This window comes from Diuraphis noxia, unplaced genomic scaffold (assembly GCF_037042655.1).
Source record: "Diuraphis noxia isolate RWA-SAM2 unplaced genomic scaffold, SU_Dnox_SAM2 contig0001, whole genome shotgun sequence".
NCBI classification, from domain to species: Eukaryota; Metazoa; Arthropoda; class Insecta; order Hemiptera; family Aphididae; genus Diuraphis; species Diuraphis noxia.
In genome coordinates this window covers 43208849-43280937 of record NW_028301711.1, presented here as the reverse complement: position 1 = coordinate 43280937, position 72089 = coordinate 43208849, and the positions used below count along the sequence as shown (strand labels likewise).

General features: G+C 27.1%; 6 protein-coding genes across 11 annotated transcripts; 2 read left to right on the top strand and 4 right to left on the bottom strand.

Moving 5' to 3' along the window:
- Positions 1–1538: 1538 nt before the first annotated feature.
- LOC149060724 (uncharacterized) lies at positions 1539–3025 on the bottom strand. The gene is made up of 4 exons (XM_089216004.1): positions 2754–3025; positions 2528–2679; positions 2311–2439; positions 1539–2168 (listed from the first exon to the last, which is right to left on the bottom strand). The coding sequence occupies exons 1-4, from the start codon at positions 2846–2848 to the stop codon at positions 1741–1743; spliced, it is 804 nt and encodes a 267-aa protein (XP_089072130.1). The 5' UTR covers positions 2849–3025; the 3' UTR covers positions 1539–1740.
- A 248-nt stretch (positions 3026–3273) lies between these two features.
- On the top strand, positions 3274–9767 carry LOC107163123 (MAD2L1-binding protein). The gene is made up of 4 exons (XM_015510373.2): positions 3274–3945; positions 4061–4165; positions 4340–4515; positions 8892–9767. The coding sequence occupies exons 1-4, from the start codon at positions 3775–3777 to the stop codon at positions 9325–9327; spliced, it is 888 nt and encodes a 295-aa protein (XP_015365859.1). The 5' UTR covers positions 3274–3774; the 3' UTR covers positions 9328–9767.
- A 6730-nt stretch (positions 9768–16497) lies between these two features.
- On the bottom strand, positions 16498–37845 carry PolA2 (DNA polymerase alpha subunit B). Its single transcript, XM_015510388.2, has 10 exons — positions 37325–37845; positions 34464–34629; positions 34217–34292; positions 21649–21728; positions 19394–19643; positions 17879–18116; positions 17546–17777; positions 17239–17472; positions 16892–17069; positions 16498–16771 (listed from the first exon to the last, which is right to left on the bottom strand). The coding sequence occupies exons 1-10, from the start codon at positions 37395–37397 to the stop codon at positions 16610–16612; spliced, it is 1689 nt and encodes a 562-aa protein (XP_015365874.2). The 5' UTR covers positions 37398–37845; the 3' UTR covers positions 16498–16609.
- Positions 36523–51082, top strand: LOC107163118 (delta(24)-sterol reductase-like). 4 transcript variants are annotated; one of them, XM_089217908.1, is made up of 11 exons: positions 36523–36657; positions 43408–43607; positions 43762–43917; positions 46344–46449; positions 46772–46890; positions 47070–47164; positions 48135–48303; positions 49855–50004; positions 50092–50289; positions 50370–50545; positions 50614–51082. In XM_089217908.1, exons 2-11 carry the CDS (start codon positions 43425–43427, stop codon positions 50765–50767), a joined length of 1506 nt encoding a protein of 501 aa, XP_089074034.1. In that variant the 5' UTR covers positions 36523–36657; positions 43408–43424; the 3' UTR covers positions 50768–51082. The 4 variants fall into 4 exon arrangements, with proteins under 4 accessions (XP_089074034.1, XP_015365855.1, XP_015365854.1 ...); XM_015510369.2 differs by lacking the exon at positions 36523–36657 and adding an exon at positions 39069–39299; XM_015510368.2 differs by lacking the exon at positions 36523–36657 and adding an exon at positions 39070–39287.
- On the bottom strand, positions 39946–41274 carry LOC107163120 (protein SEC13 homolog). Its single transcript, XM_015510370.2, has one exon. The coding sequence runs from the start codon at positions 41071–41073 to the stop codon at positions 40144–40146; it is 930 nt and encodes a 309-aa protein (XP_015365856.1). The 5' UTR covers positions 41074–41274; the 3' UTR covers positions 39946–40143.
- A 182-nt stretch (positions 51083–51264) lies between the features above and the next one.
- Positions 51265–65066, bottom strand: d4 (double PHD fingers d4). Of its 3 annotated transcripts, none has more exons than XM_015510375.2 (11): positions 64599–65066; positions 61973–62082; positions 61652–61840; positions 61381–61562; positions 61101–61277; positions 59014–59098; positions 58042–58278; positions 52207–52409; positions 52003–52144; positions 51832–51944; positions 51265–51765 (listed from the first exon to the last, which is right to left on the bottom strand). In XM_015510375.2, exons 1-11 carry the CDS (start codon positions 64643–64645, stop codon positions 51637–51639), a joined length of 1614 nt encoding a protein of 537 aa, XP_015365861.1. In that variant the 5' UTR covers positions 64646–65066; the 3' UTR covers positions 51265–51636. The 3 variants fall into 3 exon arrangements, with proteins under 3 accessions (XP_015365861.1, XP_015365862.1, XP_015365863.1); XM_015510376.2 differs by having other exon boundaries at positions 58090–58278; positions 64599–65065; XM_015510377.2 differs by lacking the exon at positions 58042–58278 and having other exon boundaries at positions 64599–65064.
- Positions 65067–72089: the final 7023 nt, after the last annotated feature.

The window sequence follows — 72089 nt, the reverse complement described above, 5'->3', positions numbered from 1 at the left end:
ATGGAATGAAAAATTCTTAGACGAATATACAGCTTTTTAGAAACTCTATGTCAAAATTTTTACAAGGATGATCAAATGGAATATTATCAAATAAGTTTTTTAGTTTAGAGCCAACATTTTGTTCTACTGCCAAAAGAGGAAAGTTAACAATAAAAACATCATCTAATTGATTAATATAATTGAAAAATTCATTAGGTGGCACATTTAATTTTCCAAAGTTTGAATGGTCAGCAGTTACATATGCCTTATAATAAATAAATAAAAATGATTGGTCTAACTTCTGCTGTTGCTTAGCATAATATAAACATAAATCACAACTATGCTTTTCAAAACATTTTTTTGTTAAATAGTCACAAACATAGGTAAGGGCGTTTTGAGCAGGAAAGCTCAGTTCATGATAGTCTGTGGTACCAACTTGCAGATTAGAAAAATCAAATGGAGTTTTTTCTGGGAATAGCACAGATGAATTGTTAAGTGGAGGAGAAATGTATCCAATGGTAGTTAAAACTTCAGCCATGTCAACTAAGCAATTGGATCCTTCTGAATGTTTAAAATAGTTGAGGAAGAAAATTTTTTTAAAACTCCAAAGAAATTGTATAGGTGTAGGATTTCCATTATTTCCATTTTGGTTACGAAATTGCCCAAAAAGATTTTCAAGGCAATCTTGGTTGAATCTGTACGTACATAATACAAAGTCTGGGGTTTTTGGCATGTCATCCCACAACTTTAACAATGAACTAATTGTTATAGTCCATCCATCCAAGAAATTCATGCGTTTTGTTACATCATTGATTATAATCTGACCATCGACTATTTTTGGATCTAGTACTTTCATGTTTTTAAAAACATCAAGCATGAACAGTAAATGCTCCCTCTGGTTTGGTGTGTTTTTAAAAGGTCGATTAAAATCTTTGCTTCCAAATTTCTTTTTTGAATTTAACAAGTCAAATAATTTGTCCATATGTTCAATAAATGATATTGTAGTATTCGCAGATAAAGGCAATGTACCCCCTTGAACACAACATTTCATACCGGCTGCTACAGTGTTGCTAAAATGTGACATGCATATTTGACCTTCATTTTTTGAAATGGTCCTGGGTTGATATGAATTTCTGTTAGCTTCGGTGCAAGGCGATTTAAGCCTTGGTCTGATTTATAAAAATCAAGTAGATACTTTTTATTGGTAGTACTATTTAAAAATGTTAATTGGTACTTGAAGAAGTTATTTCTAGTAGATTTGAGCAAATGTGGCACATCAAATATATAAAATATTTTTTGGCCATTTACATTGAAAAATGGACGTTCACATGACACATTCATTGTCTTGGCAAAACTGGTAAAATTAGATCCTTGGTCACTTGTTAATATTCTAATCTTGAGTGATGTCTTTTGAATACGACTAATAACTGTAAATATAGTATTTTGTAGATGAAGCCCAGAACAACTATTGTTGATGAAAAAATATGCGACAGGCTGCTTCCAATTATAATTTATGCTTCTTAACATAAAACAGAGTACATGCTTTGCTGGCTCATATGTTTTTCTATCGTATGAATTATTAAAGCCTACAATATAATCATGTGACAAATTATAAAATAAATGTGTTTTAATTGACATCTCAGCAATACATAAAACACAATCTTTTGCATCGTCTTTTAAATTGTTCATCTTCAACTCTATGGTTTCAAATATGACATCATTTAATCCAGGCACTATATTAATTTTCTGTGTTATTCTACGTTAAGTTTTTGGACTGGGTAATAATAATAATGATTTTAAAAAAGTGTATACTTGAGGACCAAAAAAAAAAATAGTTTGAGCCAACTGCTTGATTTGATTAGAATACTGCATGCCTTGAGGTTTTCTCTTACCCATTTGTACATACTGTTTAATAACCATGCTCAAGTTAGGAGGTAAATGTGCTTCAACAACTCGATTAAATAAATCTACTGAGGTAACATCTATTTTATTTGCACAATTTTTCTTGTATACTTCTTGACTCAATGCTTCAAATTTCTGTTCTAATTGTTCGTATTTATTTTTAATAGTTTGAAGTTGAGCTCTATACTTTTGTTTTCTAGGTGTATGTAATGTGAGATACTGAGTTGTTTGTGTAGATGAGGAAATTGATTGATCAGCCGAATGAGATGAACTTTGAGATGTCGAACCTAGAAAAAATGCAAATTAAAATCATTTTTAGTTTTCATACAGTAAATTATTTATATTTTATTTTGACTTAGTAAAATTGGCAAATTCAATAGTATGTAATATTAATAAAGCAATAATATAAACATAATTACAAAAACTTACAAGCAATAGAAAAAGACTCCTTTTGTTTTAATGGTGTACTTGTAGAAACTGAAGCATTAAATACTGGATTTGAAATACTTGTATCTAGACATGTCGTGGAATTGCAAGAATCTTCTTTAGGAATCATAGCTATATACATAAATATATATATATAAAAATTGTCAGTAGGTATAAGATAAAATATTCAATATCAGCCATTAGGTAAAATTGTAATTACAGAAATCAGTAGGAACAGCATGGTGCAGTAGAACTTTTTTTTCTGTGTTTTTGTACATGCACTCCAGGAAATGATCTGAACAGATCTTAAAGTATATCAATGATTTTCCAATTAAATCTTCTCGACTACAATTTATCAACCATTGCTTCGACCTAAAATGGTAGTAATAATTAGATACAAATATTGATACGCATTAATTATTAGTAATAGCTAACGTTCTACTTACATAGATTCATCTTTAGGGATCTTAAACAGTTTACACTTCTTCGCGGTGTACTTATACGAATTTATACAACCTTTCACAAGGCATACATACACCATGATGATAATATAATTAATATAAATCGCACAAAAAAAAATGATCAGTATAAGCACAGAATATTACAATATAATCACAATTTTCAGCACTCAGTTGTAGGCGTTGTAGCACAGAATATAACAAGTAATAGCGTAGACGCGTAGTAGTCAGATCGTAAGACTCAAAAGACAAACAAAAAAAATACGTTAACTTAATTGAGATAACAATAAAACGTGGTATCATAGCAAATTCAGTGCTACCAAAAATGAAAACATTAAAATTTCAAATTTTCCCAGATACATGCCCATACTGCGGACCTGCAGTGGTTGATTCTCTATTATCAGCCCGCCGCCGAGAAGACGTGTCCTACCCCTGATTTTATTCCCAAGGTTTATAGATATATCTGGATTTTAACAACATACCATGTTATTTAGCCATGGACATACCAATAATGACGACCACCGCGTTTCATGGAAGAAAAATGACTGCCTTGTACGCGAACGTGACTCGTTTAACTGCCAACGCTGATAATAAGTGTGATTATTATCACCACGACTACAAAATTGAACAAAACGTAACGTTTTTCTGATAAGTGATTATTTTAAATGTATTTTACATTTTTACCAGATTCCCATTAATTATTGAAGCAATATTTTATATTTTCATCGTTTAACCTCTTTACTAAGGTACCTGTCAATCGTTCTAAGTAACTAGGTCATTAGTATTTAATCATATCGTCATCGCGAACTTTCTAAATGTGTTGTGGTTTCAGACGAAATTGTTTTTCGTTATATCACCGTGCGAACAGTTACGATACAGTTTCAATACGATTTCGAAATTTGTGATTTCAGTCAAAAAGATTGTGATCAGTTTCATCGCGTTTTGATTAGGCATTGTATACATTTTACAGACATTGTGTCTCATAATACTCCTCTGGATTAGTACTACCATGGCAACCTGTGATGTATGCGTTCACTTATCCGACATCATGACTCCTCAATCGTTTTCCAGCTTAATTACAACCCTTATAAAATATTTGGTCTATGAAAAGCAACTTATTCCTTATCCTTATGACCGTTTGAAGTTATATGTGCAAAAATACAAAGAACTGAACTTTGAGGTGAGTTTTGTGCAACAATTGTGTTTTAAGTTAAATGTTACTATTAATAATTACTATGCTTTATCCAATTTAAGATGTTAATAAATATTAAGATATTAATTTAATTTTGTTAAAGCTGGAAAGCAATCGCTGTAATTTGAAAAATAAATACAGACTGGAGTCTGAGAAATATTATAAGAAAGTTTCAGATGCGATATTAAGTCTTGAGACAGTTTTTAAGGTAATCATTACTATTAAAATATAATATAAGACCTTGCTGGATTAAATGAAATATATACAGTATATACATACTGATTTACTATATACTTTTGGTTGATTTGATTCTAATTGCCTTAATTACTTAATATTCATGAAGTTATTTAATATACTAATATATATACATATATATTTTCAGTGCATTGAAAATGAATTTATTAGTCGTGTGGAAAACCATATAGAATCAGTCGTAATATTAATTGGTTCAAGTGTACTTAATCCTTTGACTGTGTTTAATATAAATGTACCAGAATTAAGTTATTCACATTCTGAAAAACAACATTCTTCTAGGCAGCACATAGATAATGTATTTAGGTGAGTATTTATTATTATACCTTTAGTTAATTACGTGTTAGAAGTCATTAGTGAAATTGTTATAATAAAACTGAACAAAAGATGCTTATATTAAAATTCTCATCAAATTGAAGTGTTAAATTAGATTTCAATATAATTAATATCACTTTAACCAGACATTGCAAGAACGGGCATAGATCATTTTTTAAGTTAGGTTTTAATTTGTAAATTATTTTATATTATTCAAGTATGGATTAGTGGGACTATAAAAATTAGGTCCATGTTGTATTGTCTCATAGAGTTATGCTTAAAATTATGTTAAGTGTTAATTAGGGCTCGGAAGTTGATGACTTTAAAAACAATAAAAAATGCCCTAAAAAAATATGTAAATATGACATAAAAATGGCAAAAATGTCCTAAAAAAATGACCTAAAAATTACAAATATTAGTTTTATATTAATAAAATACATTTTTTTTTAAATATTTTACTCTATTTTATTATAAAATTCAAAAAATGACAAAAATGTCCTTAAAATGTCTTTAAAATAGGAAGATAAAAAAATAAAAAATATTTGTTTTATAAACTTATCAAAACTTACAAATTATTTAAAAATTAAAATCATTGCATTGTACTATAAGAGCGTATTTTATGTTATCGAAAGTAAATGAACGACGATTATCTGTTAATAAATATTTATGATTGGAAAAAAACTTCTCTCTATGTCCACCGTCCACTTAAGTGATTGGGGAAAATCTGAAATCTACCAAATCATCCGGAAAACACTCACTTGAAGCTTCTTCGCCGTTTAAAATTTTTGAAATTGTTGACAACGACAAATGTAATCGTTGAGATGAAAATGAATAGGTACTAATCTTAGCCTGTGGTAATTTCCAAGTTTTAAGTTATCGGCATAATGGTCAACAAGAAACGATAAGAAATGAACTAGTTTGAAATCAGTAAAAATGACTAAAAATTTCAAAAAATGACTTAAAAAGTAATAAACACCAAAAAATGCAAAATAAAAATTAGTTATTCAGATTCACATGCTTATGAAACAGATTTGTAGCCAGGAGAGCATCGTCCAAAAAAAAATGCAAAATGCATCAACTTCCGAGCCCTACTAATAATATATAAATTTAAGATTATCTAAAGAATTATTAATCATTGTATAATATATATATATACAAACTATATTATTTATTTTGTAATCTGTATGAAAATAATATGTACCAGTACTACCCATTCAGTAACATTACTTTATAATTGATCAATGTCAATTAGAATATTTATATTATTTTTCCTCAAAGATTACGAGTATCAACTAGTTGTTTTGTATTGAACATTTTTTATATATTTTTTGTAGGTAGATACATTATTTATTAGGATATACTTTTATATTACTAGATGTATTACCAGACTCTGCCAGTTAGCTTAGGTTAAAAATTAAAATTTATCTTTCTAACGTTTTCCGTTTTGTTTCTGTTAAAATATATAATAAGAGTATAAACCGTTATAAATTATATTTGGTACTTTTCTGTAACCCCAACTACTGTCAGACAAAATTCGGTTATCATCAACCTGTTGTTGACCGTAGTCATTTCTGTTGTCTACAGTGTTAAAACCTAGTTTAGACATATCTTAACTGAATTTCAAATTGTAATCTAAGTATCTAACTGTAATAAAACAAAATATAAAGGTTGGTACAATAAATTCAGACAGTTGGCGTAGATATGATACACACAAACTAACCAGAGCTGGACACACGCATGGTACTGTCAATCATATTCATAATTTTTTTGACCCAGTTCTGGAGTCCATAATATTGAAAATCATCGACACTCTGTAAAATGGAGAAATAAAAAGCATAGAAGAATCAAACGCCTGCATTTAAAGTCCTATCTGGCGGAGTTTATCTGGAGAAAAAACATAAAAAGCGGTCAATTCAATATAAAATATTTCCAAAAAATAGTGTTGACAATTTATTTTAACTAATCATTTTTAAATTTTTGATTTTATGTTTTATAATTTAACTCTCCAGTCTCCACTGCTTTGATGTTTTATCGATTTGTGTTTTAAAAGACAGAACTATGGTTAGGTGGCTGGTGGTTGTGGCATCGAGGATAGTAGTTGAGATAACAGGACTGAGATTTTTGGTAGTCATGGTATTAGGCAGTAATCAGGATAAAGGAGAAGTACCAATTAAATTTATGATTTACTACTAAATTCTGTGCATATTTTTTATCTTAACACAAAAATCTGGATACTGATTCAATAAATGCTTAAAAGTTGACGTTAAGAGTACGTCTAACCTGCCGCATGTGTTGTCTCCGTCTTACACACGTACGACCTAGCAAATTATCGTTTGCTAGTTTCAATAGGGTATTGTCAGTTTTGATATTAGAGTGAATCCACCTATTATCAATCATTTAGGTAGCAACATTATCTGTGTTCTCTCGTTGGTTTTTTACGATATTTTAATTTTTAAGTGAGTTATATGTATGTAAATTTTGAATATTTTAAAATGTTCATAACTCACTTGAAAATTAAAATATCGTAAAAAACCAACGAGAGAACACAGATAATGTTGCTACCTTAAAGTTTGATAATAGGTGGATTCACTCTAATATCAAAATTGACAATACCTTATTGAAACTAGTGAATGAACATTTCCTATGTCGTGCATGTGTAAGACGGAGACAACACATGTGGGTGCAACATCCTCTTAATCTAATATTGATCAGATGGGTTTTGACTTAATACGCTTACATCAAAAATATGTCCTGAATTAAGAAGTTTTTAACCATTAAAGAAATCTATATTATTGTGTTCTTAGGTATTTGATTTTAAAACAAGATTATTAGTAGTTGTTGAATCAATATTAATTTTTAAATTGTGGCATGAGAATATATTTATAAATTATAAATTATGTGTTTATTGAAACATGTATTTGTAATTTGTTAATAATGATACACAATTCATATGAATGTGAGTTATTATATTAATGCTTACAATTATTTATTTATTAATTAATTTAATTTTTTTATTTACTTTAATTAAGAGCCCCCCCCCCACTCCCCAGTGGCAACCATACAATGTATATAGTATAGGTATATGATATATAATTACTAATTACATAATACATTATTATATATTATAAAATATTTTATTTATATTTACCAAAACAAAATCCCCATGTGCATCCATATCTATAATGCAAATCTTTAAGAACCTTTTCTTAGTACATCCTTACATTGTGATATGAAAGTACCATAAAAATTTCAAGTCTCTAGCTATCATAGTTTAGGCTGTATTTTGATTAGTCAGTCAGGTTATCTTCTTATTATATACAGATATAATATAATATATGTTTATATATATTATAACTTTCATTTTATTAGGTAAAACCTGTTAACATTTTTTTACACAATAAGCACATGTGAGGATATAGTGATTTTTTGTACTTTCTCACTCACTAACATAAGGTACTAAATTATTTATAGAAAAAATCTTTGTTGATGTTTATTTATCTGATTACATGGGATTGAAGAGACTGGTAAATAATTAAAAGCATAAGTCCTCAGCACCTTATTTAACATTGTTAAACAAATGTAGTTATTTTTTTTTTAACTTTTATCTAAAATTTTTGATCTTTTTTTTTTAAAACATAATATGGGGTACTTGTTTGTTAACCGGGGTCGTCATTTATAAAATATATTTCATAAAAATATAGTTTACAAAATGTTACTGAAAAAATTTCTTGGGCCCAGTAGTATATGAAATAGACAATTATGTGTGTTGGTACTTGGTAATCTAGAACCAGTTAGCCAATTATTAACTCTTGAAACTTTTCTCCTTCTGGCTACTTATTTTCTGATACCACTATCACGATCCCTTAACAAACATTATATGGCAGATTTTCACCCTTCTCACTAGCTTTAATTACATTATTACTTTGTAAAAATATAATTCCAGTATCATTGTTGAAAACAAATGTAAGTAATTCACTAAAATTTGATGAGTTAGGTTAAAAAATTGTATGAACAATAACAACACACTAATACAACTATATGGCAGAATGATAACAAACAATAGAAGCGGAAGATACATTTTATACGGTGTACTGAAAATAACAAACAAGTACCTAATATGGTCACCTTACTCAAAACATCTTTGGGCTTATATTGAATAATCTTCTTCTTCTTATCGTGTCCAGCGATATTGAATAATGTCTGAATAATAATATTGGATGATGAACATAAATTCTGGGATTAATACTACCATAATTTTTTTCTGTTTCTTAGATATTTTATCCTAATTTAAAAATTTTACATTTACTATGTATGGTCATATTATATACTTTCTAAATGTTTGATACATATTTATGTTTTTGTTTAAGGAATATATTGAATAATGACAAGTTCAATGATATATTAACATCAAATATAATGGTTGAAACAAACTTGTATGTGATGTTCAAAGTAAAGAAGGGTGGAAAAATGGCTTCTAATTGGTGTGTTCCCAAGGAGCAGTTTCGTTGTTTCCGAGGTAAACAAGTGGTTTTGAGATTTGATCAACCGTACGATCAGATCAACGCAAAGAAATATGAAACATGTTGCACCAAAGATTATTTAAATTTTGAAGTATTTGTTGATTTTGACAATGAGAAAAGTGTAAAAACACTACAAACATTGAATAGTACATTCACAAACAGTGTCGTCGATTGGTATTTAGGAAAACATCATATAACTGGTTTTAAAAATTACAAATACAATGGAATTCCTATATCAGATACTTGGTTGAATCCAACAATCATTGATCATATGGTATCATAACCTAACCCATGTATAATGATAGGAATTTTTTTAGACAATTTTATTTTTTACATAATTATAAATTGAATTTTTGGCCAATTATGAATCTGACTATTATTTAATTGTTTATTGATAGGTTTTTTTTTTTAATGTATTGATTGTTTTTGTAAATTCCATTTATAAACAACTTATGTATTAACGTATGTAATTATTGAAAACCAATATGAATATTTTTCTCACCAATACAAAAATTATTGACAGTTATAACAAAATTTCAAGATAAATATTATTTTTAACGAAATATGTAAACATAAATTAACAATATATTAGTTTTTCTTTTTAATATTGTATTGCACTATTTATTATATATATATTTTTTTTTTAAATACATTTTTTGATAAAATACTTGTCGACTTGTTAATAATATGAATTTTTAAAATATATGCTTGAGTTTTGACAAATTTTGTGAAAATATGTTCTATAAACAACTGAAATGCCTTTAAAAAATGCATACTAATGTATCACTAAACTTTTTAAATAATATGTAGTAGTAGTTATTATAAAAACAAATTATGGGAGTTTTTATATAACATTTTGAAACTTTTTGGTTGAGTTTTGGTTACATTGATAAAAATTGTTTGTAATATAAAATATTATAATGATTATATTTTTTAGTTTTGACTTCCCAAAGTACCAGCTTAATTATTTTCCATCCAGAAAATTTTTAAAGTTAAAAATCACTGTATTTTTTCTATAATAAAATTAATTAATTTATCACTCCGGTCAGAATCTAAAATGCTTATTTATTTATTTATAATAATTACAGACAAGAGCATTATATAAACAGAAACATATCAAAAATTTAAATGAAATATAGTCGTCGCGATAACTCGGAAGTTGAAGGGGAATCAAAATTGACTTTGAGGTGTCCAACTAATTATTAGGGGAATAAAAAAAAATCAAGTTGTCAAGTTTTTTGAGTTATTGTGACTCTACTGTATATTACATTTAAAAAAAAATAATTTAAAAGATTAATGATAGATCTTCTTTGGCTATTATTATGGTAGTATATTTATGAGGTTTGCAAAGGTATATTTTACAAAGATTAGAAGTAAATTCTGGACACGTTCTAGTTTGCAGTCCGTGTATCTGAAACAAAAATTATACAGTCATATTCAACAATAGGTCTGACAAGTGAACAAAAAATTTCTTTAAGAGAGAGAAAGTTTGAGTTCCCCAGCTATTATTTTAATAAAACCTGAAACCTTCTATGCTTTGCATGTGATATTGTCAATATGAGCCAGAAGACTAAGAGACGAAATTAAAGCAAGGCCGTATTTATGAACTTAAGAGTCTCTAAGCACAACATTTATTGCAACTTTTTTAAACTTTTTTTAGTGTCATAGTATAACAGAGGGTATTTAATATAAATTAATTTTTTGTGTTTTCATTTCTCATTGACAATTGGTTAATTGTTAGCAATTTTATCTAAGGATGCATCCATTGCATCATCAATGTATTTTAAATAGTAGGTATATCACAAAAACGGTTAAAACACAAGTATCTAACTTCAGACCTCTGTTACTATCTGCTATATACATATAAATTATGTTGGTACAGGGTACATAATAGGCATTTGCTTATAGAGTTTAATTGCTAGTTGTACAATATTGTACAAAATATTACGATATGATATGACACAAATCTATTTTAATTTTTAATAAATACTAGATAGTTAAGTATAATACTACAACATGCAATTGCAATAATTTCTGAATCTTATATATGTTGTAGGCATATAGTCATATCAGGCATTTTTATGAAATACCTAGGCATATAGTCAAAGAATTTTATTTTTATACAATATCACTATCCGCCTAGACATTTAGTTAAATGCCTATTTCATGAAGTCAGTCAAACAATAAAAATGAAACATTTTGTTTTATTTTAAAAATTTAAACATATTTTCTATCAGTTATTTATTGCTATTTTATATGTTATAAAAAAAAACTATGTATTATTTATTAATATGTAAAAAACATATAAAATAAAATAAAATAATAATAATATATTAACTGTGTGAAATAATATGTTTAATTTCGTGTCTACTATTACTATCGTTTTAAAAATGAAATTATAAAAATAAATAAAAAAGTTTATTTATTGCATCTTCTGTATCTTTTTCCATAACGTCATATTTTTGTCATCATAATCTATAAGATTATAATTTGTCCCAAGGTAAAAACCATAGAACTTTTATATTTATTTAATAAGAATATATAATACTCACAACTCATACCAGTGGCGTATCCATGGGGGGGGGGGGGGGGGGTCAGACCCCCCCCCCATGAACCTGAGATGATAAATTAACTTTTACATGAAACACTGTTATTTCTTTAACATTTTTATATTTTAGAATTTCGACTTGAAAATTATATTAATAGTTTGTATAAACACTATAAACGTATTATATACACGCTGCACACACACACACACACACAACACACAAGTCATAATATTATGATCATATTTACTACTTTCATCATTTTTGCTTGGGAACACATTAATCGGTTCGCTGAAACGGTTTTTACGATATATGTTATATTTTTACAATAAAATAAATATCCGATACCACGAAGTAAAGTATGGTAAGTTTAAATTTGCTTAACCCCCCCAATAAAAAGTTCCTGGCTACGCCACTGACTCAAACTACAGACTATACCGAGTACTGACTATAGGGTATACAATACAATTGTATTATCATCTACGTCTATCCAGTGCCGCAACTAGGCTTTGGGCCCTAGTGCAAATTTTACTGTGGGGGCCCCCTCTTAAAGGGATTTTGTCATAACTTAATTTTATTACCGTAATAATTTATATTTATAATTTTTCTAAATATTCTTGTTTTTTAAACATTAAATCTTCATTATTGTAGAGTATGCATTAATAAATTACTTACTTTTGTGATTTCAACTTAATTTTTAAGCATTAATACTCTAATTACTAATGAATGTCATAAATTGTTATCATAAAAATATTAAATATTTTAACAAGTAAATAAAATATTATAAAACTTCTTATAAGATGTGTCTTTTTACACACATTCACAATATAAGCTAAATATTAAATACTAAATATGAACAACCTTGCTGACAGAAAAAACATATTTAAAATTATTATTTATAAGAATTATTATTATTATAAATTCTTATTAGTTATTTATAGATTGGTAAATGACTACATAAATTGTGTAAAAACCGCTTAATTCTATACATTTTTATGTCCCTCAATAACAAACCAGGAATACTTATACAGTTATACCTTTCACAATCACTTGCACAGAACTAACTATATAAAAAATGCACCTTTAAATAGATCCACTAAATTAGCTAATGATATCCAGATTAATTTTTTAAGACTTTCACACTATTGAATCTTTTTATGACTATATTACTAAATATTATCAATAGTCATTTTTTCTATTTCTCAAATTATTGTAAATAATATTGATATTAGTAAACATAAAAGTATAAAATAATTTAATACACAAAAAACAAAATTTACTTGAAAATATTATTCATTTTAAATTACAAATTAATAAATAATTGTTATTTTAAAAAGTTCTTTTTTTCGAGCTTTTTTGTTGGCGAAATTGTCAATTACTTGATTTATATTCAAATCTTGAGTTCTGTTACGTTCAACATTTAGTATACTAATATTTGTAAGTCTTTCTTGTGCCATAGAGTTCCTCAAATAATTTTTAATAATTTTGAGCTTGGAAAAAGATCGTTCTGCTGATGCTACTGTTACGGGTAATGATGTAAAAATTACACAAGCAGTTAAAACATCTTTGTACAGAGATCCTAAATCATTTTCTAAAATGCATTTTGCTAGTTCTTTAATACTTTTGATTTTTGAGAGTGAATCAGTTAATATTTCTCTTATTGATAATACTTGTCTTGTAAAATCTGAACTTATATCTTTATACGAATATATAATATTCAGTGACCTCCAGTAAACTCGGTGTCCCCAATAATATAATTGATACTCATATAATATTATTTTATTCTTGTAATTGTATTACTTTATGGGTTGATATAATTCCCACACATAAATATAATTATCAAACAAACATTTTTTTGTTTTTGGGGCCCCACTTAAATGGAAAGGAGGCCTATTTGAGGGTGCTACGCACCCCTGGTCACCCCGCTAGTTGCGGCACTGCGTCTATCACATCTAATTAATTATAACATGTTACATGTGACCTGTATATATTTATGATTTCATTTTAAAAACAATAGTAATAATGAACACGAAATGAAACGTATTATTTCATATACCAACGTGTTTTTCATGTTAATAAATAATAGGTACATAGCCTTTTTTATACATGAAATAGCAATAAATAACTGATAGAAAAAATATATAAAGTTTTAAAAATACAAAATGTTTTTTTTATTATTTTCCTGACATGAAATAGGCATTTAACTAAATGTCTAGACCTCTAGACGGATAGTGAAATTGCATATTAAACATTAAATTCTTCGACTATATGCCTAGGCATTTAATAAAATGCCTGATTTGACTATATGCCTACAACATATATACCTATTACCTACATATATTATACATCATTAAATCAACTTATTTAATGATAGATCATAATCAAAGTGCCAAGTGGAATATACCAAATACATATACAGATATACGATAAAAACAGAGCTATACACTTCATAAAGCGACAATAAAATAGCCAATAATTTTCCTAGTCGATATAAGTTTAAATGTTTAAGTTAAATGTTTAGTAAAAATATTGCAGCGGTCACATTCGTATGACACATACTATTAGGTATACGTATTTACATCATAAATGGTAATATTATGACAATTTAAAGGGGCTCGGTGCAGAAATTAAAAATTCTTTGAATTCTAAAACATTTGAAAATTATATTTTACACTTAAATGAGGTTCATAATTTTTTTTTTAATTATCAATTAATAAAATTTTAAATATGACCACCCAAAACATAAGGTTAGTTTTTAAATTATTTTGTTGAAAAATCTTATTTGTATGAATTACAGCTTCAGAATAAGTACTATTTAATATTTTTTTCAGTGGAATTGTCATGAATCAAATATATAATTTTAGATTCTGATTGGAACGATGAATGTATTGATTTTAAAATTATATATGAGTGTTTTTTTTTTATTTGTGTCTGTCTAGTGTCTACACTCTACACGATAAGTCATCAAAAATAGTTCTTCGATTTTCAACTTCAGTAGCTTTTCCGGTTGGAAAGTGAATCTAGTTGGTTTACTGGGGAGGTAAAATCTCCCAGTAAATTCTAAATAGTCTTCAAAAGCATTGGAAAAAAAAAATTAGGGAAAAATAGGAATTTTTAAATAAAATAAATTTTTGAGAAAATCGATTTTAGATATTGGTGTAACTAAAACAAATTTCCGTAGACACATGAAATTTTCACTGAATGTTTATACTGGCATTTTATAGACAAGATGCAATTTTCAAAATATTTTAAATCTTTTTAGTTTATTTTTTTATAAATTAAAATTTTTATTATTTTGGAATAAAAGCTTGTGAATTTAATACAAGGCTTCTAATATATTGTCAAAGAGGCAGTTAAAAAATATTGAAAATACATAATCACAATATTTTTTAATAAGCATTGAAAATTCAAGTTATAAGAAAATAAACAAAAATCACCAAAATTTGCAATTTATTTTGAGTTAAAAATTTTTCTTTTTTTCTAAGATTTTAAAATTCAATTCTTCATAAGTTTGCCTACTTTTATCAAATAAAAAATGTCTACTGAAAAGTCAAATTAAATTTTTATGAGTAATTTGAATAACAACATTGGATATTCACTCAATTTCTTATTTTGTTGTTATTCAAAACTGAATAACTATAGAAACTTGAAATTTATATCAAATGTTTATTTTACTAATTCCTATAATTGATAACATTATAAACATTTTTGAAGTTATTTATAGACATTTGAAATTTTCTTTTTTGAGCTTTTTATTCTATAAATGTCAATTAAATTTTATCCATTGGATAAAATAACTTGAACATTTAATACAAGGTTCCCCATAAATTTATTATATAATAGCAGTTGCAAAATATTAAAAATACATATGCATTTTTTTTTTTATAACCATTTCAAGTTTAAAGTTTGGCAAAATTTATAAAACGCTTACATTTTATAGCTAATGTTGTTAAGAGGACGCTACACCCGCATGTGTTGTCTCCGTCTTACAAGTGCGTAACATTGCAAAAACTGTTTCGCGCGGGAAAGAACCGAGAAGGCTACAGTTATAACTAAGAAACAAAATTTTCACCACATAATAAGGAGAACATTTACTGTGCAACGTTGTTTTCAATTTTTCGATATCACAAATAGAAAAAAAGTTCTTATTGTTTCAAAATTCATTATTTTTGCGTTTTTCAAAATCGAATAACTTTTTTTTCAGTTCCAATATCAAAAAAATAAAAACAACGTTGCACAGTTGAAATTCCCTTTTATCTGTTGTGAGAATTTCGTTTCTTAGTTATGACTGTAGCCTTCTCGGTTCTTTCCCGCGCGAAACAGTTTTTGCAATGTTACGCACTTGTAAGACGGAGACAACACATGCAGGTGTAGCGTCCTCTTAATGACTTATATTAATACTTTATAATAAATTATATATACGTACTATGAATGATTTAGCGAGTCGGGTACATAATGAATCTGATTCGACTAATTTGGAATTTATATTATAGGTATCTAAATTTTTTTTAAATAATAAATTAATAACAGTTTAACTAATATAGTATACCATAACCTAGACTGACAAACTGTCTCCACTAAGAATCGTTTTTTTGTATATAATGATATTATATCAATTAATTCAAATTTAATACCATTACAGTAAACCACTTGTCACCTACTATACAGCAGAACGACATCCACTTACTTACTCGCTTTTTTAATATTAGTTATTTAATAGTAATGATATTTAATAATTATTAAACAAAAATTGTTTCTCTTGTATTTCATTGTTTAAGTTTTTACATATTTATTTCTAATACTATTTTGAGCATTTTATTTGGCTTGTATAAAATAACTTCAGTAAATAAAAATTTTAATCCAGGCAGAAATTTATCAATTATGCGGTTTTCAAATGTCTTCAACTATTTTTAGCATATTATATATGATTTATTCATTTATATTATGATTGTTTATAAAAATAAAAATTTATTTACAAAGAAATAAAAGTAAAAAAAATAAATAATATATTGCTTATTATTAAATATGAACGATTTCGGCTGAAACATTAGTCTGAGTTGACCAACTATCATTTTTCGGAGGTGCAATTTGAATTTGACCATACGTTCCTGCTACTACTTGTTTTTGGGAGTTATGTTTGACTAACTGTCCAACGTTGATAACCAAACAACCCTCAACCACCTGAAATAAAATAATTACTTAATCAAAAATTTATGTAAATTAGTTTTATGAATTACGTTTACAATTTCAAGTAAAAAAAAAAATAATATTTATTATATATTTAACATTAATAATTATTACTCGTATAAATGTTCGGAGTTGAGAAGATGTCAATATAATGTGCGGAGTGTTTTGCTGCAATGTACAATGTTCTAACCACAGTAGGTGGTCCACAGGAACATTAGGGTTAGCAATGTATGAAGGATGCAAACATCGTTGCCATATAATTTGTTTGACTAGTTTAGTAAACATTTCTTCTCTATAGAAAAAAAAATAAAAATTAGAACACACAATGATGAACTTATCTACTAACATTTTTCTAGTTTAAAATGTGAATTATACAAAAATTAAATTTTATAATTCCAGTTATGATTTAGGGACATATTCTGTATGTAAAATACTGACCACATAAATGCTAGTGAACTCACTTAGTTTGGTTAATTGCTGAAACGTGTAGACCCATAAGAGAATCACTCGCGTTACCGGCAATTATTATGTCATTGACAGAAAACACACTTGGATCAGACACCATATAAACGTTGTTGGGATATAAATTTGGCAAGCTCGAATCAAAATTTGGAGGAGTTGGATAGAAAGCATAATTTTCAGAATCTTTCCACGAACTAAATACTAATAATTTTATGTTTTGAGTTGCTGGATTGCTAGGATTAGATAAAAATACAGTAAAATTAATTGTCTGTGTATATAAATGTATACATGTAACTAGTTACAAACCTAAATAACGGTTTCAATATAGCTTCTAACACTTCGTCATAGCATTTTTGAATATCTTCCGATGTTGTTTTGTTCAGCTGCGTCCCGAAATCTGCATCAAATATTGGGCCTAACAATATCAGCAACTGTGCTTCAAACTCAATTGTTTTTTGTACCAGAGATTTCAACAACTTTCCATGAGGAGACAACTCGCTAAAAAACGGTCCGGCGGCAACCATTAAGTTTAGATTACCTATAAGAAGTAATTTACATCACAAAATATTTTCATAAGTTTTAAATCATTAATGCAAATGGCTGTATAATTGCATGGAAATATATATTAATAACAACAACCTTTTGAAAAGCTCGGTAATTTATTTGACAACGGCAGTGAAGCATCAGCATAAAATTGTTTGACTTTGAAAACTTTAGTATCCGGATTGGTCCCGGTAATAACAATAATCTGGTTCACAAACAATGACTTTAATGGCTGTTCAGCTTCAGATAAATCGAGTTTTATAAAACCATGCAGGGAATCGAGAAACAATTCTTTTTTAATTAATCGCAAACTACCAGATATCGTTATTTGTGTCTGAAATATAAAATAATGTAAATCAACAATCATTAATTATTATAATTCAAACAACACATCGTTATTATTGTTATAGATAATAATATTATATAGCTCCATTTAAGTACACAATATAAAAAATAACACACATAAACATATAAACTACTTTTTCTCGTACTAGGAGAGTACAATTTTTTTTTATTATTTTTCCCATTTGAGCACTGCAGTATGTCAGTTATTTTTAAACAATACTTACATATACACAGGTTGGTTCTATCTCCAAAAATACTAACCATTTCTTAAGAGAACGCCACACCCGCATGTGTTGTCTTCGTCTTTCAAGTGCGTAACATGGAAAATTTTATGCTCAGCAGTTCCAATTTAGCTCCGTTAGTTTACAGCTTAGAGTAAATTGACCTCTTATAAGAATTAAAGGTAACATTATTATCTAGGTTTTCACTGAGGCTTTTTATTATATTTCAATTTTGAAGCGAGTTATGAGTATTTTAAGATATACAAGCAATTCACAGTTTTAAAAATACTCATAAGTTGCTTCAAAATTGAAATATAATAAAAAGCCTCTGTGAAAACCTAGATAATAATGTTACCTTTAATTTATATAAGAGGTCAATTTACTCTAAGTTGTAAACTAACGGAGCTAAATTGGAACTGCTGAGCATAAAATTTGCCATGTTACGTACTTGAAAGACGAAGACAACACATGCGGGTGTGGCGTCCTCTTAAATAAGCCTTTTAAAAGTATCTTTTGTTTGCATATAATTTGAAGTATACATAAAACAGTATTTTTTTACTACTTTATCATTACAATTTTTATATTTTTAATTATTTTAATGACAATATCTTTTTATTTCATATATTGGAGAATAATTTATTTCATAGTATTTCAATACATAAATACCGAATTTCAAACGAGTAGTTATATAATTAGGTCATATCATTTTCCAAGTTATAAGCATGAGTTACGTATCTGCATAGAAATATTCAGAAATATATTATTTTGATTCGGAACATGAAATCAAAAATATTATAACATATTATATGATGTCATTCAAAAAACAAAATGATAACGATAATACCTAAATAATAAAAATATTATTATTATCAAACATTCTGTTTTGAAATAATTTCAAATAATATCGAAAAATATTTTCAAGATAATAAATAATAACTGTAAAAAGAAGCACACATACACAGTATATATAAGTGTACCTACAAATGTACTTATAATGTACGAATTTATAGTTTATATCCTACAGAAGTACATAGTTTGTACTTACGTCGTTTCCGCAGTACAATCCAGATAATGATGTTACAGGTTTAAGGTTATTCTTCCGAACGATATCGTCCACTAAATCCTGGACATGATCGTCAAATTTTTGATAATTAACATGACCAAATATAAAATTGTCCCATAAATCGTGTTTCATTAAGCACACTGTTTCTACCTTGGCCAACGAATCATTTTTGTTAACATTTCCTAGGCCAAAATTGCATGTGACATCTCCAGCAGTAGAAATCTCATTTTCTCTAAATTATAATAACAATATTAATCGTGGATCTATATTTCGTTAGGTTAGAAATTAAGATTCATCACGGAGTTACATCGTTAAGTATACTGTAAATATGACGTGTACAAAATTATACTCTACATATTTCCAACTATACGCATATACGAAGTTTCTTTCGAGATTACCTGTTTAATATGTTTATTAATCAAAATAAGTCCTTCGTGAAAATAAACCAACATTTCAACAAAACAATAGTAAAACATAATTATGACACATTTTATAATGCCCAGGTCCTTATTTATAATACCTTATCATAGTAATAAATAGTAATTTAATATGGATACGGGTTAAGTATATCATAAAATGAACACTTGTACAAAGGTAGTGTCCGTGAACTACCTTGAGTATCATCAATAGACAGGTGTAATGTACTGCACAAGTCAATTAGAGCAACCGATGAACATAATATATAGATTGTCTTTTAGAGGTTGACACCACTACGCCAGGTGCTTGTATACAATAATTATTAGGTCATAAAAAGCAACTGTGAAGTAAAAATACTAAATAGGTTAACTAAACTTGAAATGTCTACTATATGACTATAGTTCTAATATTTTTTGAATGACGAAAGATAAATAATTATTTTAAATGTAAATAATACATATGAAGTTAAAAACACAAAAAATTGTAATGAATTAATAATATTGTTATTTAATACTTAAGGTTTGATGTGATTTAATGTGATACAAGATTGGATATAAGGTCACATTACTTTTTTTTATGACCAAAATACAATTTTTTTGACATTTTAAACGTTGAGTAAAAATTTTTTACCAACCGATTTTAGTTAATTATTGTTTGCACAATTATTATGTGTTTAATGAGTGGAGGTGTACATATTTTGTAATTGTGGTTACAATTTATAGTAATCTGCATAGCTTATGTTCCGTATTAGAAACATTAAAAACTGCAACAGCTATCCTTTCCGAAAAAGCTGACACATGTTTAATGACAGGCTTCAGAACTACGATTAATTGCAGTAAACAAAATATTATGTTTCAATTTGCTATAAAAGCGATTTATCGCTAAATCGTAAAAATGTAACATGCGAATGACTTAATGATTTAACAAAGTTAAATTAAAAAAATTACTCGTTTTAATTTTGATTTAGATAAATTCACATTTTTAGAAAAATGTTCATCTAAATAAATTACAACAGAAAATGGAGAATTTTAGGCAATTTCATCACTTGAAAAACAGAAGTACTTATATCTACATATGACACACCTTAACTAGGTAGTACAAAAATCTTTAGAATTTAAAATGTGGCATTTAAGTATATTTAAAATTTTCAAGAATCAGATTTCGAATAACTGCATTATTGAAAAAAAGAGGGTAAGTCAGCATGCTAGGTAAATCATCAGTCTGCAGATAAACAGTTCAAAACAGCTTCGGATCTATAAACTGCAAGAAAATCTTATAAAGAATCTGGCTTAGCAATTTCAAATTCAAACAAAGTACATACATTTGTGTTTCATTTTACCGACGTATAATCACACTCTTATAATACAATATATTATGTATACGAGTGTACGTGAATATTATACACATTTACAACGGAAAATATTTAGTGCGACACTTACCATGAATAAGTAATATTTAATAGTTATTATCCAAGCAACTAATTAACATTAAATGAGATACAATAACTGAAGCTTTGATGTACTCTAATGTTTCTAACCAAATTAAATTATAAATTTTCCAACACGCATTTCTTAAAATTATTATTAGTACTTAGTAGTAGTAAGAGTTATATACTACTTGTACTGATATATTTTGTACAAATGTTGATATTTATATAGTTATATATAGCCGACTCGGTTCGCCTTCTACGTATACATGGACGGGCAATAGCTAGGATATCGGACCAACAGAATAATTTAAATATTAAAATAACATAAAACCAAAATACTTAAATGAACAACAATAACATAAGATCGTAACTAAAATAAAATTATACATACTCTTTTAAATCATCTCCGTCAATAACGTCGGATACTTTGAATTCATTTTCGATTTGTATAATATTGGTTCCAAGTGTACTCTGAAACGTAACAAGCATATTTGTCAATTCAACATAATCTGATTTTCAAAAAGTATAAATCGAATATTATTATTATAAAAAACACAAAGGTTCAAGTATATAAAAAGAATAAAAATTATAATATCATTCAATGCTTGTATTATTTAGAAAAGTATTCAATTTGGTAGGCAAATAAAGACATAGGACTATGACGTGTCATACTAGTATAATACTACAACTGATATTTATCTTTTTTAGGTAAAGTGTTACGGATAAATCATAGTATTGAACCGTTAAATCAGGTATTCACGTCTTTCAAAATATATTAGTTTATTTATACAAATTAAAATTTGTTTACAAAACATAAATGATGTAAGTAAAGTTTCTAAATCGTCAAAAAAAAATGTATTCATTCATTAATCTCAATTTTAAAGATGACGACATTTAAGTTATTACAAAATTAAATTAAGCTCAGTGGAAGGAATGACGCATTTTTTACATTTATTTTTAATCTGTGTTTTATAATAATCTAATGCCCGTAGTCTGTAGTACCTACCTATTCAAATATACACATAAAAATTATTTTAAAAATAAGAAAAGACAATTTTAAACTGTAGTAATCATTTATGGTATGCACAAATTATATGATTTAGAAGTCGCATCTTATTCTACGGTTTTATAGGAACGCACAAGTGTACTGTATATCTGTGATTTCTAAAATATCTGTTTTCCATGCTAAAATCTTTACGAGTATTCTTAATTTATTCACTAATAAAAGCTATAACATAAAATGTTTTAAAAAATAAAAACCAATCAGATAATTTTTGATTATAATATACAAGCGATAAAAACCTCGTTTAACACGCACAAGTTCAACATACTCATAAATTATAGTTTTATAATCCTTGTGAATCTTACAAAATAATAAATATCAAGTTTCTTTTACTAGAAATTAATATTATTAATATAATAACAAAGAACAATTAATAAATGCGCGAATTTATCATTGAATGATATTTATCATGTCCTTAATATGATTCGTTTTGCAGAGGGATAATAAGGGAACACATCAAATAGTTAAATTAAATCAAAACCAGTTGATTCAATAAACAGTATTTTTTAAATTATATCATAGGCGGTAGTATTGTGATAATTGGTCGAATTGATTCTGCAAGAATAAATGTTAACTTTTAACGAACATAGCGTGTATATCTCACAGCTGTTGAAGATCGTTAACGAATGAGAAAATATTTTAATTATTATTATTTAAATGTCGTACGGCGTAGTACTTGTCAAATGTTAAATGATTGTATTTCATATGCAGTCTTCAGAACCATTGGATGAATACGATGAAAAAAATTGAACATTCTTCGAGCTTAAAAAAACTTTATAAAAAATAAAAAAATATGTATAAGGCAACCTATCTTATTTAAGTTTCAAATCAATCTTAATTACAACCAACTATTCTATATAGAAATGTTTTAAACAATAATATATTTATAAAGATAATCCTGGCTACCAAGCAGATAGTTATCACCAGTTTCTGGTTACAGAGATTATTTAGTAAACATAATATTTATTATATTATTGATATTATTTAAACGCACTGAACCAAATAATAACAAAGCTGTCCAGTAATAATCATTCCGATTTCTTACTTCTAAACTTGTAAATTCATTTATATACATAGCTACATAATGTTTTAATACCAAACATAGGCTTGCGCAGGAATTTTCATAGGGCGTGCAGAATTATTTTAGTAGGGGTTACTTGAGCTAAATTCAGTAAGATAAAATATATTGTTTCTATATAATAACAGTTATTTCATAATAATTTAAAATATTTTAGACGCTGTTTTATTGATAATGAAAATAAAGAATATTAGATCTAAATTTAATATTATTATTGACAATTGTTTAAAATGAAAATTTTGCAAGGTGTACTGTAACACGTTCTACACGCCCATGATACCAAATGTTGCAGACCAAAATAACTTATACAAATCATTATAACCTTATATATTCAAATATATCTCTATACATTATAATTTATAATAAAATTGAATAGCGAATATTAATCAATAACCACTATATAACTGACCATCAGCTTTATTAAATTGATATTTATTTTTTTTCTTATTATTTAACGACAATAACAATAACGAAAATACCATATGGTATTTTATACTTTGGTATTAATTGCAACGAATCAGTTCATTTCATCAAGAGTATTTTAGAGCTAGTAGACACTAAAAATAATCACAAGTCTTAGCATTTGAACTTATTAAGATACTTTATAGGGATTTGTAAGTTTTTAATCTACATAGTAAGATACAATTATATAATAATTTGGAAAATTTTTATTTATTTTTATTATTTTACTAGGATTATTGACAGTAATTTACTGTTATCTTCATTCATTTATTTCTGTTTCTATTTCTTGATTTTGTAGTCTAAAGAATGTCAAATGAACTTTAATTTCATAATGCATATACGATTATTATATTCTTATCAGACGATTTAGTGACTAGGTATGATGGAATCATATCTTTTTTGTTTTGTGAACGACAAATTAGATTCAGATTCTTTTCGCTAATTTGTAAACATTAAATTAATAATAATAATAATAATATTTAAACAATTTAACAATACAACAGTATAAAACAACATTAATAAAAACACAAAACTTTTTATTTTATAATTCCGTTATGTTAAAATTTTAGTAGTGTAAATTTAAAAGGAAAATTTGATAACACAAATAATAATTCAGATAAGATACTAACTAATATTTATAGAGAACAAAATCGTAGCATTAAATTACGAAAATAACCATGTATAAATAAGTTGGGAATTATTCCCCACAATGTACGTGTATTACGTACATACAATGGTATATTTTTAGTTTACGCATGAAACCAAAACGTATACGAGACGATATTATGTATGAGACACAACACATTACGTAATAAATATAAATGTACAATTTATACAAAAATCTAAATTCACGAAATTTTTGTATAAAAAAAAAAAACATTCACATAATAATTGTAACGAAATACCAAAGTATAATATAATAATAAGTTATACAACAACATGTAGCGTATAACCAATTATTTTACAGCAGACTGACCGCAAAAAAATAAACTTGATGCACGTAAGTCGTCACGAAACAGGTAAGCAGTTGATGAGTGTAGATCTAGTCACAACTTTGAATATTCAGTGTCTCCTAGAAATACACTCACGGACCGTCTAACCATTGTAGATTACGCATCGTTTACATCGCAGTCACACGCTGGGCGGCAGTATGCATTCGTGAAAAACAAAATCCGTTTAAATCACGCACGCACATAAATACATATTAATATATAGTAATTCAATGAATTTACACGCTACGAAAAAATGGGTTTTACCAAAGACTCGGTTCTTGAGAAAACGACTTCACACGCCAACTTACCGTACCGGTCGAGATTGGTGTATAAATACAAAAGGAAACAAAATAAAAAATTACGAAAGCTACAAGTGTACAACGATTATAGGTAATACAATTTCTACACATTTTGAAGTAATAATAGCACCTACTAGTCCTACTATTAAAATAAGTAAATCGATCCACGCGGGTCGTACCGGTTAAAATGGCCCGCGCAATTACCGACACGCATACGGCGAAGCTTTATGTTGGGTTAGTGAAAAAAAAATGTTAAAAAAGCAATTTAATAATAATTGAATCCAGCGGGAAAAGAATAGAAATAAAACGACGCCGCGATGATTTAGGTTTCGGTTTACCGACTATATCGAGATATGTACCGTAGAACGTTGAGGACTATTGACCGGTTAACCGGAAAAAATTCTGAATCGGATTTGAACAAAAAAAAATGTATGTGAAAAGAGAGCGGCCGCGGCCTCTCGTTCGTTAAATGCGTATGATAATGTGATGTGCGCGCGTCGCGTACTGTGGCGAACGATTGCCGGTGTGGAAAGAGCTATTACGTGTGTGCGTCGCACGAGTTAAATAACAACAAACAACGTTCTACTTTCCCTCCACAAACGACAATTATTATTATTAAAATTATATTACAGACTGGCGAGCGTGGCGAATGGGCGGCGATTACGAAACGTACAGGCCAAAGGGGGAAATAATAATAATTACTGCTTGATCAATGGGGAGGGAGGGGAAATGCGGCGTCATGTTTTCAAAAATTAAAAAGCTGCTTGGCGCGAGTATTCGACGAGACCGCCCAAAACGGTAAGGGAAAAAAGTTAGTCATCTTGAAACGGGCAAAACGAGATCGGCCGGGAAAAGAGAAAATGTATAGTGCGTTTACCGTTAGAAGAGACGTGCAGTGTTCCAGAAACAGCAGCGTAGACGACAACACGAACCAGGTACCGACGTGTAAATGAAATACAATCTACAGAGTACAGACTAGACTACGGGCCGCAGAGGTGCTGACGCCAAACGGCCAACCGGCGGCGTTGACGGAGGGAATTGACGCTGCCACTGGAAGGAGTAGTTACAATTGCGCGCGCGCGAACGCGCTCACTCGGCCGAGCAGGATGAAACACAACCGACTCTCCACGGCGTTTTGGCCTTGAACGATACACATATACACACACACGCACGAGAGCGCGCAAAGACGGCAACACACGCGGTATAAAGGTATAGGAGAAAAAACCGACCGTACGACCGACCAATCGGGTGACGATAAGGGGACCGCCGCGCGAATGCCGTCAGGTAAGATGCGGCGGCAACCGGTGGATTCCAGTCGGCTTTCCAGCATAATAATAATAATAATATAATACGTTATTGTAAGCAAGCGCGCGCGCACGCGTACACGCGTTCACACACACACACAACACACGCACGCACGCACTCACACACACACACCCGTCATAGTGTATCCTATTCTACGCACACGTTATTCTCACGATACACCAAAATCAAAATACCGAAGTATCTATCACGAGTATTTATGACTGTATTATACAATTGTTATTATTTGGCTGATTGTCCGGTCAGATCCGGTGGCTCAACTAGTGGAAGTCAGGAAAGTTGGATATGTGAAATTATCGGACGCCCGATATCGTTCCTAGTTTCCTACACCCCGAAGGTACATACTACATGAAAAAAAAAAAAATGAATTAACCGAAATCAATAAAATAGGTGTGTTTTTCACACGTAAATAAAATGTATAAATGTGTAAACAATAAAATCAACGGAAACCATACAAAATTATTCAAAAAAGAAAGTTGGTATTATTTTCTTTTCATAAAATATTATACTTTTATTCATTTTTATTTTAAAATTTTAAAATACAAAGACTATAAGAAGACGCTACAACCACAAGTGCTGTCTCCGTTTTATAAATACACAACATGGCAAAAACTATTTTGCGCAGGACAGTATACCCTTTTTGTATTTATAGTAATAGTAAATACTAATTATCAAAATCCCATAATGCATAAGGAAGAACTTAATTTATGTCGTAGCGATTTCAATTTTTTGATAGCACATATATACCAAATTACCAATAATTTTCAATAATCAAACAGAAAAAAAACAATAAGAATTCTAATGTTCTTAAACTGGTAATATTAATTGTATTTATGTTAACCAAATAATAAAAACTTAACGATACGGAAAAAGTTGTTCCCTAAAATTGCCTATTGGTAATTCTACTATAAATACAGAGTGAGTATAATCGTTCCACGCTAAACAGTTTTTGCCATGTAGTGTTGTAAGGGGATTGCAAACGTCAATGGTTTCATCCAAAATACACTAATCTTTTTGTTAATCACACCAATGGAACTGTTAACGTAATAAGACTTCTGAAAACTGATTTGAATTTTGTCAACATATTTACTTGAGATCGATCTGTCCACTTTTCAAAATTTCGATCTCCAACTCCTTTAAATTTGGTTTGAATATTTAAAAAAATTAAACATTTTAAGTATTGATTATTCCTTATTTAAATCTAAAATCTTAAAATGTGGCTTGATCGATCTTAAGTAGACATAATAAGGAATTAAAATCAGTTTTCAGAAGTTTTATAGCATCATTAGGTCCTTTGGTAGGATTGACAAAAAGTATATACAAATTAGCATACATTATATACTGTTCACCAGCGCGATGTCTTCGCAGTGACTTGTACTGTACGTGCCGCGTGCGTCAGTGTTTTTCTACAACTCTTTCACTAAATAATTTTGTTCTAAGAATCGACAGGTATGTATATACTGGAAAGTCCTAAGGTATAATAAGCAAATAAACCATTTCTACGAATAATGTCATATTGGAACGTCTAGAGTGTAAATTATAATATATGATTTACTATATCCATTGATACTAATTATTGTGAAATACTAAATAATGTCTGCGCGTACAACAACAGTATACATTCAACATTTCAGCCATAACATTGTTTATCGAGTTTCACGCTGTATGCATAATTTCCACTTTCTTACGTAAATGTACATTGTTTAATGTTTTTTTTTTATCTTACAAAGATTTTAAACAGTGTACCTATTTGGTTTTAAAAAAGGCGGGTAAGTCGTGGATGTCGCTCTGCTGTAAAGTAGGTTACAGGTGGGTTACTGTAATGGATGGAATTAAATTTGAATTCAATGATATTATATCATTGTATACGAAAAACGATTCTGAGCGAAGACGGTTTATCTGTCTAGGATATATTATAGATTATTAAAAATTTTCAAATCTTAGATTTAAAAAGAAAAAATTTTCAATAATTTCTATCTAAGATAATTTGAACATTGCCGTAATTTTTACGTATTTTGTCAAAATTTGAACTTTAGATGCTTATAAAAAAAAAATCGTGCTTATGTATTTTTAACATTTTTTAACCACTATTGTTACAATGTGTTAGAAGCCTTGTATTAAATTTTCAAGCTTTTCTACCCAACAAATACATTTTTATCGATATTTATAGAAAAAAAAACCAAAAAAGTTGAAAAATTAAAATGTCGGTAAACAGCTCAAAACAATTTATTGTTATATTAAACATTTAAATATTTTGAAAATTTAATCAAATATCAAAAATGTCTATATAAACATTCAGTCAAAATTTCAAGTATCTGTGGTAATTTGTTTTAGAGTTAGACCAAAATAAGGAAATTGCTAAAAGTGAAAATCCAATGTTGTAAAAATTTGAATTTCAAATGCTCATAAAAATTTAATTTGAATTTCCGGTGGACTTTTTATTTGTGATAAAGATTGAAAAACTTTTAAGGAATCTTGTATTAAATTTTCAAATCTTAGATTTAAAAACAAAATTTTTTATGAATTTCTAGTTTAAAATAATTTGTGAATTTTCGTGATTTTTACGTATTTTGTCAAAATTCAAACTTTGAATGCTTAAAAAAAAAAATTGTGGCAATGAATTTCTTTTATTTTTCAACTGCTATTGTAAAAATATGTTAAGAGCCTTGTATTAAATTTTCAAGCTTTTCTGCCCAACAAATAAATTGTTAATTTTCAAATGCCTATGAATAGTTCAACTTAAGTCGAAAATTTTTGAAATTTGTATGGTGAATAGAATTTACTTATATAAACATTCGGTGAAAATTTCATGTATCTATGGTCATTTATTTTAAAGTTACATCAAAAACCAAGATCGATTTTCTCGAAAAATGAGTGTGCGTAAAAATTCCCGTTTTTCTTTTAAATTTTAGTTTGTTTTTCTCGATTATTTAGAAAAGTATTAAGAATTTTTCACATTTGACCCCCTAAAGTACCAACTAGATTCACTTTTTGATCGAACGAGGTACTGAAGTCAAAAATCGAAGCACTTTTACTGCCCCAAAACATGATAACAGAGACCAAAAAAAAATCACATCATGGTAAAATCAATACATTCATCGCTCCGCTCAGAATCTAAAAATGGATACCAATATTTTTAAAATTAAAAAGCAAAAAATTAGATTATTCCGAAGTAAAAAACACAAAGGGCATGTATTATAAAATAAAAGAAATACATGGTCACAACATTTTTTTATAAGCATTCAAAAAGTTTGAATTTTGACAAAATACGTAAAAATCACGAAAAATCACAAATTATTTTAAGCTATAAATTCATTAAAAATTTAATACAAGATTTCTTCCAAGTTTGTAACCTTTATTACATAAAAAATATCCACCATACTGTGGTTTTGTAAGAAATTCGATATTAATAGAATTTTCAATTTATTTTCACATACCTACTAATAAATATAATTTGATTAAATTTAATAAAAATAAATCAAGTACCACTGAATTTAACGATAAGTTAAATGTAAAATGAACCTATACCAAAGAAAAAAATCGATCATGAACACCACGTGTTTTGAATACTCATCTTCTAATTTTATATAGAACATTAGAACTATACTAATTTAATTTAAACGTTAGGGGCACAAAAATGCACAACAAACATAGTAAGTTGATGATCGCGCCCTGCGCGACGGAGCGTTTCTTTTCACAGCCCGTTATTTTATTGTCATCATCACCACCATTATTATCATTCCTAAGCACGAACGGACATCGCGCGCGACGCGCGTTATACACAAAAACGCGCGCGCACACCGTCCACCCTGCTTTTGTGTACCTACGTAGCCAACAACGAGCCAAAACACCCGTCTTTTTATATTGTTATTTCCAAACACGAATCAAAATGTATACATTATGGACTATGGTACCGGCAACCGATGTTATGTTATACGAGGACGATACACGCGGCAAATACGCGCGCACACACACACGTCTGTATAGAATAATGATTTAACCTTCGATCGATTTCGGTTTCTCAGATTTCATTCGACGAGACAACCATTGGCATAATATCTTTTTGGCGGTAGTTACGGCCCGCTGAGCCGGTTGACGTTTTACAGAGTTTTTCTCTCGTACCGGTATGACACGCGTAGTCAAATATAATACTGAATAGTGAATACTGATGAAGTGATGACCAACAAACTACAAAATTTTATTTATAGAGCACGATTTTCATAAGAATTCCATGCGTAAAAAAAAAACAATATAATATAGAATATAGAATATGACATTTAAATTGTATTCAATTATTTGTTTGGTTAGTTGAATATTAATGATATAATCCTGTATAAAGTATGGTTCTACGTTTTTGTAATCATGATATGAAAACCACTTCCATAGTTCCAACTATCGATAGTGAATACTATTATTTGTATATTGGTATTTAAATTTTCGTACTAAAGAAAAAATATTTACCAAATTAGTTTAATTAATTTTACAATCCGTAAAACACAATCAGCAGCTACAGTCGCTAACATGAACATTTAATTAAAAATTTTACAATTTATATAGGTTCCCAGCTTATTATATAATACTATATTATCAAAGACGTACCTACAAACTGCGTATGCAGAGTATGCTACCACATGACTAAAACTCCAAACAAGAATATAATATTTATATCCTCTTTAAGGCGCTCATTTTCCTTAAAGGAATTCAATATCAATACATTTCTTTATCAAAAAACGCTCTCGGTAATAGATATTAAAGATAAAGAAGTTGTGCTTATAACCAGTTATGAGTTCAATATTATTTTATAAAAAGTTATTACAAATTTTTATTATAGTGACAGTAAATTTTTTCTTTTTTTAAGACAGGACGAGCCAGAATATTTTGTTTTACATACCCACCAGCTAATACCAATGAATTATATATTATAGTTATTATATACACTCCTAAGACCTAAACAAAAATTCAAATCTACAAGTAAAAGTTATTGTATCAGTAAGAAATAATAGAATAGTATTTTTAGCAATAAAATGAATACTTTTACACTAAAATGTCTATAAGAATAATTAACCAATAATAATTTAATCAGAAAATTAAATTTAAAATGAATGAAAAATTAAACATGACTAGCTAATATAAAAATAAGAGGCTTGACAGAAAGAATTGACAGATATAATTAACATAGTATGTAATAACTTGTATTCTTATTTATTTATATAAATTTTAATATTACTTACATTAGGGTATGTATATTATGGTTAGGTAATAATGTGTTGATAAGAATAAAAATTATTATATAGTCAAGTAAAATTAGAATAAATAATATGTATATAATATATTAGAAATTTAAAAAACCTTTAATTAAATATTATCAATAAACATATTATTTCTATGCTGTATCCTGAGCACTTGACTTTTTATTAATAAAAAAAATACAATAATACATAATTTTGCAAAATATTTTGAACTTAAACTACCAAAGATGTTTAAATTAAACTGTTTGATAAATAAATAACAATATTATTTCAAACAGAATCAAATAACTTAAGTTTATAATTGTTATGAATTTGGCATATGACTAAAAATTCAAATAATAATGAAAAGTTATTATTTTAGTTCCATGCTCTTATATCATTGAGCAATGAAAAAAAACCCTTTAACTGGCATTGTATTTTAATACTTTAAAACTAAATTCTTCAATATAATCTCATTAGTAAATAACCAAAAAAATAAACAATTTCTCAAAACAGTTAATTAATAATTTATCAATAATTAAACTAGTATTTCCAGACAACCATTTTAATGTTAATAAATAAATTGTTTGAGAAAAAAATGTTGATATAACATAATATTCATTATTATATTGAAGTAAAATTATTATTTTGTAGGGGGTAATCTTTGAAACTAATGAAATGATTCAAATTTTTTTTGTCACAAAAAGCTTCATTATACCTGAGTAATATAGGCTATATTTAAAAAAATAAAAATAAATTTTTATAATACAAAATCAAATTTAAGTCTGTTTGTTTATCCTTGCAATCTTATGCTATTTGTTCAATAGCCATGAAACTATCATGGCGGGTTTTAGGCACCCTAAGTAAGATTTGTAAATTATTATAAACAAAATCGGCAAAAAATGTTGCATGAAATGCATAATATATATATATATATAAGCGAATGTAAACCTGATTGCAAAAATACTTTGGGTAGTTATTTATTACACTTCTCCAAAAGTTTCTGGTATATTACAATCTGAATTGGATTAGGTAAACAAAAATCAAGTTACATCAACATACTGCCGTATATCGATTAATACATTTTCCGAGATCAAGTTAGGTCATACAATTATATAAAAAATCATCAGATAGGTAATTTTATACAATCCGTCATGGGTTGGATTAAGTAAGAAACAACAAACTTGGTATAACTTTGAAAATTTAAGTTAGAAATTATACTCTTAAAAACATAAATCAAGGGGCCTATAGCAGGTAGATTGTCTACCTAATAATATATTGCTTACATTATCACAAGTGAGTTTCATAAGTAATGGTGAGTGGGATGACTATAATTTAATATAATTGTAGGGCATATAATTTTCAATGTTTTCCAAAATTTAAATTTTAGAGTAGTGCTTACAAAAGTATTTTAAGATTCAAGATGGTCGATGAAAATCTTAAATTTCAAACACCATTACAACAAATTTGAACTAAGTTTGAATCATAAAGTTTTGGCATTTTTAAAGGGAAACAAGGTACACTAGGTCAACTAATATATTTATGTCTAAGCTGGATACTATAGGTAGATTCATATATTATATCAGCAAAGAGCTGATATTCATGTGGGCCACTTTATTGATATTTTATGACTAAAAAATGTTATGTAAAATATGTAAAATTATATTTTATAAATAAAACTACAATAATTATGAACCTACTTCAAAATCAACCAAATTAACTAAAAATGATACATATATTAAATCAATCTATTTAAAATTGAAAAAATACCACCAATACACCTCTGCTTGAATTTATAAGATAAAAATTTGTTTTATGTTTTATGTGTATTAGGTATTAACATATTAAAATTTGAATTCACTAAATAAATTAATATTATGATCTTTTTTACTAGTTTTTAGATTAGTAAGTTTCAAACATTGAAGTTGTAGTAACATGATTCATTGTAATTGATTAATTCGTATTCGTATTTGTTTTATTCATTTTTTACATTTTTAATTGTGCATGTATTATTTTGACATGTCAAAATATACAAAAATTTTTTTTTCAAAATGACAACAGCTACATAACACTATTATTATTATTAAAAAATAAATAAAATGTATTGTTTATTTTTATGTGACATTAAGTATCATGTTATTTAGTGTTTAGTGACGTTCAAAATTGAAGTACTTGAATTGAACATTTTCAATTGTAAAACAAAACAAAATAATCATATAAATTAAATAATTTACAATATTATGTTATATAGAATACCTAATACTAATATGTCAATTATATAATATTATCTCCAAAATATTTGTGTAAAATATATCGAATGCCACTATAAAATTATTTAAAAACATAAGGTTTATTCTAAATAATGTATCTCTAATTAATCAACAATGTTAAAATTATTTTTTGATACAACTAAATAGTTTTAATCCATGTCAATAGGCCAATAAAAATAAGAGACCACAATAGTCTTGTCATTATCATCAATCAATAAAGTTGAATAATAAATGAATAACTTACTTTCATTGATGATGGACTATGAACTGATTGTGTAGAAGCCGATTCATTTATATTAGATTTATTTAAAATCAAATTCCTGTAAATAATAAATGTTATTGATATTTATTATTTATAACATAAGTAAAAAGATATATTTTTTAACTCAAGACAGCATAAAACAATACTTTCTTTCTTTTTGACAATTTGATTTACTAAAATAATAATTTTATGGACTTAAAACTACTATTAAAATACTTAGAGAAATTACTTGTCATTGGTTTTTAATTTGTCATCAACCTTGAAAGATTTAACTAATGTAGCTAGCCTTTCTTTATTTAAACTATTTGAATCAATTTGAGATGATGCACAATATGCTATCCAAGATCCAACTAAATCTGATGCTGATATTTTGTGTGCATGACATACAATGACACCTAAGAAATAATAAAAAGTACTAAATATTAGTATTCGTTAAGATATCTTACAGAAAACACTAAATAGTATTTTATATACTACATATATTCAACATCATTACCAACAATAAAGTTATTCAATGTTATATTATTTTTTCTTTTGTAACTAAAGGGGGTTGAAAACAGTATATCTATTTAATATTTTAGACCTAAAAGCCCGATAAGATTATATAAAAATAAAATAATCAGATTTCAATTTTGTAAAATGATTTGGGTTGATAGACTTTTTTTCTAGGTTATTGTGATCGATTTTTAATATTTCTTTAAAAATTCATCTTAAATCTTAGTTGAGTTTCTTAATTTTTTTTAATTTTTAGATTTACTTTAGTGTCTTTTTTAAGAAAGTTAAATAGTTATTCTAAAATCTACTTCCACAAAACCTAATAAATAAAACAATAAGTATAAATATTTTTACAGAATTGAAATCAGATCATTCTGAGTTAACATATTTTTGTCAGACTTCTCTTCATTAGAACAAAATATTTCATTTCATTAAATGCAATGACTTTATGAATGCGCGTGTGAACCGCTACTTGTGCTCAGAATATTGCACTGTTATAGAATATGCGAGTAGTAGTGGAAGCGTGCTGGATACTCATACAAATGTTCATTTACTACTCACACAATAGCAGTATGCAACTTCAACTGTTAAGCTAATTGCCTATGGTTGTCTACTCCTTAGAAATTAAGCACTTCCGGCCCCCTTAAATAAATTATATTCAGTAGAAATATTCTTGAAGTATTTATAATCTCAATTCATATTGTTTTTTTTTTAGCAAAGCATTCAATTAAGATTTAAGATTAGATTCCAGGTTTAGGGAAATGTAAAAAAACTTATGTTTGTTTTTTTTTTTCTGAAACTGTGTATGAGTATCAGTGACATTTAAATAATTTAGTACAAATATATGGAGCAGGCTAAAAAATTTTTACCAAAAGTTTTGTAAATTAATCAAATATAGTTTATGATAAGTTATAATAGAACAGAAGAGACTTGATGAATATCGGGGCTATAAATGAAATGTTTTGCGGGGACAATTTACCGGAACTTGAGTGTTACTCTGAGGCTTCAAAGACAATAAGCTTTTAAGCATATCGATAAATCTAGTTCATTAGATGAATATCAAATACATGGATATGATAATCTATTTTGGCGACAAGTCGCAAAGATTTTTAATATGCGGGCTCTGTGCCACTGCATAGCTCAAACTGCCTTCAAGTCAGCTCTGAGAATGAATGTAAGATACTAAGTGCCTTGGATATATTTAAGTACCTATGATATAATATGTAATACCGATGTATATTATAATAAAATATAAATACAGTAAAAGTGGTTAACTAATTATTTAGATCTATTCATTTATTTTTATTATAATAAAATATTTTTGTTTTATTTAATGAATAAAAAATAAAAATAAATAAATAAATAAAACTTTCACAGATATTTGGATATTTTTGTTACATAAATTTGTTTATGCACTGGATACAAGATTTTTTCTCCCTGAGAAAATTTTGAAAGGGTTTTGTAGTTATAATTACTTATTAACAAACACATATTTATGATTCATAGATTTTTCTTGAAAAGGAAAAATATCAAATAGCGGTGTATAGGGTTTACTCTTTAATACAGATTTTTGTTTTTTTACAGTTTGAATACATTATATGATAATTTAATATATGTTTCTTCAAAATAATGAATAATGTAAGAAAATAATGCTAATCCATATATGTCAATAATCTATTGCAACACAAGTTGAAAAAAGTGATCACAATAAGTAGCTTGTAAAATATTATCACAGGAATCCTAATCATTTATTAGTCAGTATTGTACTATTTTTCATGTTGGCTTTTAGAAATAAAACAAATTATCTTTTTACAAACTTCTACAATACGTATAGTAGATAAATATAAAATTTAACTTTCTAGTGTTAAATTTAATTTTATAAGTGATATGTCTGACTGGCCCAGAAACAATTCTATATTACATAAGTGGTAAGTATAAAAAAAATATATGAATAAATTATATTAAAACACACAATTAATACCTTTCCAATACTGATAAAGTGAAAAGAATGTTTATTATGATTTTAGGTTAACATCACCAAGTTGATATGTGACAAAATTTAAATTTATGTCTAAAAATTATGATTTATGATAATTGAATCAACTAGTAGAAGTTAAACCTATTTACTAGTACAATATTTCTTACTACTGCACTGTATTTTAATTATTAATTAATAATAAATAGGTTCTACCCAATTGTATATGGTGTCGCATCATATAACGAATTTGTACCTAATAAAGTACTACTAAAATACTTAAATGTATAAAGGTTTTATCTTTTATCTATTTAAAAAACACTAAACAGGTAATGGACTGGATAAATTTTTGTTTATTAGTTATCAGTCAAAATTATTATAGGTACCTATTTCATTTAAAAATACAACTACGAGAAGGTACCATAAAAAAAGTAGTAACAATTCCATCTTCATCAACATTATTCTTGTAGTGACTTATTATATTTCAATATTTATACTATTCATTATACATTTGGCATAGACAATAGATCAAAAAACGTTTAAAAAAACTAATGACTTTAATGTCAAAAGGTAATGGTAGGTTATGATATTCCTTTTTTTTTTTTTAAATAATTACTTACATTCGTCAATTATGTCGTCCGGTATGGTCATTCCCATCTCTTCAAATTCATTCACCAAAATCGGACGGTCCATGACTCTGACTGTATATCCTAGGGGCGTCGTTTGATGTAGAATGTAGATATAATTATCTCCGTACCAAGCTCGACATAATATTATAAAATAATACGGTCAGATCAAAAGTGGAATAGAACTAAATATTTTGTTATCGATTCCGATTGTTAGAGATATAATTGAAAGCAGAATCTTCTAGGCGGTTGATATAGTCTATTTATTAATCAATTATGTTTTGAACGAATCACTCAACGTAATTTAATGAATACAGTTAAAACTTAAAAAGTTTCGTTTTTTCCGAAACGGAATTACCATTTACCAATGTCAGCGTCCTAGTCCTACGGTAAATGACGATCTTACTGATGTGATCTTAGTATGTTACTCTGTTTATTGTTTATCTAAAAAATCAAGGAAATAACGAAAATAATAGCAAATATTGCCAATAGGACATTTACATTTCAACCATTTAAGCGGGCGTAATCACAACGAAAACAAAAATCGGCGGTATAACCTACAAAATTAATATTTACGTAACTAACGTTAGAAACATGGAGTTGACGTTTTGTCGTGATTCCCAGCGCACCGACATAAGGTAAGCTCGACAATAGTCCGAAAATTTCCCCTTATTATCTAAGGTGTAGAACTGTAGAGATAAAAATATAATACATTATGCATAATATTATTAATGCACGGTTTTAGCGGTCTTACTGGTCTTAGATTAGTCTGTACAAATACCATACTAATATTATACTATACTCATTTATAGTATTTGGTCTGTATGTTGTCTACAGAATAGATTGTCAAAGTGTCATACAAATATTCAATACACGATTTATATCGTTATACATAATACCTATATTTGTATTATACAATTTAACAATTATACTTTTCCTAGCTAATCCTAATGAGACTATAAAAATATTAGAAAAAAATAGTAAATAGTGAATTAGTAAAAACGATTGGTAACTAATAATGGTCGCTTAAACATGAATTGTTGTTCCCTTTGCAATCATTACATTTTACTATTTTAGTGAATCTTTAATAAATTAATCTTTTTTTAATGGTACCTATTTGGTAAGATTTCAAATAGGTTCAATTTTAACTCATCCATATTTCATATTGAAAAATATTTTGTTATTCTCATCATACAGGCATAGTGCATTTTAAGTTCACTACATGGCTTAGAAATTAAATTAATTTTCTTTAGTAGTTCAGCCTTCCGTTACCACTAACTCTCTGAAGTCTGCTGTCTGCAGAATTTTCTTGAATCCACAATTTTATCATTGCTTAAATGTGGAATAAATACAAGAATCTGTAGGTTTCTTCAGTTGGGTATCTAATGAGTATTTTATTGTATTTATTGAAATTATAGTTCTATACTGAGGTAGGAGTAAATTTTGTGTAGTCAGTTTTTATACATTCTTGTTTTTTTACTTTATCTTAAAATCATGATTAAAAACATAGTTAACTTATTAAAATGTATTTTATTATTAATTATTTTTTTTTGTTGAACAAAGATAAAATATGATAGTTGTTAGTATGATGATTAGGTGTTAGTATTTGTTGAGTGTATGACTCATGGTACTTAGTTAAATTTTTATCTAAGATACGTGCTTATAATATTTATAAGAACCATTATTTTATATCTATATTATAATTATCATTATCCGTAAATAATATAAATCATATACCTGCCATTACAATAATTGTGATTTAATTATGAAAAAGAATAGTATATTTCATTTAAATAAGTGTAGATTTTCAGTATGAAGTGTGATTTTTTTTAAGTGTTCAGTATAGAAGCTTTTAGTTCTTGGATTCCTTATAATATTTAAACTTAAAAGCTGCAAGCTACTAATATAACCTACTTCAATTCTCATACAGCCATACATACATAATATAACCATATAGGTAACTATAAAAGTATGAACTGCATGTTTTTTTAGTGAATAAATATTAATGATAGTAACTGTAAAAGGGATAAATTTATTAATTAGTAAGAATAATTTCTCCAAGGTTCCTAGGCATCAGTATATCACAGATATAATATATGTTGTTGTAACACTCTAACACTTAACATAAAATTATACATCACATATTATGTAATTTTAATTTATACATCGTGCAAACTGCATCTATTATATATATTATTATAATATATACATTAGTTATATAAAATCTAAGATATTTACGATCATACCATGTTGTTTATTATATTTATGCCTTATTGTATACTTAGCTGATTTATTAAACCAATAACATGCTATTTAGATATATTTTTAGGATTACTAAAAGCACTAGGTATCGATTATGAAACTTAAAATTAGAATTTAAAATACTGTTTTATTTATTAAAAAAACAAGTTTAAACATTTAAAATAAATTAAAAACCTTATTATTGATTGATTACGACATATTTTAAAAATTATTAATCATTTAAACATTATTATCACTATTTTAATTTTTATATAAAAACATTTAAGTATGATAAATTTAATTAACAATTATATTTTCAAGAGATTTGAATATTCATTATGCATAGTTTACATTATTTAAAATGAAAAAAAAAATTTCAAAAACACTGATTTTAATTAATTAACTTATAAAATACCTATTTATATTTGTTCAAAATATTATTTTATTACTGAATACAAAATTATAATTTTTTTAACAAAACAAAAACAGCAGTCATAGTGAATTACGTCAAGAATAATGTTTAAATTGTATTCATTTTCAAATATAAATTAATGTATTAAAAATACAATCCACTAAACAATAGAAGCAAATATATCTTGATTAATATTTTTGTGTTGACGATCCAATGTTTTTTTGTCTGAAATACTCCTGTCCATACATAACCAAGTTTGTTTATCAATCTGTTTCCAAAGTTGTACAGCATAACTGTTCATTGTAACAGACAACACAGTTCCAAAACGAGAAAAACTAATTTTTTGTTTTTGCAAGTTTTCTGGATCAATTTCTGTTTGTACCCAATCACGATAATCATCACTCCCCCATACAAATACTCTACCATTCGAGGCACAGCTAGCAAACACATATTTGTACAGACCAGGAGTTGGACTCCAACTTAAGTCTTTGATAGTAGATAATTGATTGTCTGATTCATATATAACATTCCATAAACCTATTTGACCTTCCCATATTTTGATTTTATTATCATTTCCTCCGCTAACTAATAGCAAATTATTATTTAATAATTCGTTGGACCAACTGATGCAGTTAACGCCATTTGAATGAGCATACGGAATCTTTGATACAGACCATTCATTATTATTTAAAGTATGTATTGAAATACTTCCATCAGCACTTGAACAAGCTATGATAGCTCCAGATTTATATGGCGCCCAATCTATAGAAGTTGTTGATGATTTGTGCCCGTCATATTGATAAACAACCTTCCAATCACCTTCATAATTAGTTTTACGTATAATTAATTTACAATCTGATCCACACGAAGCTAAAAATCCAAATTTTGGATGTGAAAACATCACTTGCCATACAGGCCCAACATGTTCTTGTAATTGTACAGTTGAATATAAGTCTGGATTATCACTATCAATAATTTGAATAACACCATCTGCAGAACTAGTACATACATATTTGTTGTAATAATCAATATCCGTTGAAAGAATTTGTCTCTTGTGGATGCTTTCGAATGAACTGGCAATCGACAACATGTTTTTGATGAAAATACTACTTACACATCCGACGCGAATCCGTGAACAACCCACTACAATACCGCGGTGCTGTGCTAACCTAACAAGACAGACGACGATACAAGCACGACTTCACGACACTAGAGTAAAACAGCACAGACACAACTTGCGGCACTCGCACCGGCACAATTATTATAATGAATTAATGACTGATGATACGAAAGAGCGTTACTTATGCTGTTATCATTAGATTGTTGATTATTTGGTATTTATCAAATTTTTGACTACCTACGTTATTTATTCTTTAAAAGGGGCTTAACATAGGCAATTTTAAAGCTCCTTCGTATTTCTAATCGTGTTTTTTCGTCAAGATCGTTGATAACTTAGTACTATACTAGCAAAGAACAAACTAGTATACGAGTATACGATCATAGATTCATAGAACATGATATAATATATCAATATAATAATATAATATATGATCTAAGATTGATAATGATTATACATTTATAAATTATGGTAAATGGTAATGGATAAACTTTAAATATTTTTAACACAATTTATACGAATAAAATAAATGTAGAACAATAATAATTGAATGTAATGAAAAAAAATAAATACATGATTCACAGAATAAATATCATGAAACCCTTCAGTGGAGGAACTTATTGGTTGTAATCGGGGAGGGGGCTTGAGAGGGCTTAGCCCCCTAAACATTCTTGCAAATATAAAAATGTTGTAGTTTTATTTTCATATATTCTTAAAAAACAAGAAATATAACACATCATAATTTTTATATTATAAATTTGTATAATATTTTACATGATATTTTATGCGTAAACTAAAATTATAAGTTGGAATACTGTCCTATATTGATTTGTTTTATCGTCCGTCGAATAAATCAATCAAAATATATAAAATTATATTAATTTGGAAATACTAGGTCAGTACAATGATTGTGTTGATTGCTGCACACCCGTGCCGCCTGCACTCCCATAGCCGCAGTAAAAAATAATACACAATGATGTTTTATTTATAGTTTACATTAATTGTACATTGTAAGTTGTAACCATAAACCAGTTATCACTCATCATTATTTTATTTAGTTCATATCCTGCGGTATGTTGTACTTGTATGTAATATATCATTATAATATATATTATTTATTATTTTACTATTGAGTTTTGTGTGTAAAGTGTTGAAGAGTTAAGACAGTTAATCTGCATAGTGCATATTATAAATTAAAATATATTAATATATCATAGTATCAATATGTTTAGTATTTTTGATATAAAAAATGAAAGTATTAAGTAATACTACTTATACACTAATACATTTCTAAATCAAAATGATAAAGATCATCAATAATTGCACTATTATTTGTTAAATCAACTGCAAATTTTATATTTCCTAATGCACAATTCGTACCCTACTGCAGTACTGCACCGTCTATATCTATATCTATCATCTCTAATTGTACATTAATTATTGTACCGCACCGAGAAGATAATGAAACAAGAAATATCATCAATATTATATGGTGCAAACATCTCACAACGCATTTGTTTCTTCGGCAAGCAATTTTTTTTTTAAAGTAATAAAAATAATATAATATTATGTAGTAAATTATTCATCATAAATAATATTTATTTTATTCACCTCCAGTTCAGTGCTCGAAATAAAATTTTGCGAATTAAGTCGATTTGAAAGAAATCATGCACAGATACCATTATTATTATAATATTCATAAAAAAAAAATCGGCCCAGTCATTAATTTAACCGAGGTATGTTTATTCTCTAGCCTCTCTAAATTGAAATTTCGAATTTTCGTTTATATCATAGTTTTGTAATTCGTTTGTAGAGATATTTATTTTGTTTTTATTTTATTATGTATTTTATTCCTGCTTTAATAATTAACTGTAAAAAATATTTTTACCCTCACCTTATATAGAAATAAAAAATATATATTTTTTAACAACTGCAGAATTTTTATTATTCAATATTAATTATTAGAAAGCATTTTTTTCTATTGTCGCATATATTAATTTAATCCCTCACTTTTGTTTCAAGTTTTAATAAGTTTTTATATATTATTGTATAATATACTATTGTTTTTATTATTATTTTTAATATTTATTGATTTTATTGAATGCGAATGAGTCTATAAATTAATATTAATTGTTAAATTCAATAAAATACTTGAAAGGTGAAAGTAGTCTATTTGTTTATTATTATAAAATCTTATAAATTATCTTTATAAATTTGTGATTTGAGTTGTGCTATACATACCTAATGGGGGTTTTTTTTTATTGAAAGCACTAATAGAAATAAATATTAATGTTCATGTTTCTTTAGACAATTCAAATACAGACATGCATTCAGATTCTTTAATGGAATATGTTTTGGTGAACTTCCGATGGGTGTTTGTAGTATTCTTCCTCCTACCCTGCACTGTGATAGGAAAAGTGTGGGCTACCTTCGAAAAAAACTTATGGTTACGTCGCCGTCTTACCGGACTTGATCACGAAAAAAAACTTAAAATCATTCAGTGCGAGGTAAATCATAAATATATGTATATTGTATTATGTTATATTGTTATAATACAATCTAATTAAGTATATATATTTTTTAAAAGAATGTGCATTTATTGTACTATACCTACAATTGAATGCAGACCGATCGTTAATTGTATTCCCTCTTCCTGTGTAGGTACGGCATAGAAATGTATACGCTCCCAACCGTGTAATGTGTACGGCCAAACCTAGTTGGAGGAGCATGACTCTGGCTGACATGACGTATAAGAAATACATGTTCAACATAAACGTCCATTTGGACGAGATGATTTCTATCGATAGTCGCAATCAGGTAAGCAATTATCGTAAGTGTATGTAGGTAATTGGTATGACCAATGGCCACAAATAATAGTTATAAATTATAATCATCGACATGTCTTTTATTTCTATATAATGGTTATTTAATATTTTACAAAGTCTACTGCGTCTGTCATCTGATATTCTGATACCATAATACATTCGCCATACGTCATACCATAGAGTGATATAATATTACATATAATATACATATATATAATCATTTAAGTAACTTAATGAGATGTTAAGTATAATTGTTAAGAATAACAGTAGATACTGAATACATATTCATAATTATTTCGATATATACAATACTATAGTTTAATATAGTACCTATATAGAACGAGAATACGATATTATACAAACATTTTGGAATTTATATTCTTAAATAAGTCACCAGCCACCAAACTTATTATATGTATACCTACCTACATAATATGTTGTAACTTGTAGGCACCTAATACCTAAAATATAAATTTTCAATTTAGACTGATCAGTGTACTACAGCGTAGATATTATATATATAGGTACCTACTGTATAGTAATATATTGTTATGTTTTCTAATATATTATAGTTATTACTGTTATTAGTGATGTGTCTGTTTGCTATCACTTAATTATACTCACATTACACATCACCTTTATTTGAGGAAGTAAAAAATGATTAGATTTATAAATTTTCAACTTTGAAGGTGGCTTTAGCCCATATGGCATAAGCCTATAAGGCTATAAAGAATCATTTCTTAATACTTTAATAGGTCTATGATTCAGCTAATTAGGTTCAGGTAAAAGATTAGATCTAAAAAGTCGGTATAATCGTATAGGTACTTTACTTAGTTTGTTAAAAAGTATAAAAAAAAGTCCAGTACTTTTCAAAATAATTACTATTAATTAGAATAACGTTTTATATTAACCATTTATTATACTGCCATGTTTCAAATATTAACCTCATAGATCATAGATGACTTATTGGAGAAAAAGGCTTGTTTTATTTTTATGAAAAATAGTCTGTAAATTTACAAAACCAAAATGCTTACTGGTCTAAGTTAATCAAGTTATTCAATTTATTGTAACTGGTTACAAGTTACATGTTACTTGATACTTTTATGTTGAGTAATTAGATATAACTTAGTTTGAAACTAAGTTACATTTAAAGCTAAAATTTGCATTGGTAAATGTATTAAAAATTATTTACTGGCCAAAGTATAGGTAAAGTAGCGTCATATACAACTATAGTTGTTAAGTTAGGAAAAAAGATATACCATTATACCAATCATAATCGTTTAACGAAGGTATAATCACCCACAGAATATTCACAATGGCCTGATTAATTATTGTCAAAAACTGAAAACCAAAAAAGACGAATTAAACTTTTTTTTTTGATTTTGCAGTCCCACTTATGATCAAAAAGTATAAAAAGCGCATTGTAATTTTTAATACGAGTAATTGTAATTGGTAACCTTCATAAAAAGTTGAAGGAAAAAATTTTACTAGTTATAGCAGTGGTGGCGTCGAGTTTATTAAAAAAAAAATTTGGTTCAATTTAACCAAAACCCAACATCTCACCTAATTCATCATTCAAAAATAGAAGAAATTAGTTAAAACACCTAACCACACAAAGCAGCTTTCTTCGCTAACAAACAACACATATTTTTATAAACAAATGTAAAGGATATTTCAATAAGGACGCTCGATGTTTCATTGTAAAAAAAAAAAAAAACAAATTGTGTATGAGATATCCTCTCAATTTTTATTTAATTTTAATGAACGTTATATGGCAATTATGTATGGAAATAGAACATCGTTTAAATGTTCACCACGGCTTTACTCGGTGGCACGTATTCGGGAGGTCCTGCAATTTTCTATCACTTTGTCACTTTGTCACGCGCTTTGTGTGATGACGTGGTGTCGTGGTGGACATCTAAACGCTGTTTTATTACTTGTACAGCATAATAGTAGTTATTTTAATATAATATATAATGATAAAAATATTATTATTATACCTGGTATTAATATAATATATTATTAACCTAACCTATCTATTTTAAATTTTGATTGCATAATGGCATACATTTATACAATATTATAAATTATTTGCGTTCTTATCAACTTACTATTTGGTTGGTGACAAGTTACAAGTTATAAGTTAAATTTAAAACGAGTAACTTGTTATAAGTTACAAAATTAACCGTATTACATAACTAAGTTACCCACATGAAACTATGATTTTCCCAACCCTGTTATTGAGTAGATCTGTTAACTTCTACCAACTCTATTATATTATACTGAAAATACTGATTGTTATAATAAGGCCTGATCGTCGGTTCAATAATTAATATTATTTATATGTACCTATAACCTCGTGATGAGCCAAATACGTATTTTGTTTGTTGATTTTAATTATTATCAATATATTTATAGACAGTCAGTGTTGAACCAAGTATTACAATGGGCCAATTAATTCCAATATTAATCCAATCTGGGTGGACAGTACCCGTCGCCCTAGATATGGAAGACTTGACTATCGGTAAATCGTATACCTATATGCATAAGCGTGCGCACGGGGGAGGCAGGGGAGGCGGTTGCCTCCCCTGCGAGATTTTCCTCTACACCAAAATATAATATTATACCTACCAATTGGAGAAAATCGGGTGGGGGGATTGGAGTCTGGACCTCCTTAGCTAAAGTATTGCCTCCCCTGCCAAGAATACCTACGCACGCTTATGCCTATATGTAATATATTTATGCATCATATTATAATAATGATAACGTCTAGAAATAATAATGGTTGTAATATAAGTGAACAGTGGTAAGTATCATAGTATTATATTATGTAATCCGTCATTTAGGAGGACTAGTTATGGGAATTGGGTTAGAATCTTCGTCTTTTAAGTTTGGATTGTTTCATAAAACGTGTACGCGATACGAACTCATCACAGCCGACGGTGATTTGATCATATGTTCAGAGGTAATTGTGTATTATATTATACTAATAATTTCATAGCTAGTTTATTTACATAATATATGATGTAATAATCGATGTAGGTATATTATTAGATATCTGATGTATAATATTTCGCATGGAAAATTATTTAACGTATGCTTAACGATTATTTTTATAATGCATTGATGATTGATATATTGCAGTCAGAGAATCCAGACGTTTTTGAAAGTATTCCGTTTTCGCATGGAACACTGGGATTTTTGACCGCTGTCGACATCAGATTAATGCCGGCGAAAAAGTAGGTGTAAAACATTGGATCAAATAAATTATGAATAAAAAATACTGCATCAATATAACACTTACAGGTTACAGCCTACCGAGTACTGGTGACTATTCTTTGGGTTATGTTGCCTCAGCCACACGTATAAAATTAGGTGTGGCTGGGTGCTCTAGATCTCTGCAGACTGCAGGTGACTGCTGGCTATATACCTATCTATATAATTATTAATTTTTAGCATAGCCTAGAAACTAACTTTCATTAATAAATTACGTTTACAGTGAATAGGTGGTCACCAAGATACCTAGTGTAAAGTAAAATACATTCCTAGCTTCGCTCAGAATCTAAAATACCAAGAGTCTAGTAAACAATTGTGCCCTATTTTTAAAATGGGTATAATAGTTATTTGCGCCCACATGGCCACATAGTAAAATTACTAATGCCTTTTTGAATTCATTGATATTTATTTTAGACGCTGTTGTACCTAGGTAAATATTTTATTGGTGTAAAAGACAAACTTTATCGCTATAAATTATAATTATTATGTTATTATTAGGGCTAGGTTAGTATAGGATTTACAGGATATAGATTTTAAGGTACAAAATGTGATTTGGTCATCTACGAGTTCAAATATATAGTTTTTATTTTGCATTTTTTGTACTTTTTTTGAATTTGGGGTCATTTTTTTCAATTTTTGGTCATTTTAATGTTTTTTTGAAATCTAGGCAATGATCTTGTAAATTTTCATATATACTTAACGTGACCATACGTTTCGCTTTTAAGATAAGTGTCCCGTTGTCCCCAAAGAACCTAAAAATGTCCCGCTTTCAGAAAAGTCGACTTGCGGTATGTGTAGCGTCCTCTTAAGTTGCACTGCTTACCTGCTCGTAATAAAACTGTTGTTTGCCTCTCCTCTCCTAAATAATTACATTTTTTTCATCTAATTAAACATAATATTATTTACCTACCACTTGTATTAAAACATGTTTAGATATGTCAAACTCCAGTATCGTCCGATTAGTACTTTGGAAAATATTCAATCCAGCCTTATTTCAGAGACGCTTGATACAGAAAATAATGATTTTGTTGAGCTATTAATATTTAATAAACATGAAGCTGTTCTAATGACTGGACAAATGACTGACGGTGATCAAAGCACAGTAATTAACTATATCATATATTTTTACTTACATACATACGATAATATACATCGTTATCAATGTACCAAATAATATTATTAGCATGGTTTTGAACTTAATAATTTTGAATGTCAATGAGTTTTATTCTAAATTCAAAATAAATTCAATACACATTTTACATTAAGATTTAAATGCATTTTAGACCCTTGCAAAAATTTAAAAAAAAACTAAAATGGGTCATAAAATTAACATTTTGGGAACCTCTGCATATTATAGTATAATATATAAACAATAGGTCAACTAAATAAATAACGAGTGTTGGGGAAGTTACTTTTTTTATGATTAAATTACATTGTTAATATTTAATTCATTTTCAAGATTGTAACTAAATTACTCTTAAGTTACATTTTATGGAGGGGAGCCATGTTACATTACTTTTTAGTTAAAAAGTGACTTTTATTATGTTAAATAGGCAATAAGAATAGCTATAAGAAAAATATCAATCAAGAATACTTAATTTATAAATTAAAAAGCTGGTAAGTGGATATCGCTCTGCTGTACAGTAGGTTACAAGTGTGTTACTGTATTGGATGATGGTATTAAACTTGAATTCAATGATATACCATTGTATACTGAAAATGATTCTGAGTGGAAACGGTTTATCAGTCTAGGATATGTTATATACTATATTAATTTATTATACTGTTATATTTCAAAAAAAAAAAAAAAAAAAATGTAGATACCTATAAAATAAATTCCAAATTAAATCAAGTTATATTCATTATGTACCTAACAACCCAACTCAGTCATTCATAGTTGGTAGGTATATACAATTTATTATTAAGTATATTAAAATAAGTCATCAACAACATTAGCTATTAATATTAGAACATGAAGTATACACTAGAAATTTATGTACCCACGAATAATATTTTTAAATTACAACTAGGTATAGTTATTCTTGATTATTTAATATGTAATTTCATCCAAATTTGAACTTAAAATAATAATAAAAACAAATTGTGTTTGAATAGTTTTAAAATTTCTTTTGCAGCAGAATTATCTACTTACATAGAACCTTGTTTGAATTTTCAATCCTTAGCTATAAAATGTTAACATTTTATAAATTTTTAACAACTAAAGAATTTATAAGTTTTCAATTAAATACATTTTGTCAAAATTTGAACTTTAAATGGTTATAAAAAAAAGTGCCTATGTATTTTTAATATTTTCTAACTGCTATTATATAAACTTATGAGAAACCTTGTATTACATTTCCAAGTATTTTGATCCATTAGATGAAATTTTATTTTGACATTTATAGAATAAAAAACTAAAAACGAAAACTTCAAATGTCTATTAATAACTTAAAAATTAAAAACTTATAAAACTGGTTATCCAAAAAAAATTAATTAGCATAAGAGTAGAAATATAAATTGAATTCAAACATTTCAAACCATTAAGTACATTAATTTATTTGGATTAAACTCATGGTTTATAAGTGTATTGAATTAACAGCACTAAATAATATTTGTATTTGTTAATTTGAAAAAAAATAATTTTATTTCCTAGAAAAATGTCAATGAAATTGGTCGATTTTACAAACCATGGTTTTTTAAACATGTTGAATCATTCTTAATATCACAAAAGAATTCCGAAGAGTATATTCCTTTACAAGATTATTATTTCAGACATAATAATTCTTTATTTTGGGAAATACAGGTAATATTAGTTATAATAATACATTTGATACAATATTAAATTTTTGTATGTACCAATAGTAGCTAATGTAAGTATATTTGTGTACAGGATATCATACCTTTTGGTAACCATCCCGTATTTCGTTATCTTTTGGGATGGATAATGCCTACAAAAGTGGCACTGCTGAAATTAACACAAACTGATACAATCAAACGTTTGTACGATGAACATCATTTCATAGATGACTTTATACTACCAATTTCATGTCTGAAAAAATCTGTAGAAAAATTTCATGAACATTTAAATGTAATTGAGTAAACACTTGTTATATTTTGAATATACTTTACAATAACAAACGATTTAAACTATATTTGCTATAATTTTAGATTTATCCTATTTGGGTATGCCCAGCTGTTTTAAATCCCAGTAACGGTCTTATACACTCGCATGCATCAGTAGATAGTATGTACATTGATATTGGTTTATATGGTGAGCCCAATGTATCCAATTATAACTCGGGTATTGCTAAGGATTTAGAACTATTTGTTTTCAAGTTGAAAGGGTAAGTCATACTTTGCAAGTGGATATTTTTATAAATGTAATTATTTTCTTTTTCAAATTCAAATTTAGGTATAAGATGATGTATATCGGTACTCATTTGAATATGCATGAATTCAAGAAAATGTTTAATCATTATTTGTATCAGCGTGTAAGAATGCAGCTTAATTGTGAAAACAACTTTCCAGAAGTCTATGACAAAGTGAATAAGAAAGTTAGGAGATAATATTCATATCCCAATTCTATTTATAAAATAAAATTAAAAACAATGAATAGTTAATATAATTTCTAACTCTAATACTTAATGACTTTCCAGTTAAATATTAACTATAATCAGTAATGATTTGTTATTTTAATACAAGTTATTTAGCATAATTTGTTAAGCTTCTAATATTTCTTGCAACTTATATAGTTAAAAAATTGTTTTGTCTTCAAAGTAAAATAAAAAAATAAAATAATTTTAAATTTAACTAGACTAGATCATTTGGACCATACATTTTTTTTTTTACAGTTATTAAATAAAAACGAGTACCATAAATAATGTTTGCCTTTAATTATTTATAATTCAAGATCATTAGTTTACCTATACACAATGAAACAATTTGAAATAGAGGCTTTGTATTTTGTGTCTAATTTTTAATCACAAACAGGAAAAACAACCATATCAATTATTTTTTATAGTTGAATACTACTAAAAATAATAATAATAATAATACTAATAAATGAACTGTAGAAACAAATAAATTTAATCATTCAATATCGAAAAAAATCACTTATCATAGTCAATCACACACAATAGTTTAAAAAAAGTAAAAATAATAATAATAGATTCAAAACAAATTAATGGGAATTATAATTAGAACTAATTTATGTAGGCCAAATTTGGCAATTATAAAATTATAAAAATAGTATGATTACAAAAAAAAAAAAAAAACTTAAATTATATAATACTGATTGACCATAAATATCTAGTGATCAGTGGTTGAACTCAATTATATTTTGTAAACACTCCTTATAGAATATAATTTTCCAAGATGGCATTTATACAGCCCAAAGGTTGATAAGTTGAAAAAAAAATTCTTTTTAGGATAGGCATTATTTTGAGTGGAATTCTTTAATGCATAATTTACAACTCCAGCAACCTTCTGGTGGTGATGTAAGTGGTGGTGTTAAGCAATACACATGATAACCACGGTCACAATCATCACAAAACAAAAGTTGATCCTATAATGATCAAAATAAAATTATAGCTCATTCAGTATCTTATAAGTATAAAAATATTATTATTACATCATTATCTGATGTTCCACAAATTGAACAACATTTGCATTCGATGCACTGCCAGCGATATTTTCCAACAGAAATAATCATATTTGCGGTAAATTGCAGACATGTTGGATGGCCTATAAAACATAAGTAAGTTAAGTATATTTAACAAAATAAGAAACAAAAAACATCTACCTGAACGCCCACAGTCTGAACAAGAAATCAATATTTCTGGTTGACCAGATTTATTAGATACTTCATCGCCCAAACAAAAGTCACAATAAGGTGATGGATTTGCAGATTTGTTATTGCCTCCAGATTTTGTTTTAGTATATCCCTAGAATCGAAGAATGATTACAATACTAACATACATTTAAATAATTTAGCACAAATTATTACTTCTCTTGAAACTGCTTTGTTATGTGACGTTTTTGTTGGAGTAGCAGTAGATGGAAAAGTTGAACTAGTGGTGCTGGAAGCCGCTTCATTTGGATTCAATGTCACCAGTGGAGAATTGTTTTGATTGTTTGACATCCTAGCAGAAACCCGTTTTGAGTGCGGAGCAGGAGATGCCACGGGTGTATTGTTGCTGCCCGAAGAACCTGAAACATATCACCATTGATTCGGTCCAATTGTACCTTGACCAAACCATGCATTTGGGTCTACAAATCACAATGCATACTTCAAACAGTCTTGTAGTAGGGAAGTAATTATTCCCAGAGGTGTGATGCACTGCAACTTGCACAGTAAACTTTATTCCCTACTCTTATAATTTATTATTATTTATATAAAAATAATAATATAATATAATAATAATAATAACAATAATAATAATAACAAATTCTATAACTAAATAAAACCAGCTGAAAAACTTAACTATACTAAATATAACTACCAAAAATAAATATTAAGCTATTTTATCTTCTTTTTCTGTCATCAATCAACATTTTATTTTTATATTTATACATATTAGACATACACAATTGATGTAGCAATGAAAATATAATATTAAAAAATTTCAATAGGGATTTTTAAAGTTTCAATACTATGATTGAAAGTGTAATAACTTCAATTTATTACAAATTTATATTTCCATTAAAATAAAACATTATATTACTAATTTATTGTAATAGTACAATAACAAATAATTACGGAATAATTCTAAAAATAACATATTTAGATATTTTAGGAAGAAAGAAAAGGATTACTATAAAAAAGAAAACAATAATTATTTATAACTTTATGGTTTATTTAGATTAAACAATTTGTTATACATAACCCAAAATATGTCCATAGTACAGAGCACCCCTGCCTTAATGAATTATGGACTTAAAATAGTTTAGAGTTTCATTCGGAACTGAACACAAAGGGACAATTTCCAATTTTAAGACAACTATATAATATATGACATGATAATAAATTTAGTTATTTATTTTAACTAAAAAAGATATGTGTTTGAAATATTTACTATGCATGTACTATGCTATACATGTTTGAATATATTATTTAAAATAAAGTAAAAATTAAAATCAGAGTTATTGTCTACAATGAGCCATCTTAAAAATGGATTTTGTTCATAACTCAAATATTGTTTACTTATTTAAAAATATTTGATGATTAATTCATATTCATTGCTCATAAAATACTAAATTTACTCAAAATTAACCACTACCAGGTACGCAGACAATTGTGTTAAAAACAAATAAACATAATATTATGTTTATATATATTAAGTATATATGAACATATTTATGGTATTAATTAGTGTTGTAGCATTTGAATGATAATAACAAAATTGAAATATGACAAATTTAATTATATATTATAAATATAAAACTGATTAATCAATGTTTATAAATTACAAACATTTGCCTATTTTAAAATAATTGATTGACTTTTTTTCATAAAAAATAGGCGATATAAAGCTACTCATGAAAATAAAAGGTGACCAATTAATAAAAATACAATTTATAATATTAATTTGATGCACATGTCAGGCAAATTATATTTGAGTAAATAGAATATTAATTGTTAATACATATTTTTACTATATAAATTGTAAATATTATCAAAATGTATGCAAAAATAGGTCCCATTTCAACATCTGTATTACCAACAGATAAAGTACGTGAAAAATTTAAATTGTAATGATTTGGACTGATGTGAATGATACTTTAAAAAATATATACCTTAGATATTTTATAGGTAATAATTTTAATTCATCATTTAGATTCGATCAATTATAAATTAATTTGAAAAAGTTGTACTATAAATAATTCAATATGTAAATATAAATTTGAAAAATTATTAAAACAAAAACAAATAAAATTGTAAAAAATAGACTAGAGAAAATAATTATTAAAATAAATAATAAATAATGCATTTAATGGATATAAAATGTACTTATGTTTTAATTTATAATTTAAAAGAAAATTGTCATATAAATAAATTCGTTTAAAAAAGAAACTTGTGTTTAACACATTTGAATGCATCTTTTAAAAAATTAAACTCACATTTGTTTACTTAAATTTGTATTAAGTTGTTTGAAGATGTTTATAAATAAACAATAATTAAGATGTATAGATTTTATTGCTCGAATTCCATTTTTTTTTTTTAAATAAAATATAATACTAGAATTATAGTATATATATATCAAATTTAAGCGGTTTCAAGTTGAACCGATAAAAGATTCAAAGAATTCAAGTATAATGTAACAAAATAAAATAAAAAATTCCGGTACTATATAAATAATATAATATACTTTATAACATTTTAACTCTTATGAAAAACTATGCATCTCAAATGCTCTAACGACGATAACATTTGTAATCAAAGAACTCACTATATTCTTTTCTAACTCGCCAATGAATAATAAATAGATGTTTCTTAATAATACTATAAATTGAAAAATAAACAAATAAGTCAACTGCCTAGTTAAATGATTGGTGTAGTTATAAAATATCACAATAATTTTTTTTTAGAATTTACATCATTAAAAATTACATAATTATCTATATATTATAATAAATTAAAATTCATATATGACTGTACATTGGAGGGAAGCTCATGATTTGTCCCAGATTATATGTGTAATACTGAATTTAAAATGTGCTACATATTAAATATTTGTATGCTGGTTTAACATATTTCATAATAAGGCAATAATTACTTAGTAGTACACATGGAAATATTTATACAAAAAATCTATACTAAGTGATTTAATTCAGTACAATATAGGGTTAAAATTCACTAATATAAGTAGGAATGTCTGATGTCCACAAATAATAATAAAAAAAAAAACATTTAATTTTAACAAAATAAAACAAATTATAGCTATCAGAGTATTCTATGCTATTGTGATGTTATTATTTTGGTTTAAGGACCGTGGTTATGTCACTGCCACCAGCATTATTATAATGATAATGTTGCCATAAATTGATGTACACAAGGTATGGCCCAGACCTTCACCACTAAACCCTTAAATAATATTTTCTGTCATTTGGGACGTCTGCCACCTCCATCTTATCCTTCAAACAAAAACAAACAAAAAGAGGGGCTTATTTTATTTTTATTTCTTGAAAATTAATAATGAAATATATGTTTTTGTTTAACGTCACATTCAAGCGCATATGCACTCGCCACACATGCATACACAGAGCTGGGACAAATCATGATTTAAATTTGAAAACAATTTGTATTAATAAGACAAACAAACCAATCATCAACGGACAACGAAATATTCTGATTAAAATAGTGAGTTAAATCCTAAATCAATTTGTATTCATTACCAATGGTTATCAGAGTTGCTGGTAAAGCATTGTCGTTTTAAAGGTCGATAACTTTTCAAAATGTTGTTGGTTCGAAGAGACGGAGCTTAAAATCACAATCCCTTAATCCATATAATCAAAAAGGCTTCAATATAACATGTCCAATTAACACTTACATTAAAGTCTTTTTGATTTAAATTCATGCCCAGCTCTGCATATAAATGAGAGGTACAGGGAAAACATCCCATATTTATAAGATATTGAATTAAACTTTTGAAAAACTATTAAAATTTTCCTAACATATTATTAAATTAATCAAATAACTTTCAAGTTATAGAAGAATAAAATAATATGGTTATTGGAAATTTTACAATGATGGCTATTACTAAATATTTTGCATAAACACAATATACGAATTAATGATATTTTATGTTCAGCATGAATATAACTAGTTTCCATGTACCCCTCATAATATGTATACTGTTGATTATGTTGTTAATAAGCACAAATTACAACATAAATTACATAGTACAAACTACATAGAAAAATTAAATTCTAGTGCTAAACTTTTAGGTTTATGGCATAAAACGACTAACGCTTACCAAATTTAAATTACATTGTTGCTGAGTATGATTATATTAATTGCCTTAGATTTAATTTAACACATATTATAAATACCAATAATAGTTTATGAATCAAGTGTTTGGATAATACAATATTTATAAACATATAATAGTCATATCATAATATAATACAACAAAAAATAAATTTAAAAGCAAATTTTAATTGATTTTGTAGGACTGTAAAGCCAAACAATTTTTTTTTTTTTTTTAAATTAGGTGGTATTATTATGGAATTCAAAATGATTGTTTACCATATAGTTCAGGTAACATAAGTACCAATTTAACTTTTTTACGTTCTTTTAAATTAAAATAAGGAAAAACTGAATATTATTTTAAAATTAAAAATAAAAGTTTAAGCAATTAAACATTTTAAATAAGTAAGTATATAGTTTAATGCATAAAATAGCATTCACATGCAGTAAATTCTCTAGGTGGTATTTAATTTATAAATACTAAATTGATTAAGAATCAACAAAATCCAACTTCAAATTTATGGCCTTAGCTTACTTCACACTACTAATAAAAATGCAACACTGTTATAATAATGCTTAAGAAGTCTATAATCATGGTAAGCAAAACTTTTTATAATTTACTAAATACATATTTAATAGAAAATATTGTGACACTCATAAGGGCTAATCACATAAAACAAGTATTGGGCTATGATCTATACTCAGATTGCATAACATAAACAATACGAATAGAAAGGAAACCCACTGGTAAACAACTAAGAGAGTTATTGCATGCAAAGCAAAAAGCATAATTAAACTTTTAAATTTTAAATTTTTGAAAATAAATGTTGGTAAATAAAAAATTAAGTGAAAATTATAGATTATAATTATAATTTAGAAGTATAAGAAAAAACTAATAATACATTTAAGACTTCAAGATTCTATGATGAACAGGATATAGGTATTGAAATTGAAATTTGAATATGATGTTTTTTTTTTATCCATTGAACATTAATTTTTAATATACCTTTTAGAAATTATGTAAAAGTAAGTGCAAAAAGTAAAATCTTAAGAAAGCATATTAAAAAAGAAAACCCGAAATATTTAATATCCTATTATCACAAAATATAAGTTATATAAGATTTCAAAATACCTTGGAAAAAAATTAATTAATTTAATTAAAGACTTATGTTAAAGCAAAATATGATTATAAATTAATCAAAACATTTCTTAAATAAGGTCCAGAATTAATGAAAATTTACCAATTTATTGTTACAAGCATCATTGAATAGCTTTTTTTTTTTAAATTGTATTTATACATAACTTATTCAATAACTTTAATAACTTATTCAATAACTTTAATAGTCACTTCAAACATTAAAAATATTTCAATGATAATAAATTATGTTAACAACCTATTTAGACTTAAAAATTTGAATATTATCTATCACAATAACAAAATAAAATACTTTTTAAACCATTTAAAAACTTGTTTTGCAAAATAATATCAAATTTGTCAAATTTGAATATACCACTTTTTTTATCCAATCTATAAATTTATCATTAATCATATAATTTGATTGGTTAAAGCTACGACCTACCTAACCTAGGAAAAATTTGAGGTAAACATTGTGTTACTGTTTTCTGTAAGGTGTAACATAATCAAATGTTTATGACAATTTTAGAAGCATATTTCAGACAAACGTATCCTAAAAATGAAATATTCTTAAAAAAATTCTAGTGCTTTAAATTAATTGATTTTATCAAATTTCAATATCAAAAATTATGAATGTTTTTTTTTTTTAATAAACAAGAAAAATAGTATAACAAAAGCCAGAGCTATAGTGCGTGCAGCCAGAAGAATGTTTTTATTTTAAGCGATTTAGTGATTACCAGGGGAATTAAGGAAGGTGACATAACTGTCCTGGAATTTGCTCCAACCTGTTGTAGTTTGTTGTTGTTCAAATGGTTGAGACTGTTGTGTTTGTGGAGACACAGGGGTTGATACTAAACCACTCTCTTGGCTGGCCTCTTCATCTGCTACAGGTATATTGGCAGCAGGTTTTTCCTTGTGTGAATGAGTGTAATGATAAGTAAGACCAGGTCGAGTCTTGTAACGAGCTCCACATACTGAAACATTAGCATACGCTAACACCCTCATACAGCCGGAATAATGTTCACGACAAACAAAAACACTCAAACGCAAACAAGTTAAACTAGAATACTAACACGGTGTGACGACCGCAATACAAATTACAAAATCAAAAAAAAATAAGTAAATATAAAATAATATGACTTTAAAATAAATTAAGAAAAGCAATATTTTTTACATAAATAAAACACCATATTTAAGAAAAAAGAATTAACTGTTCATAAAAAAAATGTAACATTTCTAAAAAATATACCTAAATTCTTTTTTAAGCCCAAAATACTATTAAGAATAATGACTACCAAAATTTGTGTATGAATTTTTAGACCCTTATAGACTAATATTTAAGTTGTTTAAGTTAGAAATTTTAATAGTAATTCTTAATTTACAGTTACAATAAATTTAAATTCTAATTTTATTATACCTGCCTATAATAAATCTATGATATAGAGGAAACCGACATTAAATTATATTCATATGAATAATACCACCTCATTGTGCTTTGCTAACACAACATGCATTATGGTATAGTATATGCTAATTTAACATAATTGAAATAATTAGGATAAAATAAATGCAATATTTGATTGCAAGTTAATCTTTGGTTATGGTAAATTTGTGCACGACTATAAAAATGTTAAAACCACAATAGGTACATAAAAATGACTTAAATAGCATTAACCAAAATATAACACAAATGCAAAGTATGTACTCACGGTCGCATGCATACGGTTTATCGGGATCTTGAAGATCAATGAAACCACTCATTCCTTTTTTTCTTCCTCTTCCAGATGTTGAACCCTTCATATTAACAATCAATTATAAAATATTAAAAATAGCACTTATTAACATTTGTATTAATTTCACAAACAAAACTAAAGCATTTATTAAGTCTTATTAATAAAAATGATAGAATATATACAAACATTTTTTTTTTTAATAAAGTGGTTTTCATTATAAAATTGATTTAATGTAATTGTATTGGAAATATATGCTAAATAATATTGGTATTATTTTAATTAGTATGACTTAAATAGTTAAATTTAGCAATTTTTTAATAGCTTAGGTGTTATGATAAATGTATGCATTTACATACAAATGCTCATACTAGTTGTAATAATAATAAAATTATTCTATTCAATTCAGAATGAGCCAAATTATGGACATAACTTACAATCAATTAATTTGGACTAAAATAAAAAATAACAAGCATGTATGGAAATATTAATAATATATTTGAAGTAGAATTTGTACATTGTAGTTCAACAAACAACCAAGCAGAAATATTCTGTTTAGAAGTTAAGACTTTTTCAACTTTATGGTCATCTAATGCTGATAATAATACGATTTGAAACAAGAGTACAACTATAAAATTAGCATTTGTGCAATATTTTATATACCACATAATTCATAGTATCATATAATATGATCTACAAAAAATTTAGAATGAACCACATATTATGCATTCGGTATTTAAATTGCTGCATTGGGTTTATACAATATAATATAATTTTGGTATTTTATAATGATTGATTTTATATTAATTTCAGTAGTATACACTCAAACTATAGTGTTATGGTCATTATAAAAAGGTAAGTTTTAAGAAAAATATTAGGGACAAATCACCAAATGTTTCATGGTTGTTTATTGGAGCAAAACATAAATTTATGTTTTTTTTTATTTATACGGATAGTGTTTAAGTGGATATTATTAAATATATAAGTAATATGATTTTAAATAACAATTTATAATAGATACCTATTTCGTTAAAAAAGTTTTTATTTAAATGATTCATAGTAATAATAACAATGTTAATATTTATAAGATATGGTTGATCACATTTTTATTTTTGATAGATCAAATGTTGCATAAATAACATGAAATAAAACACATAACTTAAGTAAGTTTAATGGATGAATAACAAACATATAAGATCAATGAATATCTAGAAATAAAAATAAGTTAGGGTAACAAAAAGCATGGAGAACTTTTGTACTTAAGTAATTTCAGATATTTATATATATATAATATAGGGTGATTTTTTTATCATGAACCACTCATTATTTCAAAAAGTATCGATGTTTTTGAAAATATTTTTTTACAAAGTTTTATGTTGTTAAAAAAACAACGTTTTTGTTAAAAAATTGTGTTTTTTTAAATATTTTTTATCCTTATAACTTTTTTAAGTTTTTTACTTTTTTTAATGACAACCTAGAGTTTTAATTTCATATTCCAAAGCAGAATATTTTTCTAAGTATTTTGATATGTAAAAATCGAATTTTGTACGAGTAGTTTATGAGTTATAAGTATTTTAAGTTTAGTCAAGCGGAGTAGTGGACAAACATTTTGCGGGGTAACCCCGTACCACTCCACTCAACCAATTTAAACTTTAAATACTTATAACTCATAAACTACTCGTCCAAAATTCGATTTTTACGTATCAAAATACTTTGAAAAATATTCTGCTTTGGAATATGAAATTAAAACTCTAGGTTGTCATTCAAAAAAGTAAAAAATTATAAGGATAAAAAATATTAAAAAACATAGTTTTTTAGTAAAAACGTTGTTTTTTTAACAACATGAAACTTTGTAAAAAAATATTTTCAAAAACATTGATACTTTTTGAAATAATGAATGGTTCATGATAAAAAAATTCACCCTGTATATATATTTAAATAACTTATTTACCACTACAAGAAGCTTAAAAAAAGGATTATTTTTATAAGTCTATCAAACAGTTATTTATCTTAAATATAATATTCCTATACTATTTATATTTACTTAATTATTAATTTTTACTTACTTTTGTACTGCGGCGACCACCACTTGTACTTTCATTATTTGTACTGTTACGACCAGGCTTCCCACCTTTTCGCCTTTTTCGTTTAGTATAACTCTCTTCATAATCATAATCTGAATCTGCATCAGGTTCTTCAAACCCTTCAATTTCTTGCATTTCAAATTCATCATAATACCATTCCTTAAACACAAAAAATACACAATATTTAATACACTTGATATAGGAAAATCTTATTTATTGGATATCGCTATCTATCAATGGGTAAAATATTTTTGATACTTACGGAAGATACTTTAGTGTTTGAACTGTTTTGGTTAGTCTGATCATCTTTAGATACTATAGTATTTGTTCCAAGGCTATCTTTGCTATCTTCATTGTTTGAAATTGCATTTTGACTGTCTCCAGTATGCAGATCAATGTTAAATGAATTAGTTCCATCCCCAGAATCACCGCCACTTGCTAAGCCTTAAAAATAAAATATTAAGGGTTTACTATATTATATATTATTTCACACATGACATTATTAATGCAGCTACCACTTCTTATAGACTAACCAGATTCTTTACGTCTTCCAGAATTGAATACAGACGAATTAACAGAGCTGCTATTGCAAGTATTTAACAAATATTGTCTTCTTTTCTTTTTCCACCTTTTGGAAGGATATGTATAAACTTGACCATTATTTAACCCAGGCATACGTTGTCTTTCCAGCATTAATAAACTTGAATGTGTTTGAGCTACGCCTATTAAATAGATATCACAATTATAATTAAAGATTAGATAAAAAATAGAAAATTTAAAAGAAATTTTAATAGAAAATTGATTTTACTAGCAAAATACTTAAAGAACCATATTATATATTATTTCATAAGTACCTGTTTGTGTATCCAAAAATGGCATTCTTAATCGCCGTTCTATACATAATCTTGTATTATAATTCACAGAATTTTCAACAGCTTCACGGTAAGATAAGTCATTGATAAAACTAAAAAAAGAAATAATATACTATATTAGAAACAATTTATTTTTATAAACATAGGTTGTCAAGAAAAAAAAATGTACGGTTAATTAAATTTGAGACACACTAACTATGGAAACCATACCATGGAAAAATATATATTTGTTACCTATATATACCTTATACCTTGTACCAAATAAGAGCGCACCAAATTTACTTAACAAAACCGGTTTTGCCTGTGGCCGCCTGGTGCGCTCTTATTTGGTACGGAGTATAGATCCTTATTAATTAATTTCTAGTTTTAGAAAAGTATCATTGGTACATATCTACCAACTATTAGTAACAAGGATAATTAATAAGGATTTTCATTAATGTTTAAATTAATCAAAAACAACATTTAGTAATGTAACAATTTTAATACATTCAAAAACCAAGAATTGCAATGGAAAACATCTAATAATAGGTAGGTATGTTAGTGAACATAAATTAAATATTAATTCATAATTATTAGCTTTATCAAGTAGATAGGTATAGTGAAGTAAACCTAATAATTAAAAATGGTCCAAAAAATCAAAATAATTCTATTTATTTTTGAACCTAATAAATGTCAAACAGTTAGGTACTTTGTCTTAAGATAAATATAAATAAAAGCATAGGTACTTATTTGTTATTAATTATTATCAATGTAGGTATGGATATATTATAATACATTACCTATGTGTATAATTATGGTCAGTGCCGGCCCAAGATACGGGTAAACCAGTCGGTTGCCCGGGACACTACTTTTTTAGGGGCACTTTCAATATACAAATATTTTATAAATTTTAGCGTAATATTTATTCAAATTGACAATAATATAGCTAAATGACTAAATTATCTATGACAGAATATTCTGTTATATATATTATTTTTTTTATAGATTTTACTCCACTTTCCAGTTTTTATTATATTACAAATAATTAAAAAATAATATACAATGATATAATATAGTCATTAACTCGAAAAAACCAAAAAAGGATGTGTTACAGCCAATACATTTATAAATTGTATCCAAATAAGTTTTGCAATCCTTTACTAATCCATAAATATAAGAATTTTAAAGAAAATATATAGTTAAGTATAAAAAGTATTAAATGTATTATGGATCATTTGATTAAGGGCGCCTTTCAAAAAATTGCCCGAGGTGTCAAAATACCTTGGGCCAGCCCTGATTATGGTATAGGCACTGAGTAATTTTCTTCTATTTGAGGAGCATGGACATATATATACATTTTAAAAATATATACCGTCAAAAAAAGGATGGACTTATATTATATAAACAGTGAAAACTCTTTCTATATACATTTTCCCCTGAATTCCTTCGTTTATGTTTCATTACCGTAAAATACCTTACATAAAATATGTGCTGCTATCTAAAATTTATAAGTCTTTGCTAAAAGTTGCACATGAAAAATAGAACTAACATATTATACGTCTTTGCTCATAATTTTCTTTCTAATTATCCATTCCTAAGCTGCTCCAAGAATCGCATTTACGTATTCCAAGGCTGCTTCTCAAAGGGTTAAGAGGAAGTTGTACCTACTATTGAAGCTTAAAGGTAAAAGCATTATTCTATGTTTTTACCTATAATTTTCAACTAATTCTTTCTCCAACATTAAAATTAACAATACAGAATTGGAACTGCTGAACATATATATTGGGATTTTATGTTTTAGTCAGACAGAGATAACAAATTTGGTTAAGGCATCCTTTTAATTTGATATCAAAGAACGTTACTATTTTGTTTCATATATTATAGTGGGACAATTTTACTCATACTGATTGTACCTATAAAATAGGTATGTTATAGAACCTCTATAATACCTATCACAAAATCGATTACATGCATAGACCTTATACTCGTATAAGGTCTATGATTACATGAGGCAAAAATCAGGGATAACACGAATGATCAAGGAGGCACACAAAAAATTAAAATATTTTTCATGGCATGCTCGAAATAAACAAAAAAACTCTTTTTTTGTATGTAGCATTCAAATTATTTGCCATTCCTGGGCTAAATAAATAAATAAATAATACCCAACTGATGAGTTTAGTGTCAATAAAGTGCATAGTTTAAATTCTATACTTATGAAATAGATATTACTAGGTATGTAAAATAAAACGAGAAATAAAAGTTGAGGTTCAACCAACTAACTCCTTCTACATTATATTTAGGTACCCTTAATTGAAAATTATTTTGTGTAGGTGAATAGAACTTTACTCGAAAATTTAAGTTATGAACTTAAGGTAATGTCTTTAATCAAACATAACTCATTGGTACACTTGAACAAAACTAGAACAGAGAATTTTTTAGCAACAGTAGTGATTAAAATAAGGCTAATACGGTAATATAAACAATACAGTGTACAGACGACAATCGACAACAATGAAACACTTGGATGGTTAACGTTTAGAACGTTTCGTACGGCAAAAACAGATTTCTTTAACTACTGTTAATAGAATTTAGAGTAAGATAGACTAGACAGAGCATGATTGTTTACCAGGAGACGCTTTTAACGAAATTGGGTTTGATCTCGACGGCTGCCATGGTGATGTTACGTCCGGAAGTGATGGCCACCGCCACGCGTTATGATAGCTGCATATGTGTTGACAGTAGCTGGTCCTTGTGTGAGGGTGATCAGTAAGGACCAAGTTGGACGATATTGACAATGGCGTGAGGTACAAAGGCTTACTCGCAAATGGGAAAAGAACGGCTACGTGTGTTTTGAACGTCCGGACGAGAGAAACAAAAACGCGACACAACAAGGGGAGGGGACAAGAACCAGAGTTCGTCAAACGCCGAGCGATGGCATATTGACTAATGGACGTTCAATAAAATATGCTGTGCGTACAATTCGGCGTTGGCATACGATGTTTAGGCATTAGGCCTAGGCGTAGGCTTCGTGTAAATCGATCGATTGTTGACAACGTCCGAGTCTGCGTATAACGCACTGCGTCGGCGTCGGCGTGTCCGCTGTGACGCAGCGTACCAACATGACGTACAGGACGCGACTCTTCATAACGAACGCACACAATGCGTAGTGCCTTGTGCGTGCGTGCAGCGATCTACCTCCAACGGCTCCAACGCTCACCAAGTCTGAAGTCACGTACCCATTTTTGTCACCGCACAATACGCACACCAATCATCGTCTCGTAGTCATTACCTCAATACCTCCTCACTCCTCAGTCCTGGAACCCTCGTAGTTTATACTGCACCACATGTTTTATATTACTTTTACAAGAAATAAACAATCTTTATCATTAATTATACTTGTCTACTTGACACAATAAGAATATTAGATAAAAGTTGACAGGTCATGAGATTTTTATGAAAGGAACCACCCAATATGACGACACTTTCTGTTACCTTGATAATAAATTTAATAAATTTAATTTAAGAGATCACAACACCACTTAGGCTTCAAAGTTCAAACGTCTCGGAGGATTCTCAGATATTGTGGGAGTGGCCAAATTTTTTATTAGTTAATTTGGGTAATTGTTTAGGTGGCAATGGAATCTTTTATAAAAGATTTTTGCATCGTCATTTATTGTTTTGAGTTTTAAGCCGTCATGTAGTGTATGATTTTACACGTAGGGTGGAGCATTCTTTAGTTTTCTAAGTGCAATATTTTGAAAGGTTGGGATTTTTGAGATATTTGTCTTTATCGCATTACTCTCTAAGTACAGCTGTTGTATCGCCGGCTTTATTAAAATTATAGTAATCCAACAATTTGTTTCTATGATATAGAAATAAAATGTATAGCAAAATAATATAATAATATGAATAATGAGATAGGTAAAAATTATATTATTATAAGATTCTGAACAGTGAAATGCAGTTCGAAGGTTCGAACTCTGCTTTGGAATATGAAACAAAAATTTAAATACAATCTTGAAAAAACAATAAGGTATACTTAGGTAGGTAACGATAAAAAGTAGTAAAATGTCATTTAAACGTTATTTTTTCCCTTTAAGACATAAATTCACTTTAGAGTTAAGAATTTTAGATACCAAGTTTTTTTTTAAATTTTATTTTCATCATACGTATTTAAGTATTTTAATGAGTAAAGAATGATGTTGCAAGAAGAATTTGCGGAAACCATTATTTTGGAAATTATTGCTTTCTGAAATTTGCGATTTTAAGTTGCACGAACAACCTCGAGTTTGGCGATCAGAGCCGTTAAATAATATATATAGGTACTTATGTTACTTTAAAAGGTAAGATTATAATAGACTCATCAGTCATCGTCGTTTGTCTTTTTAGCCTGCTATCTACCTGAAGATAATTGCAAAATAATTTAATATGGCATATTGTATCATTTCAATCATCATAAAGATAATTAAATATGCATTATAATAATAATATAAAATTTAGTACCTATAATAATAAGAGTAATAAAATAGCGATATTGTTGTAAATTTAGAACGAAAATCGATAAAAATGTACATTTATGAATAATTTATTAAATATTAAATTATTAAAAATTAAAATATACAAAATACCTAATATAATATATTCTAGTAGCATACTAGCACCTACTTACTAGGCTACTTACTATAAATAAAACACGCAATTAAGCTAAAAGGAGGGGTGTGAAAATAAAATCTTATTTTTAAATAGATTTATAATATATTATATCTCAATAATTGTCTTTATGTTCGACGTGTTGACGTGTTGTGAACTTTATTTAGTAGAGTAAATATTTATGCAAAAAGAATCAAAATTCGATCGTGCACATGGCACTACAGTATTGTACGCAGGCGTATTATACGTAATATTGCTAGGTAAGTTTAGAAGGATTATGACTTCCAAAATAATGGATAATTTTTTTTTTTGTACCATCATTATTTGCTCATTAAAATACTCGTGATGCAAAAAAAATGCCATTTAGGTAAAGTGAATTTGTTACCTACATATAACATGGAATTTGTTCTGACAATTATAGTATCTATTAGTATCAATTTTATAAATGGTCTCTATAAATTAGTAAATTACAATATTCAGTCGAATTGGCTTATTACAATGCCATATATAACGATATTTCGAGTAAAACGATAATCTGGATAATATAGTGGTGTTATTTTGAAACGAAAATCGGTTTTTATAATCGCATATAGCGATATTAATCAAGAGGACTGCAGTGCTGGTGCTATGATTGACGAGGCCCTGTGCAGTTGCGCCGAACAGTATGTTAAGGTCGGGCCATGGCTCGACATATTTTGAAAATTTAAGATAGGGCCGCTTCATATTGATCATTTTCTTCAACACGGTATGCCATTTTTTCCGATATTAAGATGTTGGGCCTCTTGAAATATTTTTCGCCCTACTAGATTTTTAGGACTTCGACGCCACTGGCCCTGTGCAATTTATAAAAACAAGGCCCTCCTTTTCACCTCTTGGACAAGTGACAACCAAAACAATTGTACAAAACACCAATATAAAATTGCGACTTGCGAGGCCCGCTGTGCGGTCACACTTCGTGCACACCACTCACACCGGCACTGCAAGAGGAACAGAGAAAATATATTAAAATTTCATGCAATTTTAATGATATCTATATAATGAATGGAATGATGCTTTTTCCACTACAATAAAAAACTATTTCCACCACGCTGGATTCAAGGCTTCGAATCAGTGACGTGTCATACATGTGTGCGATGTGTACAAATGCCACGGGCCCTCGGCTTGAGGGGCCCATTATTGTTCAACGTTCCACAACACTTTTTTATTTGTATGACGTAATTTCATCTATTTCTTATGTAATTGCAATTTTAATAAAAATGGAAAGTAGGTATCTTGTGGATTTGCATAAGATTTTATAATTTTATAATAAAAATTCTTACTTTAAATTTGAATTTATATATCTATACTTAACTATATATTATTTAATAAAAAAATGAAGGGGGGCCTAATTTTAGTTTTGCACACAGGCCCATCTTCGGGATAAACCGCCACTGCTTCGAATGCTTCGATAAACGACGAAACAGAAAAGAGAAATACAAAGTGACAATAAGTTGGACGTAGACTGTAGAGTACTTTTCTGAAGAAAATTCACAAAGTTTTGAGGAAGTTAACGATACTCTTTTAACTATTAATGACCAACGAAGTACCCAATGATGAAGAAATTGCCAAGTCTAATTTGAATTCAAAAAATGATGAAAGCGTGACAAGCTGACGAAGAGAGCGAAGAAATCGTACTATTAAAGTATACAGTCTATGTATATTTCGGAAATGTATTCATATATTAATCAGGTATTTCAGGACTTCAGGTGCTTAATTTTGTTTCAGTTAACAGTGATATAAATACGTCAAAAGTATCAATGACAATATAGCATTAAACGATAAGAATTTCTAATTTAATAAAAAAATCTTATTCAAATTATAAACAAACCACTATAATAGATTATTTTTCAAACATATCGTTAACATATACAATATATGTGCTTTTATAAAAAATTATAAATACCTTGGATGTTAAAATATGTAATCTTAAATAAAAAAAAGCGGGTAAGTCGTGGATGTCGCTCTGCTGTACAGTAGGTTACTGTAATGGATGGGATTAAATTGTATACGAAAAACGATTCTGAACGGAGATGATTTGTCAGTCTAGGATATATTATATTTAGATATTGTCATATATTCTATTTTGAAACAAATATTTTATTTTTCAATTAAGACACATTTTGCATAAGGCACGGTTAATTAATTAGTGTAGTTATCATAATTCATAATACCTTATATTATCATAGATATACGAATACCTGGTTTGAGGATAAATCGTTATCATTACGCGATTTCATAAAAATTTAAAACTCAAACGCTCAAAACATTTTTCCTATAATGACACTTCAAGTTTTCTCTATAGCTATTTGAAGCAAAACTTATGGAAAACTTGGTGTTAAATTGTATAACCTTAGATATAAATACAAACAATATTATGAATTTTGAACTACAAAATAATTTGCAAATATTCATGGTTTTGACGAATTTTTGTCAATATTTGAAATTCAAATGCTAATAAAAATTTAATTTGAATTTCCGATGGACATTTTTTTTGTGATAAAGATTGAAAAACTTGTAAGGAGCCTTGTATTAAATTTTCAAATCTTAGGTATAAAAGGAAAAATTTTTATGAATTTATAGAATAAAATAATTTACGAATTTTCGTGATTTTTACTTATGTTGTCAAAATTAAAATTTGAATGCATGTAAAAAAAAATGTAGCTATATATTTCTTTTATTTTTCAACTGATATTGCAAAAGTATATTATGAGCCTTGTATTAAATTCTCAAATCTTAGAATTAAAAAGAAAAACTTTTATGAATTTCTATCTAAGATAATTTGAACATTGCCGTAATTTTTATGTATTTAGTCAAAATTTGAATTTTAAATGCTTATAAAAAAAATTTGTGACTACGCATTTCTTTTATTATTCCACTGCTATTGTAAAAATATGATAGGAGCCTTGTATTAAATTTTCAAATCTTAGATCAAAAAAGAAAAATTTTTATGAATTTCTATCTAAGATAATTTGAACATTGCCGTAATTTTTACGTATTAAGTCAATATTTGAACTTCAAATGCTAATAAAAAAAATTGTGCCTATGTATTTTTATAATTTTTTGATTACTATAAGAATAACTTATGAGGAACTTTGTATTCAATTTTCAAGTATTTTGATAGGGCCAAAAAAATTTTATTGACACTTCAAAAAAATTGTTCAGAAAAATTTAAAATTTCAGTTGTCTATAAATATCTAAAAAAAGTTAAAATATTTTGAAAATTAAATCATGTAAAGAAAATGCCAATCCTAATAACTGGTGAAATTTTCAAGTATCTAGGACTCATACTTTTTGAATAATAACAAATATTTAAAATCGTTTCAGGATAAATCGTTATCGTTACGCTATTTCGTAAAAATTTAAAATTCAAACGCAATTAAAATTTTTCCTATAATGACGCTTCGAGTTTTCTCTATAGCTACTTGAAGTAAACCTTATGGAAAACTTAGTGATGTATTCTTAATCTTTAGTTATAAACACAAAAAATTTTATGATTTTTCAGCTTCAAAATTACTTGCAAATTTTCACATTTTCGACAGATTTCGTAAAAATTTGAACTATAAACGCTTATAAAAAAAAATTGTGCCTATGTATTCTTATAATTTTTTAATCACTTTAATAATAACTTATGAGGAACTTTGTATTAAACTTTCAAGTATTTTGATAGGGCCAAAAAAATTTTATCGACACTTCAAAAAAAAATTTTCAGACAAATTGAAAATTTCAGTCGTCTATAAATATCTCAAAAAAAGTCAAAATATTTTGAAAATTTAATCATGTAAAGAAAATACAAATCCTAATAACTGGTAAAATTTTCAAGTATCTAGGACTTATACTTTTTGAATAATAACAAATATTTAAAATCGTTTCAGGATAAATCGTTATCGTTACGCTATTTCGTAAAAATTTAAAATTCAAACGCACTTAAAATTTTTTCTATAATGATACTTCGAGTTTTCTCTATAGCTACTTGAAGGAAAACTTATGGAGAACTTAGTGTTGTATTTTTAATCCTTAGTTATAAACGCAAAAAATTTTATGATTTTTCAACTTCAAAATTACTTGCAAATTTTCGCGTTTTCGACATATTTCGTAAAATTTTGAACTATAAAAGCTTATTAAAAAAAATTGTGACTTACGACTTTTAATTTTTTTTAGCTACAATAAGAAAAACTCATAAGGAACCTTGTATTAAATTTTCAAGTTTTTTTGGTCGTCCAACATTTTTTTACCGACACTTCAAAAAAAAATTCTCAAAAAAAGTGTAAATTTCAGTGGTCTATAAATAACTCAAAAAAAGTCAAAAATTTTTGAAAATTAAACTGTATATAGAGAACACTAACATAAATATTTGGTGAAAATTTCAAGTATTTCAAGTGATTATTTTTTGAATTACAACCATATAAAAAAATCGATTTGGTCGAAAACTGATTTTGCGTAAAAATTCCCGTTTTTCTGTCATTTTTTTTTTTGTTTTTCTCGATTTTTTTGAAAACTGTTGGAAAATGTTTACTTTTGACCTCTATAATGCACCAAGGATCTTCAATTTTACATCGGAAACCACCCCCAAAGTTTGAAATCGAAGCATTATTTCGACTAGTTATGCTGTACACAGACACAAAAAAAAAACAAAACAAAAAAAAAAAAAAAAACACACATCATTGTAAAATCAATACATCACTTCGTTCAGAATCTAAAAGCTGGTAACTCATGGATTTCACTCTGCTGTACAGTAGGTTACTGTAATGGATGGAATTAAATTTGAATCCAATGATATTATATCATTGTATACGAAAAACGATTCTGAGAGGAGGTGGTTTATGAGTCTAGGATATATTATAGATTATTAAAAATTTTCAAATCTTAGATTTAAAAAGAACATTTTTTACTTAAAAAAAAAATTATGTATTTCTTTTATTTTTCAATTGCTATTGTAAAAATATGTTAGGAGCCTTGTATTAATTTCTCAAATCTTAGATTTAAATAGAAAAACTTTTATGAATTACTAATTAATACAGTATATAAATTGTGCAAGTTGTATAAACTATAAATCTATAATATTAAATAATTTATTTTCTTTATCTGTTTACTTTTAAAAAACATACCTTTTACCTTTAACAAAATGAGGATAACAAGAGAGAAATTTTAAAAGCTGCTTAAGAAGTAAGTATACTTATACCTATAACATTTTATTAACTACAAAAGTATCTTTGTTCTCTTGTATGATTATTTCATTTAGAAAAACAAAAAAAATTAATTACATAAATACCTAATTAATTATTAAATCATTTATTGAATGTTTCATATTCCCATTAATATAGCTAATTCATTTATATGATTCAATAAACAAACATACAAGTACCTATAAGTATAGTAAGATGCTATATTATAAATTTATAACTATTAAGTTATAATATATTAATATGGA

Bases quoted from the DNA above. Each gene is read 5' to 3' on its own strand.
- PolA2 (XM_015510388.2), bottom strand. From the start codon at position 37,397: ATGGACCGTCCGATTTTGGTGAATGAATTTGAAGAGATGGGAATGACC. The intron at 19,644-21,648 runs GTATGTATAATT...ATTATAATTTAG, and splicing joins GACGGAGATGATTTAAAAGA to AGAAAATGAGATTTCTACTG. The intron at 17,473-17,545 runs GTTTGTAACTAG...ATCTAATCCTAG, and splicing joins ATATTGAAACCGTTATTTAG to CAATCCAGCAACTCAAAACA.
- LOC107163123 (XM_015510373.2), top strand. From the start codon at position 3,775: ATGGCAACCTGTGATGTATGCGTTCACTTATCCGACATCATGACTCCT. The intron at 3,946-4,060 runs GTGAGTTTTGTG...ATTTTGTTAAAG, and splicing joins ACAAAGAACTGAACTTTGAG to CTGGAAAGCAATCGCTGTAA. The intron at 4,166-4,339 runs GTAATCATTACT...ATATATTTTCAG, and splicing joins GTCTTGAGACAGTTTTTAAG to TGCATTGAAAATGAATTTAT.
- LOC149060724 (XM_089216004.1), bottom strand. From the start codon at position 2,848: ATGGTGTATGTATGCCTTGTGAAAGGTTGTATAAATTCGTATAAGTAC. The intron at 2,440-2,527 runs GTAATTACAATT...TTATGTATATAG, and splicing joins TGCTGTTCCTACTGATTTCT to CTATGATTCCTAAAGAAGAT. The intron at 2,169-2,310 runs GTAAGTTTTTGT...CATTTTTTCTAG, and splicing joins GGAGTCTTTTTCTATTGCTT to GTTCGACATCTCAAAGTTCA.
- d4 (XM_015510375.2), bottom strand. From the start codon at position 64,645: ATGGCAGCCGTCGAGATCAAACCCAATTTCGTTAAAAGCGTCTCCTG. The intron at 61,278-61,380 runs GTAAGTATCAAA...TTTGTGTTTAAG, and splicing joins CAAACACTAAAGTATCTTCC to GAATGGTATTATGATGAATT. The intron at 52,410-58,041 runs GTAATCACTAAA...GATATGTTTCAG, and splicing joins CACCTTCCTTAATTCCCCTG to GTTCTTCGGGCAGCAACAAT.
- LOC107163118 (XM_089217908.1), top strand. From the start codon at position 43,425: ATGCATTCAGATTCTTTAATGGAATATGTTTTGGTGAACTTCCGATGG. The intron at 50,005-50,091 runs GTAATATTAGTT...ATTTGTGTACAG, and splicing joins CTTTATTTTGGGAAATACAG to GATATCATACCTTTTGGTAA. The intron at 50,290-50,369 runs GTAATTGAGTAA...CTATAATTTTAG, and splicing joins AATTTCATGAACATTTAAAT to ATTTATCCTATTTGGGTATG.
- LOC107163120 (XM_015510370.2), bottom strand. From the start codon at position 41,073: ATGTTGTCGATTGCCAGTTCATTCGAAAGCATCCACAAGAGACAAATT.